This window comes from Solanum dulcamara, chromosome 9, assembly GCF_947179165.1.
Source record: "Solanum dulcamara chromosome 9, daSolDulc1.2, whole genome shotgun sequence".
In the NCBI taxonomy this organism is placed as follows: Eukaryota; Viridiplantae; Streptophyta; class Magnoliopsida; order Solanales; family Solanaceae; genus Solanum; species Solanum dulcamara.
The window spans coordinates 69619059-69691147 of NC_077245.1; the positions used below are offsets into that span (position 1 = coordinate 69619059).

At 33.6% G+C, this 72089-nt stretch overlaps 6 protein-coding genes and 1 pseudogene across 7 annotated transcripts in view; 1 reads left to right on the forward strand and 6 right to left on the reverse strand.

The window, feature by feature from the left end:
* Positions 1-2048, forward strand: part of LOC129903862 (protein ALP1-like) — an 8532-nt gene extending 6484 nt beyond the window's left edge. The window contains exon 3 of the mRNA XM_055979378.1: positions 766-2048. Coding sequence (XP_055835353.1) covers positions 766-1805 — 1040 coding nt within the window. The 3' untranslated portion in view covers positions 1806-2048. The remainder of the gene's footprint in view (positions 1-765) is intronic.
* Positions 2049-2792: 744 nt separating this feature from the next.
* LOC129903864 (methyl-CpG-binding domain-containing protein 7) lies at positions 2793-9248 on the reverse strand. 2 transcript variants are annotated; one of them, XM_055979380.1, is made up of 7 exons: positions 8982-9248; positions 5983-6102; positions 5808-5846; positions 4815-4952; positions 3543-3704; positions 3228-3456; positions 2793-3082 (listed from the first exon to the last, which is right to left on the reverse strand). In XM_055979380.1, the coding sequence occupies exons 1-6, from the start codon at positions 9180-9182 to the stop codon at positions 3232-3234; spliced, it is 885 nt and encodes a 294-aa protein (XP_055835355.1). In that variant the 5' UTR covers positions 9183-9248; the 3' UTR covers positions 2793-3082; positions 3228-3231. The 2 variants fall into 2 exon arrangements, with proteins under 2 accessions (XP_055835355.1, XP_055835354.1); XM_055979379.1 differs by having other exon boundaries at positions 5977-6102.
* Positions 9249-19061: 9813 nt separating this feature from the next.
* LOC129904476 (zinc finger protein ZAT11-like) lies at positions 19062-19738 on the reverse strand. Its single transcript, XM_055980044.1, has one exon. It carries the CDS (start codon positions 19668-19670, stop codon positions 19158-19160), a length of 513 nt encoding a protein of 170 aa, XP_055836019.1. The 5' UTR covers positions 19671-19738; the 3' UTR covers positions 19062-19157.
* Positions 19739-23597: 3859 nt separating this feature from the next.
* LOC129903756 (zinc finger protein ZAT11-like) lies at positions 23598-26451 on the reverse strand (annotated as a pseudogene).
* A 7013-nt stretch (positions 26452-33464) lies between these two features.
* Positions 33465-34257, reverse strand: LOC129904477 (zinc finger protein ZAT11-like). The gene has a single exon (XM_055980045.1). The coding sequence runs from the start codon at positions 34080-34082 to the stop codon at positions 33570-33572; it is 513 nt and encodes a 170-aa protein (XP_055836020.1). The 5' UTR covers positions 34083-34257; the 3' UTR covers positions 33465-33569.
* Positions 34258-67711: 33454 nt separating this feature from the next.
* On the reverse strand, positions 67712-68434 carry LOC129903843 (zinc finger protein ZAT11-like). The gene has a single exon (XM_055979358.1). It carries the CDS (start codon positions 68348-68350, stop codon positions 67862-67864), a length of 489 nt encoding a protein of 162 aa, XP_055835333.1. The 5' UTR covers positions 68351-68434; the 3' UTR covers positions 67712-67861.
* A 1586-nt stretch (positions 68435-70020) lies between these two features.
* Positions 70021-70744, reverse strand: LOC129903845 (zinc finger protein ZAT11-like). The gene has a single exon (XM_055979359.1). The coding sequence runs from the start codon at positions 70650-70652 to the stop codon at positions 70164-70166; it is 489 nt and encodes a 162-aa protein (XP_055835334.1). The 5' UTR covers positions 70653-70744; the 3' UTR covers positions 70021-70163.
* Positions 70745-72089: the final 1345 nt, after the last annotated feature.

Here is a 72089-nt window from a genome sequence, read left to right on the forward strand (position 1 = left end):
TTAGTAGTTGTTTGGTAGAGTGCATAAAAATAGTACTGAATAGAGCGTATTGGTAATGCTGTAATTATTTCTTATATATTGATTGGTTTGGTGTATTAAGGACAGTTCTGTCTTTAGCCATACTTATCCATGTATTAATAGCCCTTGCATTACTAATACCATGTTTTTTTCTATATATTAGTTATACACCCTATAATACTGAATAGAGTGTGTATTATTTATACATAGACTGAAAATCCTACCAAACAAAAGATTAATAATGTCATGACTAATACATGTATTAGATTTTCTAATACATCCTACCAAATGACCCCTTATAACCACCAGCCTATTCAGCCAAAATGAGGACTCCACATGAAGTCATACGATTTACTGTGCAATGTTGTGTAATTTAAACATGTTGCTGTTAGATGTACTCAACTGTGTGATGTTCACTTTTTAAACTCTTTTTTCAGGTATATATTTGCATGACAATTGTAATATCAAAAAATACAATTAGTTTACTTATTTTAACTTGCTTTCTTAGTCAACCTAAATTCTTGAACTTGACAATTCGTAATCTCTAGTATCTTTTCTTGGATGCTTACTTGTACAGCCCTACCCCTTACCCTGAATTAGTAGCAAGGTCCATTGGCTGCTCGTTCCACTGATTCATGAATTGCTTTAGGTACATACTCCGTGGAGTTAAATTGACATTTTGGATGGTCTTGCAGCATGAAATTTAATTATTTTGCGGTAGTGGATAAATTATATTCTTTTCTGCAGGAAATGTTTCTCCGTCGAAGGGTTTGGATAAGTTTCAATCTATTTTCAAGATGTCTAGAAGAACTTTTGACTACATAAGTTCCCTTGCAGAGGAGCACTTGCAGGCAAAATCAGCCCACTATGTGTTTTCAAGTGGCAAGCCCATGTCTTTGCATGAGCAAGTAGCGTTAGCTCTGAGGAGGCTGAGCTCAGGTAATTCTCTAATTTCAGTGGGTGACTCGTTTGGTGCACACCACTCGACGGTGTCTCAAGTAACTTGGCGCTTTATAGAGGCTATTGAGGAAAAGGGGCTTCACCACATACGGTGGCCTTCAACAGAGGAGGATATGACACAGATAAAATCCAAGTTTGAAAGAATTCAAGGACTTCCAAACTGTTGTGGTGCAATTGATGCCACACACATCACAATGATGTTATCTTCCTCCGAGCAGACAGCTGACGTATGGCTCGATCAAAATAAGAACCACAGCATGGTCCTGCAAGCAGTTGTTGACCCTGATATGAGGTTCCGTGATGTTGTCACAGGATTGCCAGGAAAGTTGAACGAGAATTTAGTGCTTCAGAGCTCAACCTTATTTAAACTCTGCGAGAATGGGGAGAGGTTGAATGGGAACAGGATAAAGCTATCTGAAGAAACAGAACTACGGGAATATATCGTTGGTGATTCTGGTTTTCCCTTGCTACCTTGGCTTTTAACTCCTTATCAAGGTAAGGAACTTTCAGAATCTAAAGCTGAGTTCAATAAGAGGCATTTAGCAACTCGTATTGTGGCACAGAGGGCCTTAGCTAGGCTGAAAGAAGTCTGGAAAATGATTCATGGAATGATGTGGAGACCTGACAAGCACAAGCTACCAAGGTTTATCCTTGTATGCTGCATTCTTCACAACATTGTTATTGACATGGAAGATGAGGTCTTGGATGAGTTGCCTCTATCATCTCATCACCACGACCCGGGATATGGGCAAGAGGTTTGTGAATCCGTCGACAACACTGCTTTGGTTTTGAGGGACAATCTGTCTCTCCACTTAACTGGGAGGTGACATTCTTAAATGATGTGAATGCTTCTTGGTGAGTGAATAGCATAAGCTATCAATTTGATAGCAGATAAAGAGTATTTTCAAAGATTTGTAGGCATTTGATTTCTATGTTTTATATTATTAGTTTGATTAGAGTGGATATTATATAACTTGTAGGAAATAAGACGTTATGGGAGTTAGTTTCCTTTTTTAAGCATAGTGTCTTTTGTTATCCTAGGAATTTAACATGTTGTTTAACTTGTGCTATGAATGGTTGCCCAAATTCTTGGTACCTTTCACAATTAGCAACTTTGAGTTGTGCCAAACTTGGCTGAACTCAAATCAAAGGGTCTTCATTAAAGCAGACATGTATCAAAGGAATCAAATCCAGAAAGCACTCCTTTCAGAAGGTCAATTTGTAGGACCGGGGAGAATACTCACAGTTGTGCAGGCGTTTTGCGCGCCAGAATATCAATGGTTCAACTTCATTCAAATACACTTTAAAAGTATTTAGGGAAACTAATTAGTAATTAATTTCCGCCTTTCGCTTTCCCTTTTTGGGGTGGAAGGAAAAAGAAAACGCGGAGCCATAGAATCACTGAGGCTTTGCTTCTTTTTTTTTTACTTCTTAATGATGTAAATGGGAGGCGGGTCAAGGGGCAACGGAGACGTGCTCTGCCTTTCATGGATGCCCGGCTAAGGTCCAAGGGGCTACCGCAGGAAGTAAGCTTCACCTGTAACCTTAAGTTCAAATCTTAGAACCGTCTCTCCAATGAGGTAAAGCTGTCTACATTTTGCCTTCCTGGAGCCTGCCTATCTGGGAGCCTCTTGGTGCTGTAGTCCGCTTTCTTTAACGATATAAATTTAGTGTATTCAAAGTTTTGGCAAGGATATATTGTTGAGATTCAAGCGGCCACGAGCTTTCAAATGGAACACATGTACACCAGATCTGAGCCAAAGCTATTGTGTTAATCCGTCTTTTCTCAACACATAGGATCTGAGCCAAAGCTATTGTCAACTGAACCTGCAAACTTTAATTGTATATTCATACTTGAACATGTACTATGGAAAAAAGTTGTTGAATTATTATAAGACACATTTAGAGCATGAACAAACACAAAATTAACAGGACAACAGATTCTGTACGGTGGTTAGACAGCAATGTGAAAAGGAGTTGCATGATGTCTGTATGTACAAGATTTAGCACGCAATTCTCTCAATAGGTCAGAAGCAGTCCGAGCTTTCTTGCAATGTAAACAACTGTTACCAAATGCATTCTTTTTGGACTCTCTGTTTAACGCCTGCAAGGAAGATAAGAAAACAAAAGCAGAGAGCTGTGTTCAGGTGACCTACCACACGTTTGTTAGGAACGTTACCTCCAGAGAAAATATACGTAGTATATGAAAGGGAGTATAGAAGAGTTGAAACATTGGTGCTTTAGCTTGCCTTTCTAGTCTGAGTTTTCTGCATTCAGGTTCTCGTCATTCATGAACAACATGAACCTTTTAGTCCATTGCTGTTTTACTGAATCAGGAATTGGTGTTCCAGCAATGAAAGGATTCCAAGCATCCCCTCTAGGACTAGAAAGAACCCAATTTAATTTTTCTGGTGGAGAAAGAAACGAGGATTTCTCTGAATTCTCTCGAACGATGTTCCTCCTACAAGGAAGAGATTTCTACAAAGGCCAAAAAGGAGACATATTGTTGACATCAAAAGAAGATAACTGTCATGCTTATATTGGCCTTCACAATATTAGCTCACCTTTGCATGATGGTACAACTTAAACATCTTGGATAGTGGTTTATTCTCTTTTAATTCTTCTAGAGTAGAAGACAAAGGAACATTTTCTCTCATTTCCGCCAAGTATCTCTGTGCTGCTATTCTGGATCTAAACTTTTGTCCAGTTTCTGGTTCATAGTAATACTGCACATGAGGACAATAATAAACCACTTTACAATTCATAAGACGAGCACTTACCAAAAAAAAGGAGGAAAAGGAGAAACGGAGTAGTCTTTGTTGTAATATCCCAAAACGGACAAAAACAGCATGTTAATAGATGAAACTTTATAAACTCAGAAAAAGATATAGACAGAACTTGATGATAAATAACTGCATTAATATGCTTATACGTGAACCCTATGACGATGTTTGAGACGTCAAATTGGTGCATCCTAAACAAGGTAAAACAGAATTATAGAAAGTTGAAAACAATCAAAAGATGTAACAATGCACTGTGTGGTCCTTTCACATGTTATGGAGAAGCTCTTAGAACATCCATCAAGGTGATGGAATTGTGATGTTGTGCCCACATGAGATAGTTTAGTCGGTCCTATAAACTAATAATTCGGTTAGACATCCAACATGGTTGTAAAGTCTAATCTAGTTCTCCACGGTGGCGTATGCAGAATATTTCGTAACCGGTGTGAACAAATAAATAATTTACTATATTGAATGCGGTCTCATTTTTATTATTTCATACCCAATATTTGCATTTTGCTTATTATCAATACATACATATTTAGTAAGACATATCGACGAAGTGGTGACACGTGACACCGCTTGGGGCACGGTGCACCCCACCATGGTTCTCCAAAGTCAATTATACTAGATCATCAAGGTATTCAGTAATGCACCTAATGCCCGTCACAGAGAGAAATTCCATGATAGTTTCCCAACTAATAATTTTGTTAAAAAAGCAAAAGCATGCTCAAATAGCTCTCTGCAAAATGGTGTAAAATGAAGCACATATCAATGATCCCATTCATCAGACATGGTGTACGATGTTTAGGAAAAGCTTATGAAAAGGGTTCAAAGTTTTACCATATGATGCTATTCCCACCTTCCCTCACCCCCCGCTATCCATCCTTGGGGGAATTCTCTCTTACCTAAGAAAACTATACTTCACAAACTTTCAGAGATATTACTTTCGATCGTATTAAACATAAATGATTGGCCTATCTGAGCAAACATAAAAGCAGCTGATATCAAGGTACATAAAACGAATTCACTATATTGAAGGACAGGAGAGTGTACCTTATCCACCATGCTTCCGTCTCTACGTGGTACCTCTTCTATCACCCAGCCATCAGGAAGATCATAGGGTAAGGTGTCTGCACTTGTTGATGGCACAATTGCCCATTCATTCAACTGCTCTTCATCCATACACATGATCTGAAATTTTGTCGATGTCAATTGTCAGGTTTCCTATTTGATTCGGAACACATCTTTCACCTTGCCCGAAGGCATCATCATTTACTTATTAAATTTTTGAAAATCCCAGCCTTATTTGCATAGCACATCAATGTAAGATGAGCTTGTTTGTTGTATAACTTTCTGTCATGGAATACGACACCCTCGATTCATTTTAGCTAATATTTACGAGTAAGCAGCAGAATTATGGCTTTGCATTCCCTTTTAATGAATTCTCAAATGAAGCTTTTTTAAAATCATAAGAAAACAATAACAGTGAAAAAGCGGTATTCTGCTCATAGATTTCAAAGTTCCCAAGTCCTTGATAAGTTGCTCGGACTCTCCAAAATTGTTGCCGCACCCGCGTCGGATCCTCCAATAATGCACTACTTTTGGAGGATCCAACATGCACCCGTAGACATTTTTGAAGAGCTGAGCAACATTAAAAGCTGGAATTGCTGTTGCAATTACTAGGAGAAGATTCAGAATCTTACTAACCAACATTATACTGAAAATCTGGACTATATTTTTCAGAATTACTTTTTAGCATGTTAATGACTAATAGTTTCCCACACAAACTACCATAACTCGTTTTCTTCTGAAAAACTAGTCCATTGCTTTTTGACAAATTTCAATTTTCAATTACAAGAACACGGGGGAGAAGAAGATCAACAATATGATCCTCTTCCTTCCAGCTGCCCCCATTCCGAACTCAAGAAAAAAAATGTAAATAAAGTTTAATGAAAATATATCACTATAATAATGATTCAACACATACCATCCACAAGAAGTAGTTAAGTAAAAGATCTGACGGCCAAAGTGCAGCCAAATCCGTACCTTTCCATCGTAGATGATCATCTTCCGAGATAGAGAACTCTGTGAAGGATGAATACTCCGTGGATGACCAGAACAGAAAAAACATCAAATAAAAAAAAGAGGAGATTCATACTCAGGCATCATCAAACTAGCGAAAGTACTAAATCTTTGTGAAATATTCAATTCTTACACTTGCCTTAGGATAGTTTCTCGCTCCTGATGCCCTGGTTCTAGGAGAAAACATTTCACCATTCAAGCGCCGCTCGACATCTCTCAATGATCTGTACTTTAGCCCAGTCCCAGGCTCATAGTAGTACTGCATGAAAACACAATGCATGTTATAGAGTGTGTCTGTAAAACACAATTGACATTTTTATAATTTACCTGACACTTGGATAAGGAAAATTTAGCTCTTATCATGTTGGAATGAAAGAATGTGGCCAGGCCTACAGAGGTCACTTAAAAGGTAATGAATTTCCAGAAATATCTAATCCACAGAAAAGATCTTATTTTTGAGGTCTTGTTATCTATACATTGCGTAAAGAGATGCTCAGCGTTAGCTTTCACTAATCAAGTTTGACGGAAAAACTACAGTTTAGCAATCTGGAATTGAATGTCATATATGTAAATTATAGAAGCAAGGACTCATCATTGATCCCCTGCTGTATCTATGTTTGCACCAGAAACGATCTAAAATAGTCATAGACTTGTAAAATTGAAGGTCAAAATCCATGCCTCAAAGTAAAGACACATCAACACTTCCATCACGCACGACGTAACCTTAGAATCATAAAGATCTCATATTTAACCAATCTTTTTAATTCAAATCAGCTTCATTCTTAGTCCTGGTTAATGTTTCTCTTACAAACAACAACAACAACAACAACAACATACCCAGTGGATTAATGTTTCTCTTATATGTCAGCTATACTGTGGACCTACCATGTAAGGTTCCCCAGGAACAAATTACACAACTGTCCACTAATATTCGAGTTCCATGACAAAATGAATCAAACCAGGTTTTTCTGCCCACCGCTCTCCCTGCGGGTCGAGTGTCCTTTTCAGTCGCCCTCTACAACTAAGTCAGTTGAGCTCTTTCGGCTCCTAGACCAGCTGTGATCTTTCCACCTATTGGTTTGCTTACTTAAATATATGCATCCTTAGAGTAGGTAAATACTTTATGGCTATATGCATTAAAATAGAGATACAAAAATGCAAAGCATTCTGAAACTAACAATATCTCCAGAAACAAAGCATGTATGTATAACGGTATAGCAACAATCAACCTTCAAAACACCTTAGTTCAGGATAACTAGCAATATATACAAATAATTGAAAGTTAACATCCACTCACAAACAAAATGCTGTCTCATTTGCAGCTGACCTACCTCCATACCTCCATTCATGAAAATTTAGTTCCACAAAGGAATGAATATAAACAAATGGCTAAGCATCGCGGATACAATCTGATTAAATCAGCAGCTACACAGTACCATTTCACCCCTTTTTTTTCCGTCACAATAGATGCAGACTTAACCGTTTGGCAATAGATTTTCACTCAATGATTTGAAATAATATTGGAGAATATTTCAAGTAAGTGTATGTTTATCAAACTGGCCCATTATTTCAACTTCAAACTCCAAGTCAAAACTGACTCCTAAAAGAAGTTGTTGTCCTTTCATCAGCCGTTGCACACTAGCCTTTTCCCAACAAAGTAAAGGGGCTGCTAGTTGTAGTGCACAGTGTACTAGTGAATAGGAAAAGCGAATTGAGATTGCTAATAACGGATGGAGGTTGAGGGTGGAACATGTTCGGTTCCTCACCCTTGTCTCCTACACCATAGACTGAAAATGATGGGAATCCTATCAATAAAGAAGAGGCATAAGCATTGCCTCTCGATCAAACTTGAAATAAAGAATTTGAAAAACAGGTTTTAGGAGTCTTTCAAGGTCTTTCAAATTTTCACTCATAATACTTATTAGACTGCTTTTTATATCCAAACACAACTTCAGCTTTATTTCAACGTTAAATACTACTACTTTTTTTCTTCAATCTCAACCAACTCATCTCAAAACGCCTAATTAACTATATACTTCTTGAAATTTTCAACCATGTGAGTACGTATATATCGTTCAAACTTAAAGCAGTGGGCGTGCTTGCATCCGTTGTTAACGAGCTATATCCGCTCCTTCAATATTGGAGAGAAAAAACATTGGACATGTTATCCTTCCAGCTTCAATTAGACCCACAATGTATTAAGCAATTTACGATATGTTTCTTTTATGACTTACCCTTTTCACCAAGTTACTCTTAACTCAAAACTCGTGACATTCATCCCATTTTTCTCTTGTTGAAAGTTCCTAAGCAGACACAATGAAGTAAAACTATAATTGGATTTAACTTGTCTACACTCACAAGTAAAGAGGAACTTTATCCTATTGTACTAATGTCCCTTGACTTATAGCATGTTTGGATGGACTTATTTTAAGCCGCTTATAAGTTAGAAAAAAAATAAGTAGGTGCAACCCAACTTATTTTTTTTGACTTATAAGCTACTTTAACTTATAAGTTATTTAAAATAAGTCCATCCAAACAAACCCAATTATTTATTGGGGCTTATTTTAAGCACAAAATGACTTTAAGTTGGTTAGCCAAACACTCAAAAAAACTGAAAACAGCTTATAAAGTCAATCCAAACGGGCTCTTATTTTCTATTTTTCTAAGCTCATTTATTAGGATTGATTTCTCAGATATCACTAAGTAATACTCCATCCATGCCAATTTAAGCCTCTTTCTTTCCTTTTTAGTCATTCCTTTTTAGTCCGTCTCAATAAAAGTATCTCTTTCTATATTTAATACGTTTTCCAATTACAACATTCTACGTGACAAGTTTGAAAATCATAAGATTTGAAGTACTACCGACATCTTTAATTTAAGACTATAGAATTCAAAAAATTCCCTTTATTTCTTAAGTTCCGTGCCCAATCAAACTAAGATACCTCAACTAGGACTGAGGAATATCTCACAAAAATTGAATCGAGTGATCAGGTGAGAAATCAACTCTTATGATGAACACATTTACACTGTAAAAATTAATTTCAAAATTAAACAAAGAGCTTTTATGCAGCAAATTAACTTCAAAATTAAATAATTTGCAAAATGTTAAAAAACAAAAAAAGAGGAGGAAAAGTGGACCCTGTCAACTCGATCGCCTTTAGAGCGAGGCACTTCTTCAATACCCCAACCAGGGGGTAACTTAAACCTTGATGACAAAGGGCTGTACGGAGTAATGGTGGCGGTGGAGGGCGGCGCAACCATCAGTTGACCGGGAATTGGGTACTCTGCGCCGCTTCGGTGGCGACGTGGCGGTGGCATTGAGGAATTGTGCTTCTCCATGCTTGTTCACAAAATGACACCACCTAGTATAAATTGGTGGGAATGTAACAGCAACAGTTGTTTATTGTTTTGACACATTACTAGGCACATTGTTTTATTTGTTTGTATTTTCGATATATTTTTCAATTTTTCATGTGGGAATAGTCAAATTTTTTGAAATAAAGAAATATTTTCTTTAAGAAAATAATAAATTACATAAAAATGAGGAAAATAAGTTTTACGAGTGTAATTCAAAAAAGTCTGATATACTTCTTAATTTTGTCATTTAGAGCTGATATATTCTATCATTATAAAAATGGTTCATATATACCTCATTGTTACACAAATGACTCACATATACCCTTTTCTTCCAACGTAAGTAAAAACAATTATTTTAAATTTATTTTTTAAACTTTTTTATTAAAAAAATACATATAGTTTGATTCTTCTCACACATAATTTATTTTTTTTGACTTTTTTTATTCAACGGCTAATTTGAATTTATTATTTTATTGGTCAAAGTTATTTTTCTCACTACTAGTATTGTAAAATTTAATATACACGCCCCATTCTTTTTTTATAGATGCAAAAACTAAATTACAATATAGCAGCAAAAATAATAGTTTTAAAAATTACAATATAGCTGCAAAAAAATAATTTTAATTTTTTTCTATTTGTTCCATTCACATTTTTTTATTTATCTTATATTTACACCAAAGAATAAAAAATAAAAATAAAATAAAAATTAGAAACTCAAATAATGATAATTAAAGAAGTCAAAAATAAGTCATGCGTGAAAAAGATTATATATACCCCTAAACTTTGCTAAAAAAATAATGACAGTGTATATATTTTATTATTTTTTTACTTTCTCAAAAAAAAGATATATCCATACATGAATTTTTTAACAAATTAAAAATTAAAAAAAAATATTTTTTTAATTCCTTAAGATGAAAAGGATATATGTGAGTTATTTTTGTAACGGTGGGGGTTATATGTGAGCAATTTTTATAACTGTGGGGTATATGTGATCCATTTGTGTAACGGTAGAGATATATATGAATTACTTTCTGTTAGTAAACTGTATTGAAAAATATTAAAACAGTAACAACAACTAAAAGTAATAAAACACAGAATCTGGAAATTTAATGCAAGAACAAAATCGAGCCCACTGACTGCACAATATGTCCTTAAGGAAATTATTCCACTCAAAGTACCCGAGGTTTTGGAATCTTTCCTCCCAGGATAGAACGATTTACTCACCAAAGTAGAGGTACTGCAAATCTTTGATAACTTCGAACCACTTGATGGATGTATTTCACACGAGTTTTAGGAAGTGCAGAAAGAAGAAGAAGATGGTATATATTCAGAATTTCGTATGGAACATTCTGAGGATTAAGAGACATATATATAGACTGTTTGCACCTTTTAAGAAAAGGCACCTGTTGGGAAAAAAATTGTCTGTTGAGAAAAGGTTTGCAACTTTTCGGACAAGGTTGCAACCTTTCAAAAATCTGTTGGAAAAAACGGAGGGAAATATTTAACTTAATCCGGGAAAGAAACGGGTCGCGGGTCAGGATTTTTTCACTTAATTAATTAAATAAATAAATAATATTAATTAATTAAAATATAAAGAAAATTTGGTCCAAAAAGATTATCAATCAATCATATCAATTGACCAAATCCAAATCCAAATCCGAATCCGAATCCGAATCCGAAGCCGAAGCCGAATCCGAAGCCGAAGCCGAAGCCGAAGCCGAGCGAGCGACCACGACGACGGCGCGAGGGGAGACCCTCTTCTTAACCCTTTAGCAACATGAAGGAGTGCTTCTACTTTTAAGTAGGAGACTTTTCATTTCCACCACCTATGTGGGATCAAAGCTTAATAAAGCAAGAGAGAACATATCATTTTCTTCTCCACTTCTTTTCCCCTCAATTTCCCATTCAAATTATCAATTAAACCCAACAATCCCCCACATGAATGGGGAATGTCTATAAGATAAAGGAATGCACGGATAAGTGTGTGATATACAAATGAAGATTAATTACATCTAGTAGATAAGTAGGTTTCCCTTTGAACTTTCCATAGTGAACTTATATAGGATATACTCGATCAATCGGTAGATGCGATATCTTTGAACCATCGAACTTTGTTGTATAACTAGACAATATAAGTCACACAATTAATCATCAACCATCTATGGTTCTCACAGTTGTGTTCGTTTCAGCCATGAACACCGCCTGGTTTCGTGAATGCATAGAGAATGGGCCTTTACCGTTATTCCCCTTGAAGCGGCTTATACTTCACATTTATATAGGTGATTTCTAAACGTGTAGTCCTATAAACACACTATTTAGTCATTTTCCGCCAGATTTAGATAATCATTAAAAAACCTTTAATGCTTTATTAACTCATTAAAAAGCCTTAAGGTTTTATCCTTTATTTATGAACATTGTCATCATCACGAGAATGGGTTGAGTTATTTGACAATGTTGAACCGCCAATCATAACTTTGTTTGATCTCTTTGAACCTAGTTCATGGGATCTCCAGTCTACTAGGTAGAGTTACCGCCATGATGACTTGTCCTAGGCCTTAACCCCATTCCCCTCGATGATCTTTCAACAGCCTCTCTAGATAGGCCTTTTGTTAGTGGATCCGATACGTTATCTCTTGACTTTACATAGTCAATAGTGATAACACCACTAGAGAGTAGTTGTCTAACAGTATTGTGTCGCCGTCAAATGTGACGCGATTTTCCGTTATACATAACGTTTCCTGCCCTCCCTATTGCCGCTTGGCTATCACAATGTATACATATGGGTGCCAAAGGTTTGGGCCAAAATGGAATATCTTCCAAAAAATTTCTGAGCCATTCAGCTTCTTCACCAACCTTGTCTAAAGCTATAAATTCAGACTCCATTGTAGAGCGGGCGATGCATGTCTGTTTTGATGATTTCCAAGACACTGCTCCTCCACCAACTGTGAAAACATATCCACTTGTGGATTTAACTTCAGATGATCCTGTGATCCAGTTTGCATCACTATATCCCTCAATTACTGCGGGATATTTATTATAATGCAAAGCATAGTTTTGGGTGTGTTTCAAATACCCCAAGACTCATTTCATTGCCATCCAATGAGTTTGATTGGGATTATTCGTGAATCGACTCAACTTGCTAATAGCATATGCTATATCTGGTCGTGTACAATTCATAATATACATCAAACTTCCCAAAACTCGTGCATAGTCCAATTGTGAGTCACTTTTACCTTCATTCTTTTGAAGTGCAAAACTTACATCAATTGGAGTTTTTGCAACATTGAAATTTAAATACTTGAACTTATCAAGTATGTTTTCAATATAATGTGACTGTGATAATGCTAGACCTTGTGGAGTTTTATGGATTCTAATTCCTAAGATCAAGTCAGCAACCCCTAAGTCTTTCATGTCAAATTTGCTAGAAAGCATATGATTTGTAGCATTTACATCGACAATGTCTTTACTCATTATCAGCATGTCATCAATATATAAACAAACAATGACTTCATGATTTGGAGTATTTTTAATATAAACACATTTGTCACACTCATTAATCTTAAATCCATTTGCTAACATTATTTGGTCAAATTTCGCATGCCATTGTTTAGGTGCTTGTTTAAGTCCATAAAGTGACTTAACAAGTTTGCACACTTTCCTTTCTTTACCTGGAACTACGAAACCCTCAGGTTGTTCCATGTAAATTTCTTCCTCCAATTCTCCATTTAAGAAAGCCGTCTTAACATCCATTTGATGGATTTCAAGACCATAAACAGCAGCAAGTGCCACTAACACCCGAATAGATGTTATCCTTGTTACCGGCGAGTATGTGTCAAAGTAATCAAGGCCTTCTTTTTGCCTATAACCTTTGACCACAAGTCTTGCCTTATATTTATCAATAGTGCCATCAACTTTTATTTTCCTTTTAAATATCCATTTTGATCCTAAAGGTTTATTTCTAGGAGGAAGATCAACCAATTCCCATGTATGGTTGTTCAAAATTGATTGAATCTCACTATTAATTGCCTCTTTCCAAAATGCTGAATCAGAAGAAGACATTGCAGCTTTAAATGCTTGAGGCTCATTTTCAAGCAAGAAAGTCACAAAATCTGGTCCAAAGGGAGTAGATATCCTTTGACGTTTGCTACGCCTTGGATCCTCTTCAGTTGGCTTACTTTCTTTTGGTTCTTCTCGTGGTCGTTTAGATCTTTCACTTGAGGACTCACATTTAATTTTATACGGATAAATATTTTCAAAGAATTCAGCATTATCTGATTCAATTACCGTATTAATATTAATTTCAGGATTGTCCGATTTATGAACCAAAAATCGACAAGCTTTGCTGTTTGTAGCATAGCCAATAAAAATACAATCCACGGTCTTTGGTCCAATTTTTACCCTTTTAGGCAAAGGAACTTGGACCTTTGCTAAACACCCCCACACTTTGAAATATTTCAAGTTGGGTTTTCTTCCTTTTCATAGTTCATACGGAATAGTTTGTGTTTTGCTGTGGGGCACTCTGTTGAGTATTCGATTAGTTGTAAGGATAGCTCCCCCCCACAAGTTCTGCGGTAAACCGGAACTTATTAATAAAACATTCATCATTTCTTTTAATGTTCGGTTTTTCCTTTCCGCAATTCCATTTGATTGTGGTGTGTAGGGGGCAGTAGTTTGATGAATAATTCCATATTCTAAACATATCTTTTCAAAAGAAGATTCGTATTCTCCACCCCTATCACTTCTAATCATTTTTATCTTTTTATTCAATTGATTTTCCACTTCGTTCTTGTATTGCTTAAATGCATCAATTGCTTCATCCTTACTATTAAGCAAATATACATAACAATATCGAGTGCAATCGTCAATAAAAGTTATAAAATACTTCTTTCCACCACGAGTTGGTGTAGACTTCATATCACAAATGTCTGTGTGAATCAATTCTAAGGGACTAGAATTCCTTTCAATAGATTTATAAGGATGCTTAGCATACTTAGATTCAACACATACTTGACATTTTGATTTATTGCAATCAAAGTTAGGCAATATATTTAAGTTAATCAGTTTTCGCAAGGTTTTATGATTGACATGTCCTAAACGTGAATGCCATAAATTATTTGACTCAAGTAAGTAAGAAGAAGCTTGAACTTTATTATCATCAACAACCATTCCATTTAGTTTGAAAAGACCCTCAGTGAGGTAGCCTTTTCCTAGATACATTTCATTCTTACTGACAACTACTTTGTCTGAAACTAGAACACACTTGAATCCATTCTTGATAAGAAGGCCGGCAGACACCAAATTCTTTCGCATTTCTGGAACATGATACACTTTGTTCAGCGTCACCACCTTGCCAGATGTCATTTTCAGAAATACTCTCCCATATCCTTCAATCTTAGCAGTTGCAGAATTTCCCATATAGATCGTCACATCAGGTGCTGTAGGGGAATAAGTAGAGAAGGCTTCTCGGACTGCACACACATGCGAAGTAGCTCCCGAATCAAGCCACCATTCTTTGGGATTATCTACTAGGTTGCATTTTGATAGCATTGCACACAGATCATCAATACCTTCTTTATTTTCCACCATATTGGCTTGTCCCTTTCTCTTGTCCTTTTTCGGAAGACGACAATCTGGAGCTTTGTGTCCAACTTTCCCACAATTATAACAATTGCCCTTGAACTTTTTCTTGTTCTGCTCCTGATTCTTTCCAAAAGGTTGCTTCCTTTTCTTATTTTTTGGAGCAGCATCTTCAACAATGTTCGCTCCCATAATTGTTGAATTTCCACGCAATTTCTTTTCTGCTGTTTTGTTATCTTCCTCAATCTTGAGACGAATCACAAGATCTTCCAACTTCATTTCCTTACGCTTGTGCTTTAGATAATTTTTGAAATCTCTCCACGAAGGAGGCAACTTTTCTATCATCGCAGCCACTTGAAATGCTTCATTAACTACCATACCTTCAGCAATAAGGTCATGAAAAATAAGTTGTAGTTCTTGAACTTGGGTTCCAACAGTTCTGCTATCTATCATTTTATAGTCTAGGAACTTAGCAACCACAAATTTTTTCAAGCATGCGTCTTCAGTCTTGTACTTCTTCTCCAGTGCATCCCACAATTCTTTAGAAGTTTTCACAGCACTGTAGACATTGTACAAATCATCATCCAAAGCACTTAGGATGTAGCCCTTGCATAGAAAATCTGCCTATGTCCATGCCTCAGTAATCATAAATTTTTCATTGGCCGGCATATCAGCAGCGGGCACAGGAGGGTCTTCGTTAGTGAACTTCTGCATACCAAGAGTGGTAAGCCAAAAGAACACCCTTTGCTGCCATCCTTTGAAGTTGGCTCCAGAAAATTTTCCTGGTTTTTCTGCCGGTGGCACAGAAGTGCGGCTTGTTGCAGCAACAGACGGAGAAGTAATAGGAGTATCACTTGTCATTTCTTTTCACTGTCAAAATAGACAAACTGCCTTAATATTTCAGAATATCAGACCTTTTACAAAAAAACAACGACGAAGTTTTTATACTCTTCAAATCGTTGTACAAGTATGAACTTTAATATTCCAATGAAGTTTTTATACTCTTCAAGTCAGAATATTTATTTCATACGGAGTAGAAAACCACACAGGTTTTAGTCTCCAAAGACAGAATACAGTTTGATCAGAAAACAATAATAATAGTAATTTCCTTAAGATTGTTAGTAAACTGTATTGAAAAATATTAAAACAGTAACAACAACTAAAAGTAATAAAACACAAAATCTGGAAATTTAATGCAAGAATAAAATCGAGCCCACTGACTGCACAGTGTGTCCTTAAGGAAATTATTCCCCTCAAAGTACCCGAGGTTTTGGAATCTTTCCTCCCAGGATAGAACGATTTACTCACCAAAGTAGAGGTACTGCAAATCTTTGATAACTTCGAACCACTTGATGGATGTATTTCACACGAGTTTTAGGAAGTGCAGAAAGAAGAAGAAGATGGTATATATTCAGAATTTCGTATGGAACATTCTGAGGATTAAGAGACATATATATAGACTATTTGCACCTTTTAAGAAAAGACACCTGTTGGGAAAAGATTTGTCTGTTGAGAAAAGGTTTGCAACTTTTCGGACAAGGTTGCAACCTTTCAAAAATCTATTGGAAAAAACGGAGGGAAATATTTAAATTAATCCGGGAAAGAAACGGGTCGCGGGTCGCGGGTCAGGATTTTTTCACTTAATTAATTAAATAAATAAATAATATTAATTAATTAAAATGTAAAGAAAATTTGGTCCAAAAAGATTATCAATCAATCATATCAATTGACCAAATCCAAATCCAAATCCAAATCCAAATTCAAATCCGAAGCCGAAGCCGAAGCCGTAGCCGAAGCCGAGCCGAGCGAGCGACGACGACGACGACGCGAGGGGAGACCCTCTTCTTAACCCTTTAGCAACATGAAGGAGTGCTTCTACTTTTAAGTAGGAGACTTTTCATTTCCACCACCTATGTGGGACCAAAACTTATTTAATAAAGCAAGAGAGAACATATCATTTTCTTCTCCACTTCTTTTCCCCTCAATTTCCCATTCAAACTTTCAATTAAACCCAACACTTTCATAACGGAGGCTGTATCAACTCTAATTGACAAAGTTGAGGGGTATATCCGAACTTTTTCCCTTTATTGTATTTCCCACCTACTAATACACGTCATCTTCACTTAATTCATCTTCATAGCCTCCATTCCCACGTCCCCAAATTCTAACGCCTTTTGATTTCTTTAACTTTATTATTTTTTCCGTTTCATTTTATATGACACTGTTTAATTTGACATAATTTTTAAGGAAAAAAGAAAAACTTTTGAAACTTGTAATCTAAAATAATTCTTAAATATTTGTGTAGTTATAAATGATTTTATTAAGGATAAAAAAGTTAAGATAGGACCTCTAGTAATTTATTTCCTAACTAGTGTCTAAGTCAATTACTAGTTCGAGTCAAATCCTAATAGATTAGAGAATTTCATATCCTAAATAATGATAATTAAGTTAAGAGCATTATATATATATATATATATATATATATATATATATATTGTAACACACACATATCTATTATTGACAAAAGCAAATTTTGAGTATATATAATATGGGGATAGGGAAATTATTGCAGAGTATGATAGTTCGAAATGGGGAAGAAAAATGACGGGTATACCCTTGGCCGTCCAAGGATAACTCCCTCTTATTTAGAACAGAAAATGGTCAAAATTACCCTTCAACTATTTGAAATAGAGCACATATATCCTTAAACTATATTCTGGCTCAAAAATACCCTTTTCTTCGTACTATTAGCTCAAAAATACCATTCACGTCATACTATTGGCTCACTTCTACCCCTCCGTTTGTCGAAATAAAATGTGGCACCATTCCCCACCCATCCCATCAATTAAAAGACCCAAATCTACCCATTAAAAGACCCAAACCCATCTTTGACTTTCGTAGTTATGATTTCCTTGACTCCCGTAGTTATGGCTGTTACAATTAATTTACAGCATTTTTTAAGCAAACTATTAATTGGCTATTTAATTTGCTAAACTATAGTTTTCATCCAGTAGACATAGCTAATAAAGGGTGATAGGTTTAATTTTCCAAAATGACAATTAAGCAAATGTGCTACCTGATCAAGCATGTGCTTTTCTAGGAAGAAGATGGGTGCGATCGAGCCAGGAGTGAGTTGCAGAGCAACATAATTGTACGTTCAATGTGATCAATAGATTCTTGGGAAATAGCTGAAGTGTTCTTCCTAAAGCCAGGCCAACAAGCAGGAATATCTGACTGCCGCAAAATTATTACCGGAGTTGCTTAAAAACTGCTGCAAATTAATTGTGGCAGCCATAACTATGAGAGTCAAGGAAATCATAACTATGGGAGTCAAGGATGGGTTTGGATCTTTTAATGGGTGGGTTTGGGTCTTATAATTGATGGGGTGTGGTGGGGTGCTTATGTGGGATCCTATGTGGCGTAAATTAATACACATGAGATGCCACATTTTATTATGTCAAACAGAGGGGTAGAAGTGAGTCAATAGTATAACGTGAAGGGTATTTTTTAGCCAATAGTATGACGTGAATAGTATTTTTAAGCCAGAATATAATTTAAGGTTATATGTGCTCTATTTCGAATAGTCGAAGGATAATTTTGACTGAAGAGTGATTAACGGACAAAGTGCCAATGCGAGAAGTGTCGAGTGATATGCTATTTAGAGAAACTTCATAATCAAATAACCTTTCTCTATTTCCATACTTATTATACAACTTTGAAGAGTTCTCCAAACCTTTTTTCTTCAAAATGATAATTTCTTCTTTACGCCATAGAATTCGAACTCGATCCCTAACCCTTACCCTAATAACTATGAGACAAGTAGTAATCGGAAGCAGTACATGAGTTTCGAAGATGTTGGAGGTTCTTTTTCTTGAAAATTTCGACCGCTTCCTTCAAATATAAGGGGCAGCTAGATGCACTTATAAGTTTCCGCTATGTGCAACATCTTATAGTACGCAACCTTCAAATTAATATGTTAAAAGAGAAGTATAATAGTTCACTTTTTTTTTGACATGTTCTAATAGTGCAAAACATTGTGTTAGAGAAATCTCTTTTAGTTTGATTAATTTTATGCTCTTTTTCATAGTATAGCTTATTGTAACCATCTATCTCTTATACAATTGGATAAATAGTCAAAAATAAACTTAGATTTGCATAGAACATTCAAATTGGTTGATTTCAAAAATCGTCAACGTTGGAACTTTTTTTTTTCCATTGCCAAGAAACTTACGGTTATATATTGCAATATAAAGTTTTATATAAACTGGATGAATTAATTAAGAAAAATACACAAGAAAAATGAATGAATAACCCTAAAAGAATTAACAAATCAACTACAGCTTCTTCTATTCTTACAAGAATATCAAATGATCAATGAATTTAAATAAAAATTCTCAAAACAGGAGATGCAATTGGTGCCGTCGGCCATAACTTGAAATCAACATTATCATGATCACGAGGGGTTAAGTTTAAATCCAAACAAAAAATCCTCTTGCTGCTATTTGACTTCTTCAACACTGGTATTACCATGGACGTTTTATTAATTTCATCGCGGTGACGTCTCATGTGTCCACCTAATGCTTGACCCAAAGAAAACTCCACACCACAAATAGAGCATTTATGCATCTTGTTCTTTTTGTTGGTCTGAACAAGAAACTCTCCGAGTAATTTTGGCCGTTTATTATGACTTGCACGGTGTCCACCTAGGGCTTGAAAAGACGGGAAGCGTTTATTGCAAGTCTTACATTCAAAATCATTAATATGATGATGATCTGATGATGGTGAAGTGGTGTTGTTGTGGTTGAAATGAGACAAAAGCATTAAGGCGCAGTTAGCCATGGCTTCTGCTTCCACTTGCCTATCATCTTCTCTGCTTCTTTTTACGGAAATCATATTATTGATATAATCAAGAATGAAGATACAAAAGATGTTTTTGAGCTTTGAAATGAAGAATATGATACATTTGGGTTGCGCTTTGCTTCAAATATATATAAAGGAAGGAAACAAGACAAGGTTGGCGTGTTTTTGAAAAACACGTGCATCACATTATTCTTTATTAATTAGGACAGTATTTAATTAGTAAGAATTAATGTTGTTTGACTTTAGCTTAAGTGAGTCAAAGAAATACTAAAGATAGTGGAAAAGGAATCAATTGTTTTGAAGTGAGGACGCGTTAGTCAATCGTGTGAATAGGGAATAATTCAGGTCATTTCGTGCGAGCGGAAAAGTTATGTTGGTTTCTTTGAGCTTTCTAGATCACATCCAAGTAGGGCCGGATGTTTGGACTGTTCGATTTCGATATAAAAATTTTGATTTGAATAAAAATAAGTGTAAAAGTACATTTAAATTATATATTTTTTGAGTTTCATACTAACTATTAAAAATGTGTGTTTCATACATAAATTATCACCTATTAGTTTGAGAAACACACGGTATATGTAATATATTCTCTCTACTCTCTCTATTTTTAAAAAAAATCTTGCCACAGGACATTTCACATGGATATATTCCACCTTGAAGAAAATTAGATAAACTATTAATATTAGTTAAAAATTAAAGATGAAAGTATTTCTATCCAAAAAAGGAAATTACTTTTAAAAAAAGAAAATTATATTTTTAAAATAAAATTTAAAATATTTTGCTCATTCACTCCTCCCCCTCCCCCCCTCCCCGTCCTTTTATATTAGCAATGGCTTTGGCCATAACATATAGTTCATGTCTCAAGCTTACCTTTTTTAAATTTCTATTATAAAATATTTTTAAAAAATTCATACTCCATCCCCTCTGTCCACTCCTTTCTAAAAATGTTATTATTTTTATTTTTTTTAAAAAATAAAATTATATCCACCCGTTCTAACCCTCCGCTTTTAATTTATATTTATTTTTTAAAAAAAATCTCGTTTTGTGTTAAATATGTACATACATTTTTTAGAGAAATATTTTTTCATATTTGCGTACCGAATATAACAGAAATAAAAATTTTATTTTAAGAAAAGTCTTGGAGAAAGTAAAAAATATTTTTCTAAAATCATATGTATATATCTAACACAAAACGAGAAAAAAATTGAAAGCGGAAGGTTAGGTAGGGCGGGGTAGATTTTTTTTTTTTTTTAAATAAAAATATTTAAATTATTATTTGAAAGGGGGGGGGGGAGAGGAAGTAAGAATTTTTTTTCAAACTTTTATAAAAGAAATTTAATAAATAAAAATAAAACTAAAATTGGCTTGGGGGGGGGGGTGAGTATGGTGAGAGAAAGTGGTGGAGTGAGGTAACAAAAATATTTTATATTTTATAATATTTTTGGGTGGGATATAGTAATACTTTAATCTTAATTTTAACTAATTCTAATAATTTATTTAATTTTTGTTAAGATGAAATATTTTATTCATGTGGAGTTTAATGTGATAAAAAAAATTAAATAAAAGAGAGATGTGCGTTTCTCAAACTAATAAGTGATAGTATAAGTATGAAACTCACACTCTCCATAGTTAGGTATGAAATTCAAAAAATGAGATAACTCAGATATGTTTTTGACACTTATCTCATTTGAATATTTGAATTTTGGATAAAAGAAATTAAAACTAAACCTAATTTAAATGAATTTAGATTAATTGGTTTGGATATTTTAAACTTTAAATTTTGACTTTTAAGTTTTTAAGGCAAACCATAACAATTAACATCTCAATTCACCTAATAGTTTTACTTCTTAAAATGTATAACTCCCAACCGTTAAGAAGGATTGATGTCACATCTTTGACACTCATCAATCAGCTAAAAGGCGACGGTTGCGAAGCAAGGGGTGAGGTAGCACTTGCAGCCTGACTTGAACTCATAATAGAATATAAATAAGCAATCGTCGAGATTGAGTAAGGATTCAAATGGATCAATAAATCACTCAAAAGCGGCTCAAACATGTTAGTGGCCTAAATTCAAAAAATGAATTGGAGGCCTAAATTTTCTGAGAAAAATTAATAATTTTTCAAAGTCTATTCTTTTAGATTTTTAAGATGCAATTATTTTGAGATGCCAAGCTATGTGTTTCTTTTTATATGATTTTTCCACTTTTTTAATAACAAATACTTTCCTTTATTTTAATTTATTTATCTAATTTTAGTTTGATATTAAATTTTAAATCTAAAAAAATAAATAATTCTATTATTGCCCAAAAAAATAAGGCTCCTTAAATTTAGAGGCCTAATATATATGCATTATTTTTGTGTAATAAAGGGCTGCGGAAAACACATACTAGCCTGTTGAACCGGATAAATTGTGACTTTTCAACTAAGTACTGTTTTTGGTGATGAAAGCAGTGACTTGGAACACACAAGTTGGGACCAAAAAACCAATTAGCATGCTGGTTGAGTGCTAATTCTTTAATTACCACTAATTAACTAACGGCAAGAGTGTAATATTTTTTTAGGTTGGTGACGGTGACGAACACAATAATATTTGTTATAGTGTATTTATACTTTTTCAGTATATGATGTACGATTTATATCATAATAAAAGGAAATGACAGTTTGATGCACAAAATAAAAGCAATATATGCCATAGAGTTAATTAAAAGAGAAGTATTGAGAGTAACTTTATGTTACCAATATTCATTGTTTATTGTAAATTACACTATATGGACCAAAAAATTTCAATATTTTTTTTAAAAAAATATTATTGAATAAGATGATAGCGAATATGATATATATTAATAAATAATTTTCTAGGGAGAATGACTTGGGAATTTATATGGAAATATGGAATTGAATACACATTCTTTCAGATCGATTATGTGTAGAGAGAGACTATTATCGAGGAAATTAAGTCTGGTGTCCCTCAAAGTATTCGATTTTGAATTTTTGTCCATGCTTAACAAAAAAATTTAAAAATGATCTTAATTTGAAAAAAATCAGAAACGATTTTTGCCACCAAGCGTAAATTTTAATTGTAATGTGGAATATAAGTTAGTTTTGTATATGGGATATGAGTTTGAGACATTTCAATAAGTTAGGAAAATTGAAGTTAATGTTCCCTCGCCTCTCTTCCGGTCTCCCCTCTCTCATATCTTTCTCACCTCTCTACCGGTCTCCCTTCTCTCCTACTCTCTATTGCCTCTTTCCTCTCTCACTCATCTCTTTCCCATTTGCCTCCTCTGAGTCCTCTCTCCTTTTCTCTATCGTCTTTTCCATCTCTCACTCATCTCTTTCCTGTTTAAGTCCCACCCCCTTCCCTCCCCTACTTTCTTTGTATTTTATGTATTTTCATCTCTTTATATTTTTTTTTCCTTTCTCTCTCTTTGTCGTATTTTTGTATTTTGCTTGTATATATATTTTAGGGGAATTTTTCGGCTATCACTGTATTTTAATATTTTTTTGTTGATTGTACAATATGTATTTTTATTATTTGATCTTGTATACACTCTTGTTTTTCACCCTTGTATTAATGTGTTCTGCTACCAAAAAGAAAAAGTGAATGCTTAACTTATCGTAACTGTATCCCCAACTGCACGACCCCCTTTCAGATTTATTTATTAATTTTTTTTAAAAATAAGCCTTGTGTGACTAGTAGAATTTTTTAAAAATTACTAGTCGTTGATAACCACACTATTTAGCAAAACCTATCAAAACGAAAATCCAAAAGGGCAATGCCAAATTAGCAAAATTCATAGGTAATTATGTCATGTCAAACCTTGAAAATTATAATAACTGAACTTACAATTTATTGCAATAAAATTATAAACTCGATAACATAAGAAAAATATACAGTAAATGAATGAACTCCTCTACAGCTTCTCCTAATCCTACTAGAATATCAAATGAGCAACGAACTTAAATAAAAATTCTCAAAACAGGAGATGCAATTGGTGCCATCGGCCATAACTTGAAATCAACATTATTATCACGAGGGGTTAAATTTAAATCCAAACAAAAAATCCTCTTGCTGCTATCTGACTTCTTTAACATTGGTATTATCGTCGATGTTATATTAATTTCATCACGTGACCACCTAATCCTTGACCCAAAGAAAACTGCACACCACAAATAGAGCATTTATGCATCTTTTTCTTTTTATTGGTTTGAACAAGAAACTCTCCGAGTAATTTTGGTCATTTATTACTTTATTATGACTTGCACGGTAATCACCTACGGCTTGAAAAAAAGGAAAGCGCTTATTGCAAGTCTTGCATTCAAAATCATTAATGTGATGATGATCTGATAATGAAGAAGTATGTTGTTGTTGAAATGAGACAAAATTAAAGCATTAAGGCACAGTTAGCCATGGCTTCTGCCACCACTTGCCTATCCTCGATCTGCTTCTTTTCAAGGCACTCATATTTAATTGATGCAATTAATAAGGATTAAATGAAGATACAAGATGTTTTTGAAACTTTTAAAAGAAATATGTTAAACTTAGAAGTAAAGACTATGATACACTTGATGATTTGTTCCACTTGCGCTTCGCATATATATATATATATATATATATATATGTATATATGTTTGAGAAATGCTGGGGCTGTAACGATCCGAACCTTCGTTAGTTAGGCGGGACAAAAATTTTGTGAACTAAATTGATTCGGACCAATACCATCCCACCATGGCGGCAAGGATCCCGCCACATTAATAATATCAAAACATCAGTTATCTAAGAAATCATAGCATTTGTTGAAGGAACTTGCCAAGTACATGAGGGGCAAGATCAAGATGATATGCCGACATTAGAAAGCATATTTGACGCTTTTAACTATGAATAAATGTGAATTTATAAACAATTGTGTTATTTAATGATTTTATATCTTTTGTACATCAAATCAACCCAAAGCAAAAATAGAGTTAAGTGTATGCTGAGAGGAAAATCTGACAGTATGCGTGACGGGTCGTCACTTGACGGACGAACCGCCAGCCTTGTCGTCAGCTTGAAACAAAAGCTTATGTCTTTAAAGGCCACGCAACAGTCAACTTGACGGCCCTTCAGACCGTCAGAGCTAGCATCATTGGAGACCAAAGTGCACTGTCTACTAGGTCATTGTAATAGTGTTTTACTATTTTTAAACAATATAATTGGTGTAATCATAACTAAAAGTCATAAACAATTAAATTTGTAGTTACTTTCTATTTTTAATTTGTCTGATTCATTTCAATTTGAATCAATCATGTTTTAGTATTGACTTTATAAGATTGTCTTCACTTTTTTGAGATTTCTTCTTAGACATTTAAAGCTCAAACTAATTAGATTATCAAATAATTAAATCTAAAAAGACATTGTCTTACCATTTAATGTATTCTAAAGGTAACAATCACAATACTATTGATGATTTAAACCTATTTCTTTAATTAAAAATATTACACAAGTAAAAATGATACTCCGGCATATTCAATCAAGTAAAGTCTTAATTTTATTTTTAAATACTTCTAGAATAATTTTGATAGTTTTTGTAACAATTAACTCAATTAAAAAACTTTTCAAAACTATAATCAATACGGAAAATTTAAACATTTACAGTGTTATATAACGTACAACAGTTTTTATATATGTATATTCATATCTTACAAAATATTACAAGAATTATTAAATTATAATGCACTTACCATGTATAAAAAATATTATAAACTAAGTTCGAAGAGTATGGAAAAAATTGTTTCGCAAGAATGTAAAATAATATTCTGTACTATGAAACCTAAAACACTTACATCCTAGAGTGCATGCTTAGACTTGTAATTAACATCCCAAATACTTGCACTTTGTGACATGCCTCATTTGAAATATATGAAGTTAAGGCATCAAAATCAAGATAGTAGTACCTACCACCAAGTCATCTCTAAAATAGATTGGCTTCTTTTACTTAGTTACTGAACGTTTCTAAATACAAGTGGAAATTTTTTCTTCACATGAACAAAAATGGAAGGAAGAGGATGAAGACTTATTCATGACACTAACTCAATAATCAAAAAAGAAAAAAGTGTTTTGGAAAGAGGGATAGCAGAAAGAAGAAGAAAAATGATGGAGATAGTTAAAGATATCCATTTCTTTATGTTTGGATTGAATAGAAACTGATGAAGAACGAAGTTTGAACTCATTTGTTTTCTCATTCAACTAAAAAAGTGGGTCCAATAGAAATTACATTCTTTTACGTTATTTTCCTTGTAAATCATAATCATGAAATGACAATTCTGATGCTTTGCGTTCCTATATGTTCTCCCTCTCAAATATATATATGTGGTGTAGATCTATACTCATGGAATTCAAAAAAAATCCTAAGTAGAATAAATCTCTTGGAGATGGAGTTCAAATGTTTAAAGAAAGACATGGCCACGAAAGTTCTCTCATATGATGGCAAATGCGCTTAAGCGATACAACCATATAGACAAGCTGAAAATTAAATGGCAATTCCATTGGCAATCCAGTGGAAATCAAGAAGGACATTATCGATTTATATAGGAACTTATAAAAGAAAAATGAAAATTAGAGGACACCCTTCAAAAGAAATTACACTTATAGAAGGAAAACGAATGTGTTAACACCATTGCTAGAGGAGGACATGGAAAACATTATAAAAATGAGCAAGAATCATTAAGTAACAGTAGAGGGTAAGAAAGCTTGACACACACAAACCTGATCTTCAAGGATTATTTCTCCAAAACCTGCTCCAATATATCCTTTCAAAGTCCTCTTGACATTCATGGTGTTACCATATCCATTATCTCCATCCCCAATTACTGATATGGACACTGCTTATGTGATCTCTCGACCTTGAGCCACCATCTCTCTGTAAGAAATTAGTCCTGCATCTGGCAGTCCTAATTGTGTGACAGATATTTCAAAATCTACAGATGTTTTTCAGATATTAGCTAAGGAAAGAACATATGAGAAGTATTCGGCAAACTCACTATAACTTCATTCTTAGTTAATTCAGAAGAACAAAAATCTAATACATTGAAAGTTCTAATACAACACTTTACTTAAGTGCCTAGAGTCTCTAGAGACTCGGCACACCTCAACGCCTCCATAAGTTCCACCAACATCGGAAGGGTTTGGACTTAACTAACAACATTAAATGGAGCCATAAACCAGGTAATATGCAGGCTAAAGAGCTTAGAAATTCTTTTTGTTCCAGAATTACTTTATAGCAGAGAGTCTTGCCTTTGGCTTATTTCATGGTTGTTATCATGATGGATAACTCACAAATTATGACTTAATAGTGAATGATTGTACATATTAATGTAACTATATAATGTTATAAATGAGTGTAATTATAGAGGTTTGTTGTAGTAATCATAGAGAATAAACATAGTGATATAATAGCAGATTTAGAGGGATTTAAATGGCATATTTAGAGGGATAGAATAGCTGATTTTTAGGGATAGAAATGACAGATCTTTAGGGAAATGTATTGTGTATACTCTCTATATAAAGGAAAGACTCTCACTTTGAGAGGATTCAGCAGAAAATTGACATGATATTAGAGCCTTCTCTTGGGTGTCTTGTTTCATAGAGTCCATCTGTAGTTTCTTTCAATTTTTTTTTTTGAAAATCTTGGTGTGAAAGGACCGAAAGTCCGAATGTTACTTGTTACTACATCGTGGTGGTTAGATGTATTCCGTATCCTAGGTATGGAAAGGTGCGGGAGTAAGAAGTAGAGTGGTCGATATGGGGATGAAGTGACTAGGTTATGCCTTGTAAGGAAAGTTTAATTCAGGGTGGTTAGTGTAGCCTTGCTATGGTATACTATGTGGTCAAAGGCCAGACTGTTGTAGTGGAAACTTGTATGAGTGTAGTAACTGGGTTAGACGAATTTGGGGTAATATATAGTCAGAAACTTCTCTAGGTGTAATAGAAGGGCTAGGCCTTGATTTGTATTAGAGTTGGCAGCGGACCAAATAGAAGGTTGATATCATGATACATACTAGTGGGGATCTAGGCAAGTAGGGTGGTCAGAGTTTGTGTATAAGGGTTTGCTTAGGGTATCTGTTTTAGCATGCTCTTCTTCTGGTTGATTTCTTTATATTATGTGATGGGTATCGAGTTGACCGATGACGCCTACCATTACGTGTTGCTTGTAATGATACTACTCTTGCTATGCCACTTGACATAGTTTGACTGTAGGGTCAGTGATGTTCCATAGGTAAAGACGAAGATGATTCTCTAACAGGTTCTACTCTTCCTTTCTTATGGTGGAAGTTGTGTCTTAATTTCCTTATAAGTTGTATTCTTAGAAGCTCTTATATCTATTTAGACTAATATTTTTGGTGGAACTAGAATGCTTCTTATAATTAACCTTAGAGTTTTAAATTAATATATGGTGATTCTAAACTTCCGCAAGTTATAACCGTTTTGAGGATCGAGGGTTCTCCTACTTAGGTCAAAGTAGATGTCCGCACGACCCGATGGATTGAGTCGTGACAACGTGATAGTTTTATTTATTAATTAGGATAGTATTTAAAAATGTTATTTTGACTATGTTTGTTGGTTAAGTGAGTCAAGGAAATACAGTTAGTTAGCTACTTTCCTCGTTTCAATATATCTAATTTACTTTTCTTTTTCGTAAATCTCCTTTTGACAATTTTTAATTTCAATTTTGTCTATGATAATATTTCAAGTTTTTTGATGCGAGCGGGGAAGAAGAAGAAAAGTCAAACGATTATTGTTTTTTCCTCTCTAGTGTTGGCTTTCATTGAGGTTTCTAGAACACTTCCAAGACCTTTCATTAGGTTGACAATTAACCTTTTCTAGTCTCGATTTAAAAGGGACAGGACATCGTTTTCCTTCTCCGTCTCCTTTCCTTGTGGGGCAGGGGTTTTGGGGGGCGGAGGAGGCAGATTTGGGGAGGAGATATAGTGTGATTCGAATTTGTATTCAATAAAACATAAGAAATTGATTTCATTGAATTAATAGTGTGTTTTTAAGAAATTATTTTCTTCAAGTATATGAGGTTATTAGATATATCCTTTCAGAATAGAATGATTTAATTCAACAGAATAATAGTACCTCAAATTCCCCTAAAGGTCAAACTCACTCAATGATTGCAAATCACACTTGAGTTTTTAAGAAAGAAGAGTAGAAAATTTAGAAAGTTCGTCGTTGAAAAATGAGAGAAAACTCTTCTATTAGCCAACAAATTGTTAGATGTTTGCCTTGACTTTCCTAACATAATTGGGTTTTTCTTTTCCTAAAAGGAAAACACATGATTTTCATATTTAGCTAGTCCCTTTTTTTGTAGGAAAACAAATTATGACTTTAGAAATAGAGGTTCATTCCTTCTAACTTGGTAGCATTCAAAATGTAGTCTTATGAGCTTTGAGAGTTTTGTGTGTGTATAAGGGGAGGGGGAGAGTTTGTGAGACACAAGTGTTACATTAACACTTATACTGTGAACCTCTTTGAATTGTGTAGATGGAGATGATATGTAGTAGTAATTCAATTGAATTGTGTGAGGTTATTTCTCTCGATATTTTGTACTCTCATATTTATAGTAGATTGTTAATCTCTTCTTGTGGATGTAGGTCGATTGATCGAACCATGTTAAATGTTTGTATCTTTTGATATATTTCTCCTTTGTCTTCTTACTCATGGTCTTTCGAGGTTTGCTTTTCTAGCTTCCGCATGACACCTGATTATTTTGATCCTAACAATAATTATCATCATCACCATTAATAGTCACAAATATATATAATCCATTACCAGCAATACCATTACCATCGAAATTGGCGTGAAGGGTATGTTTTAATATGTCTTTGGAATGAAGTGTGTTGTGAAATGGGGGATTGGAGCACAAACTCTAAGCTCACTGTTTTCACATATCCCGCCAGAGAGGCCCCGCCAGAGAGAAACTGCTAGAGAGGGACGGGTCCCGCCAGAGTGGGGCAGTCGCGACTTAAGTCGTGAAAAACTCTAGAAATGGTCTTTTTCTACAAAATCAATTTCTAAAACTTCAAGGGGCGACCTAGGGAGAATTCTATCAATTTTCCACGAATTTTCACGCTTAAGGTAAGAATTTTACTCCCTAAATTCACAATTTGATTCCTAGAACCTAGAAGGTATGGTTGGTAATAATTGGGGGAGAGTTTGAACTGAAAACTAATGTGGAAAATAGCCCTATAATGAGGTTAGGATCATGGATTTGTCCTAGGGTGAGAATTGTATTATATTTCATGATAGTTAGGCCATTGCGTTGATCCTTTGTACGTATTTATTATTTTCTAGACCAAGAACGAGAAGAACGAACCCGAAAAGGGAAGGCTCTTACATTGTAAGGGTGTTGAAACTTGAAATTGAGGTAGGTAATGGTCTAGTTTACCGTATATGTCTCATATACTTGTTAAATTGCTTTATTATATGCATGTGTGTATATGAATAGGAAAACATGCTAGATTTTGTGTGAAATGATCACTTGTTGGCCTATTTTGTGATGAACCTGTTTTTGGTGATATAAATACTGTAAATACTAAATGTATTTGTGATTGTGGTATGCTTGGATCTGGTGTCACGTTCTGACATATATTGGATCAGATATATCATTCTGACACAAAATTAATTATTTGTAGGTCCCTTGAAAGAACCCTTGTGTGAAATTATAGCATGTGGAGGATATTGAGTTGTGATATTGCTGAACATAGTTGAACTTGAGATTAGTTGACTTATTTTATATATGTATATGCCTATTGTGTTGAATTTGCTTGTCTATGATCCGCTTACTGGCTAACCACGTGATCTTACCAGTACATCATTGTTTTGTGTACTGATACTTACAGGGCATATTCAACCGGCTGTAAAGAGACCTCGTTTAGAAGAGTAAAAGCTTATTCTGAGTCCAAGAGTGAGCTATTCTTTCATGCTGCCGTGGACTTCCTCATTAGTCTCATTCCTTCTTTCGGGACTTAGACGTTTAGACTTTGTTTAGTATTTTGACTTCTTTTTGGAAGTGTTCCCTTTTCTTACATTCACAGTTGTTAGAGTTGTGGTACAGACGACTTTTAGTTCCTAGGATGTATTTATTTTTGCATATTTTAGGTTGAAAACTAGGCGTTTTCTGAGTTTATGGGAACTCAACATTTATTCTTGATTTAAACCTGCTTCCGCATCTTTAAGATTGTATATACTTTGTGATTATTGTTGTTGGAATGTTTAGGATGGTTCTCCCACCGTAGAGTTAGAGTGGGTGTTTGTCATGGCGGGTCGGGATTGTGACAAATAAAGTGCTGGCCAGTAAAGAACTCTCATGTTCAGAAGATGCATATTGTGGAGATGAGGATGCTGAGATGGATATGTGGACATACTAGGTGTGATAAGATTAAGAATGAGGTTATTCGGGAGAAGGTAGGAGTGGCATCTGTGGCAGACAAGATAAGAGAAGCAAGACTGCGATGGTTTGGGCATGTACATAGGAGGAGTGTCGATGCCCCAGTTAGAAGGTGCGAGCGGTTGGAGTTGGAGGGTATGGGGAGGGACAGGGGTAGATCAAAAAAGCATTGGAGAGAGGTGATTAGACAAGATATGGCGCGACTCCATATCACCGAGGACATGACCTTAGATAGAATTAAGTGGAGGTTGCAGATTAGGGTAGAAAGGTAGTTGGGATAGAATAGTATCTTGCCGTGTGTCGGTTTAGGGGGGTCATAGGTCTAGGCGTGCCTTTATAGTTGTGTTGTTATTGCCTTTGATTATCACATTACTTTGCTATCGTTATTGTTCTTATTTTGTAAAATTTGCATCGCTTTTTTTGTCATTATGCTATATATATATATATATATTGTTTGTTTTTCTCTCTTACTTGGGACTGTGACTTTTGAGGCAGGGTCTTTCGGAAACAACCTCTCTATCTCCATGAGATAGTGGTAAGGTATGCGTACATCCTATCCTCCACAGACCCCATTTGTCGATTTCACTAGGTATGTTGTTGTTGTACAAATAACTAAAATATGCACATTCAGATGTTGAAAAATAATCAGTCTTAATCATTCAGTATTCAGATGTTGAAAAATAACCAATTCTAATCATTCAGTATTCAAATGTTGAAAAATAATCAGTTTTAATCATTTAGTATTCAAATGTTGAAAAACAAACTATTTTAATCATCAATATTCAAATTTTAAAAAAATTTCTTAATCATTTAAATGTGCATTCAAATCAGATGTCTTAATTTTATCAAAATAAATGAGGGCTTTTCCGTCGATGCTTAAAGATCACCTAAAGATGGTGATGATGCAATGACTTGCTATATTCTGTTTAATTCCAAGCCTTCCCTGACATCAACAAGTGAAAATCAGCTGAACTCGATCTGTTTAAATTACCATGGACTTGCCAATGCGTAGGGTCGTTACTTTTCTTCTTTTATTTTGGAATTTTTTTTAATATCTCCTTACAAATTGACATTAATTATACAGAAAAGGGTCAAATATACCTCTGTATTATTGAAAATAGTTTAAATATATCCTCGTTATACTTTCGGGCTAAATATACCCTTCATGTTATACTTTCGGTTCAAATATACCCATCTCACAATACTTTGGTACAAATTTGTCCTTAATTTTAATAGAAGAACACTTGAAAAACTCAAAATTAAATAACTCATTCTCAATTTTAAATATAACCCTAAATCTTCATTTGTTTTTTTTCTCAAAAGTTATTTATTTTTAAAAAATAAAAAGGTGAGATGTGTCACTTCAGTTAAAAAAAATTAAGTTCAATGGGAGTTTACATTTTTCGATTATCATGACAGTTTGATTACTAGTTAGGCTGATTATATTATAATTTACATATGCTGTTTAATCAATATTTTGAATAACATTTGATAATTTTTGACATGATAGCAGTGTATTCCTTGGATAAAGATTAATATAGCTACATTAATAAGAGTTGTGAGTACATTTTTTAAAACTTTGCAGCATTTTCTGTCTTATCATTTTGTAAGAAAAAAATGACTCAAATTAGTACTTAGAAATTTCATGTATTAATACTTAAAATTATGCAACACATTCTGTATTGTCATTTTTAAGGGAAAAAACCTCAAATTAGTACTTAAAATTTTTATTTATTCCTAAAAAAATCAGATATTTAAAATTGGGAATGAGTTATTTAATTTTGGGCTTTTCAAATATTCTTCCATTAAAATAAAGGGTAAATTTGTACCAAAGTATAATGAGAGGGGTATATTTGAACCGAAAGTATAACATGAGGGGTATTTTAGCCCGAAAGTATAACAAATGGTATATTTAGCCCGAAAATATAACAAAGGGTATATTTAAACTATTTCTAATAGTATAGATGTATATTTGACCCTTTTCTGTTAATTATAATAACGATTTTCTTTGTAATTTTTAAATATTTTCGTTTCATATTACTTGTTCCATGTTCACTTGACACATACTTGAAAAAATGTTTATTTTGTTAAATTAATTTTATTAATTATGCTTTTGAAACTTAAATTTGCTATTAAGCCTACTTTATGTAGTTATTTAATGATAAGAGTAAAACTAAAGAAAAATATTATAAATCTCTTTTGATTTGCTGAAATGAACGGTAAAACTAATAATAATAATAATAATATATTTTTAGCATAAAGATCAAGTAATATGAAACAGAATGAATATTTAAGACCAACAACTTATAGCCATACATATATCATGGATTCTTTAAAATTACAAATTCCTACAAATTTCCAACTAAATTTTGTGCTTAGTTAGATTATATCATGTAAATTAAAACGAGGAAAAAAGTATATAGCTTATGAAGTAAAAAAATCAACAAACTAATTAAGGATTATATACAACAAAAATAAATGCAAAATATCTGAAATGACCTAATTAAATAAAAATTCTCAAAACAGGAGATGCAATTGGTGTTGTTGACCATAACTTGAAATCATCAACATTATCATGTTCACGAGGGGTTAAGTTTAAGTCCGAACAAAAAATCCTCTTTTTGCTATTTGACTTCTTCAATACTGATATCATCGTCGACTTTTTATTAATTTCATCGCGATGACGCCTCATATGTCCGCCTAATGCTTGACCCAAAGAAAATTCCATATCACAAATAGAGCATTTATGCATCTTATTCTTTTTGTTGGTTTGAACAACAAACTCTCCGAGTAATCTTGGTTGTTTCTTATGACTTGCACAATGTCCGCCTAGTGCTTGAAAAGATGGAAAGTGTTTATTACAAGTTTTACATTCAAAATCATTAATATGATGATGATCTGTTGATGTATAAGTATTGTTCTTGTTGAAACGAGACAAAAGCATCAAGGCGCAATTAGCCAAGGCCTCTGCTTCAATTTGCATATCATCTTCTCTGCTTCTTTTCATGGATGTCATAATTAAAGAATGAAGATAGTTTTTGTATTATCAAATTTAGAACTTTGAAAGAAAGGTTTTGAAGTTATAAGTTGAAGAATATTATACACTTTGGTTGGTGTTGCTTCACATATGTATATATAAGGTTTCAGCTTATAAGCTTGTGTCTTGACTCTTTTGTGTTTACCTGAATTTTTCTTGTTGGTTAAGTGGGTCAAAGCAAATGTGTATTCTGAGAAGATGGTCATATAATGTAGGCTTCTTTCTAGAACATTTCCATATCTATGGTTGACGAAATAAGGGGCTGTAAAAAATACACGTGCATATGTAGCATCCTAAAAAGGACAATGTGCTTTTTTAAGACTAAGTTTATGTTATTCTGTGTGATATTTTTTTAAAATTTGTATTAAAAAGATAATTTTATCTTATTATAATTAAAAATAATTTAATTTTTACTTATAATGAAATGATTGTTTTAGATTAAAGTTTCAAATTATTTTTTAAAAAAATATTATCGTATTAAATTAAATAGTGTTATATAAAATATGACGAAGTAGCTTCTTGGTTGGTGAGGGTGATGAGAGCAGTGACTTGGTAGACAAGTTGGAAGCGAAAAAACAAAGCAACATGGTTTAGTGCTACTAGTATTACTTGCTCAAATCGTTTTGGAGGAGTCAAGATTCATGAAGGAAAATGACAGACTATATACAGCTAACATAAATTGTGAATGGAGTCAAATTTTGCTTGGTAGTTGGATATATGATGCAACAAATTTTTTATTTTTATTTAGTTAAATGTCACAATTACATTTAATATTTTTTTTAATTGAGTTTTATGTCTAAATTATTGAGAATATGAAAAAATATACTTAAACTATCACTTAGTAGTTTGAGAAACACAATTCAACGTTGATTGAACCAAATGTGTGTATACGCTTCTGGCTTTGAATTTTTGTCCACATAATTAGTTTTTTGCTGACACGTCTTTTTATTATTTTTATATTTTTTAATTGATTTTTAAAATTCTAAACTTTCCCCTTATTCATCATTTTTCAACCATGTTTCTTCATTTCTTCGCTTCTATTGCATATTTTCAACCTTCTCCTCCTCCTTCTTTTTCTATATTTATCAACACCATTCTCCATTTTATCCTTCATTTTTTTCCTTTTATATGCTAATTTGATTTGTCCTTTATTTTTATTCTTAACTTTTTGCCATGGTGGAGTTGTTTTCCACGTAGAAATTCATGTGACAATTTTTTTAAAGGCGGAATACATAAGCGGCCCCTTTAAGTTGCACGTTATTTCTTACAAGCACCTCAACATAGCCTTGTTCCTATTGAGCTCCCAAATTCATAAAAAAATGTGTCAATTAAACACACCCGGCTAACCTGGCACTCAATGTGAGCCTGTATTTGTAGCGTGATAACACTCACCTCCTACGTGGAAATTAAATGAATTAAAACACAACACATATTTTCCCCCTATTTTTAATTTACACATCATCTGAGTTAATGAAAATCCCATTTTTATTTTTAATTTCTCATCAGAAAGCTCTTCGACTCTTCTTCCATTTTCAAACTTACGAAGAAACCCTAGAGAGATCAGGTGAATTGGTTAGGTAAAGGAGCAATTGAGAAAGAAATTTCAATGTCGTAGTGTCTTTAGCTGATTTGAGGAATAAATTTCTACAAGTTCAGTCAAAAATAACGATTTGCTCAAATACAATGTTAAGTTGTGTCTATGAAGTCTTCATTTCAGCATTGAACCCACATTGACAGAGTACAAATAAAAATGAAGAAGATGAATTCGACATTGATGAGGAGCTTTAATGACAAAAAATTGAAGAGAAACAAAAGAAGAGAAGATAATTGTTTTAGCTTCAATGGCAGAACATTGAAGAAGAAGAATAAGAAATTAAAAAAGGGGGTTAAAATTAGGTCTAAATATATAAAAGGGGGGAGAGATATTACTGTTACTTTTTCTACATCAACAAAAATTTGAGTTTCAACGCACTATTTATATGTGAAGCTCATGTTGAGTTCTAGGTCAGCCGAGTGTGTTTAATTGACACACTTTTTTTTATCAATTCAAGAGTTCAATAAGAACAAGACTATGTTGAGGTGCCTATAAGGAATAACCAGGTAACTTAAAGGGACTACTTATGTATTCCATTTTTTTAAAAACGAATGTGTAATACACACTAATCACAACTCGAGGTGTGTTTCTCAATCTCTTCACATCTTTGCTGCTCTAATGCCTCATGTTATTGTGATTAAGGAGATTGAGATGCACTTCTCAAATTTTATCTGAGGGTAAAAGGATGAAAAAAACAAATACGACCGGTCCTCATGGGAGAATATGTGTTATCCAAAAAAGAAAGGGAACCTTTGCTTCAAGAGCCAACATGATATTTGTCTTGCTTTTTCCAGTAAAAGATGGTGGAGACTCAGAACAAAGAAATTTCTTTGATTAGATTTTTTGAAAGCTAAATATTGCCAAAGAAGTAATCTTATGTTCAAGATCGTCAGTCTTAAAGATTCCAGTAGTTGGAGGGAGCTTCTATTCACGAGGGAAAAGGTTAAAAATATATTTGATGGAAATTCAATTCAGGCGATTGCTCTTTATGGTGGGATGATTGAAAATATCTCTATATTCTTTAATAAACTGTAACGATACGAACCACTGTTATTTAGAAGGGACAAAAATTTTGGGAACTAAGTTGACCTGGGCTTGTACCATTCCGCCATAGAGGGAATAACCATGACATAGCGGCATCACCATGACAGAATGGGACTTGCCATAGCGGGATCAACTGGACAAAATTAAAAGATGTGAATTCTTATTTTCTCCTTCATCCCTTAAGTGCCAAAATAGACGAGGTTCACCCTAGAAACCCTCAAAAAGCTGCTCTGGGCTTGGAGATAAGGGAGGAAGGGAATTTTAGCGCAAGAAAGGCTACAACCTACAGATTTCAGGCTTGTCTCCATTGTTTCTTCTTTCGAAAATCAGGGATCCTGATATAATCCTTATACAACTGCTTGGTGCTTAAATAGACTTAATTTTCTTAATTGAGTAGTTGTAAACCTGTTCCCAACGCATATTATATCATAGATTGACGAAAGATTTCATCTTTAGGCCTTCGAACACAGAGTTTGAATGACTAAATGATTATTATTGTTGTTTATGGTAGGAAGGTATGATGTGGGTCATGATTTCTATAACTACTGGTAGTGTTCCAGTCTTTGAATGTCAATCTTGATCATAATCCATGTTGAGAGGGTTGTTGACTCTTAAGAGATTTATTGTAGGAAAATAGATGGGTCATAATGAGATCTTTAAATTTGTGGGTTATGGGCTATTGGTGTACATAGAGGAATAGGCTTACATATATAATTGTGTGTGTTCATATTGATTATTCCCTATGAATTATTTGAGTAATATATATCATGAAATAAATAGTGGATGTAAATGACTCTGTGTTGATAAATCTCATGCCATGAACCTATTTGACTACCTTACTATCTAGATGTTTGAATGATTCAATTGATAGAGTTACAATGTTCTATTCATGCCTAATGATGACAATGTTGAAGGTAATGTCCCTACTCTTGACTTGAACTGATTTGCTTATTCTTGAGTTGGAATAGTTGATTATCTAGATTGCTTGATTTGGTTGATTTGATTGAGTCTCGATTTTTATTCATACCTCGAGTCCATCTCTGCTTGATCTTCATTCGAGGATGAATGATCCCAAGGGGGAAATAATGTAACATCCCAATTTTTTTTGCCAAAATTCGAACCATTCTTCATATGCGTATAGACTCGAACTGAATGACTTTTAATCGTATAAATGAGTTAGGATCAATTCCTAAGTATTTGATGTCTATCGGTTAAGTTTTTGTATGAGTTCGTATAACGGTCAAATTCAAATGACCATATCTCCTAGAATATAATGAATTAGGTGGCCTAATATCTATTAAATTAAAGTTCTTTGAGTCTTCTTTCCAACATCACCAAGATTGTATCTTTTGAAGTTCAGAGTAAAAAATTATGTCCAGTTAACCAGAGAGATGCGCGCCACGTCCGCGACGTAGACTTGGCCAATTTTTGTTTCAACTTGAAATTTCTGCAAAAATTGAACTATGGGAGAACAAGTCCGCGATGCGGACCTATTCTAACTTAGTTCAAATTCTGCCAGTTTTTATATTTTTGGGAGGGACTTTTTGGTCTTTTCCCCATCTTTCCCAAAGCTTAACTCTAGCCGTTTTGGGACAAAAAATCAGTTCCCTCATAATATCCAAAGAGTTTTCCTCTCCTTCACCTTAGGATATTTGAGAGAAGAGACTAGGAAGGAGAAGAAGAGTTAGGATTCAAGATCTTCAAGCCATGTCCTTGGTTTTTGGTGAGATAATCTTCATTCCAGGTATGTAAGGCTACTCACAGCATTAGATTGATTTCATCCACGTGTCCTACATTTACATTAATTCGAGTTGAGTTGAGTTTTGAGGTTCCATGAGTTATCTATAATTTCTATTGAGTTTTTTTTGTATATAAATTAATATGTATTAATGATGTGCTTGAGTTGAGTTTTGTTGAGAGTATTGATTCATGTATTCATTCACATGAATCCAAGATGAGATTTTATTTTTGTCATAATTTGTCTTGAGGTTGAGATTGATGGTTTTCATATAAATATTGCTTTCAAAGTGAGATGATGCATATTTTAATGAGTTTGATGAAATTAAACGTAGAGTTAAATGAGAATTTTGGAGCAAGATATTTGATGATGATGTAAATGATGTTTAGTTTTAAAAAGGTAAAATGATTGATGAAGAGGTAATGTTGACGATGATGTCTTGAGATGGAGTGGATTGGAGTCTAATGTGATTATATGATATAAATTATATAATTTGATTTGATTGGAGTCTTATGAGGATTTTGAGTATAAATGATTGTTTGATAAGGAGTTTTAAAAAAATAATTTGCGAATGTTTTTGCATAAATTATTTATGCACTATTTTGAGTTTAAAGAATGATTATTTTCATCTTTGATTTAGAAAGTGTTTAAGCATGATTTGAGTTTGAGAAATCTCTTAATTATTATTTTGATCATGAGTATTTTGAATATAAATGAGTTGAGCATTTTTACATTAAAACATCTATTTTGAGTTGAGTTTGAAAATTATGTTTTAAATGCATCTAATATTTACTGCATTTATTGAGTTGAGATTGTATCAAATTTAAAAAGAAGAGTTTGATGATAATGATTGTTGACTTGGAGTCCTGATAAGTCATGAATGAGTCTTGAAAGGATTGCCTAATTGAATGAAGTGATGATTGAAATTGATTGAGTTTTGAAAGAAGGTCCAATGAGACCAGATTGATTGAGTTTTGAAAAGAGTCCAATGAGACTAAATGAGTTGATTTGAACTAAGTCCAAAAGAGACTAAATGAGTATTTTGAGTATTTTACTCATGAGTCTTGGGAGGAGTATTGAGCACCGAATTGGGTAAGAGTATAGTCCATACTCAAATCTCATGAACTACGTACCCAATATAGGAAGGGATTGGACCGTTAAAGTCGGATGTTTTCCTAATTCATTATCCTAAAATAATAGGACTTGATTGATTGATGGATCCATGATTGGTTGATTCATTCTTACCCTAGAAAAGTATTGAATGGACGTGACAACAACGTCGATTTGTTGTACATCACTGGCTCATAGGTGATGTTTGTCGGTTAGATAAACTCCCCAATTGAGTGGATTGTGCTTGATATGATTGGTTTGATTAAGATTGTAGATGATTGAATCGATTTGTAAAACATTTCTAAATTCTGATTTGCATATCTATTGAGTTGATTCCTTTGACTTTATTGTTAAGTGGATTGTATATGATTGGATTGGATCGAATTGTAAATGATTTGATTGAATTGGATTGTATATGATTGGATTGGATGGTATGTGATTGGATTGTATACGATTGAATTGGATTGGATCGAATTGTATATGATTGGATTGGATTGGGTCAAATTGTATATGACTGGATTGGATTGAATTATATATGACAGGATTAGATCGGATTGTATATGATTGGATTGAATTGAATTGTAAATGATTTGGTTGAATTGGATTGTATATGATTAGATTGGATTGTATATGATTGGTCTGTGTCTAAACTGTGTTCTTACTTTAGACTTATGATACCTTGATTGAGTTTCTCTTATCTTTCTGACTTGAGATATTTGATCCGATATTATTCTATCTTGACGCATGTTTCATTCTTCCACATTACATAGTCGTATATTCCACGTTCTGATGTCCATTTGGACCTGCATAGTTTTAATGATGTAGAGACAGGTTTACGAGATCATCAATAGGCGCACCGTTGAGAATCTGTTCACACTCATCTTATTAGTGAGTCCTTCCCAACATTCGGAGGATAACACTTATGTTATTCTTGCATTGAGTTTAGTCTTTTCATTTTGATTTGAGGTAGCCATGAACCTGTCATTGACACCAATTAGATAGTAGTGATAGATGCTTCATAAACTAGATAGTGATGAGTCGATTGAGTATTTTACTTTATTGAATTATTCTTGTCAGACTATTTAACAACATAGATTGGAGTTCGATTTATTGGCTCATGACCTTTCTTCCTTGAGCCCACTTAATTACCTCTTTATTTTAAGTCTTCCGCTGATTGAATGAATGAACGGATGTGTGATCAGGTCAAGTGGTTCGCTTGGTAGTTAATAATGGTTTCTGAGTGCCAGTCACGTCTAGGGTACCCTCTCGGGATGTGACATGTTCTTATTAACTACATTGATAGTATTGCGTATATGTATGTGAATATGGAAAGATGGAATAAAACCAATGAATGACAGTTGTGAGCAATTGCATGCAATGAACTTGTTAGTTGATTGTGCAAGCGCGTAAACTATTCATTGTTGATTATGATTGTGATTGTTGGATCAAGTACCATGCAGTACATATTGAATTGGGTACCACGTTGGTATATATTGGATCGAATATCACCTAGGTACATATTGGATCGGGGTCACACCGACACATATTGAATTAGGAGCCACACTGGTACATATTGGATTGGGTGTCACACCGATATATATTAAATCAGGTACTAAGCTGATACATATTTGGATCGGGTATCATGCTGACATACTAACTATTGAATTGGGTGTCACATCGATACACTAACAGTTTAAGTGTGGATTCTATAAGAGGACCAAATATGTGTTATTGTTCCTTGAGGGAATCAATTGATTGTTGTAACTGTAATTAATCATGCCTATTATGTAAATTAATTCAACTTAAGGACTAGAAGTCTGAGTGGTGCTATAATATGATATGATTGTGTATCCTGATTATATAAGTGATAGAGGAACCGAGATAATTATAATTGAGCATGTCCATCCCGTGTAATAATTGACATGAAAGGACTGAAGGTCTAAATGTTATTGTCACGACCCTAACCTGTCATGATTGACACCCACTCTAACTCTCCGGTGGGTAAACTATTCTAACAGCTCAATAATAAAAATTGAAATATGTACACAATCTTAGATATGCGAAAGCAAGATATAAACTAGAATAATGACTAAGTCCCTATAAATTCAGCAAAAAAAGATCAAATATTAAAAAGTGCGGAAACACCCTAAGAAACTGAAAGTCATCCGTACCAAAACTCTAACAATGTCTAAAAGGAAAGGGAGACACTCCCACAAGAAAATATAATAATAAAACAGTGACTAAAGTCTTAGTCCTGAAAAAAGGGACTAGAACATGGAAGAGTCCATGGCAGCTGGAAACAAACAGCTCACCCTTGAACTCGAACAAGCTTAATCTTCTAACCGAGGTCTCTCCGCAGTCGGCTGAATATGCTCTGTACTCAATAAAAAGGCAGCACAAAAGTAGTATTAGTACACAAAAATAATGGTGTATTGGTAGGATCACGTGGTTAGCCAGTAAGCGGATCATAGATAAGTAAATTACACAATAAGCATATACATATACAAAATAAATCAACAACATCTTAATATCACAACTCAATATCTTTCATATGCTATAATTTCACACAAGGGTCCTCTCAAGGGACCTACAAACAATCAATTATGTCGGAACATGACACTCGATTCAAGTATGTGTCGAAACGTGACACCTGATCCAAATACATGTCGAAACGTGACATTTGATCCAAATTATGTGTTGGAACGTGACACCCGATCCCAACATATCACAATTATAAGAACATTCAATGTTTATAATATTTGTACCACCAAAAATAGGTTCATCATAATAACAGGCGAGTAGGTGATCATTTGACACATAATCTAGCATGTTTCCTTATTTATATATATACACATGCATATTATGAAGTAATTTAACAAGTACATGAAACACATATGGGAAACCAGACCATCACCTAGCTCAAATTCAAGCTTTGACAACCTTACTTACAATGCAAGAGCCTTTCCTTTTCGGGTTCGTTCTTCTCGTTCTTGGTCTAGAAAATATTAAATACATATCAAAGATCAATACAATGGACTAACTATTAGGAAATATAACACAATTTCACTCCATAAGACAAACCCATGATCCTAACCTTACCCTAGGGCTATTTCCCACCATAGATTTTCAGTTCAAACCCTCCCCCAATGATTATCACCATACTTCTCGTTTTCAAAAATTAAAGTATGAATCTATGGAGTAAAAACCTTACCTTAAGCGTGAGAATCCATGGAAAGTCAATGGAAATTGCCCGAGGTCACCTTTTGGGGTTTTAGAAATTGATTGTTGCAGAAAATATCATTTCTGGTCTTTTTTCATGACTTAAGTCGCGACTGTCCTGCTCTGGCGGGAATAATACCACTTTGGCGGAATATGCAGAAACACTGTGCTCAGAGTTTTTGCTCCAAGCCCCCATTTTTCAACACACCCCTTCCAAAGATGCATCAAAATTATACCCTTCACGGCAAATTCGATTTCAAAAGTTTTACTCACCTAAATGCGATTTCGCAAAACTATAAATGCTTTGTATCGTCTTGGATATCAACCTGTCTAATAAAATTATAAATTTAACCTCCCATCATTCTCGTGATCACCATAGACTTCACCTAATTCAGAATTCATCCAAGTCTGGCCTAGGCTCAAATTTTTTGAAGTTACTACCCAAAGTTTTCTGGCCCAAAATCCTTTTTTATTGGCCTATACCTAACGATGGGAACAAGTTGTTACAGTTACCAATTTCATACTTTAGTGGTGTCATCTATGTTATTATGTTGTGGTTGCTCGATTCGTCCGTAGCGTAGGTATGAGGTCATGGGTAAGCAAATGGAGAGCAGTTGCTATGTTGTTAAGTAAAATTAGTGACTTAGTCTTAGATATTATTAGTGTCTTGTTGGTGCATATGTATAGAAAATTGAGAAAGAATTCAGAGATTCTATCTCCGGACAGGCCGCCCTAAGAAAAGAAATCGTGCTATAGCGGTTAGGTACTGTCATGGCAAGTTAGTACAGTTAGGAAAGGAGCCTTAGACCACCTTAATGTTGCCCTCTTACAAGTTCTTGGGTGAGGTGTTGGTGTGAAATCTTAAGAAAAGTATACCGGTTAAATAGAGTTAGTGATGGCCCATTGTTCGGAAATTCCTCTATGTGATAGAAGGGCTAGACCAGTGTTTTGAGAAGCGAGAAGCGAAAAAAAGCGACGGGGGCTTTCTTCACAAAAGCGAGAAGCATAAAGCAAAGCGCATGCTTTTTTCAAAAAAAGTGCTATTTAGTATAAAAATATAAAATATAAAATATGCATAGATAAATAATCAAGAACTCAAAAGACTTAAATTAAAAAGTAACTAGATAGTCAATAATCTTCATAAGTAACAATATATAAAGCAAATGCATAACCAAATCATAAAGGGAGCAAAATCCTATTCTTCAACAAGATCCTCAAACTCTTGAAGTGCCATCAACAAGGGTTCTACTTCTACTTGGTCCTCATCTTCTTCCTCATCGGAGGACTCATCAACAAGAGTTCTACTTCTATTTGAACATGAACTTGAACCTGTAGCTACTCATTTTTCCTTGCCCCTTAAAGTACTCCCCCTAAAACCATAAATATTCTCCCCACACCACTAGCCATAGCAACATCACCATAAGTGAGACCTTCTCCTTCATATACTTCTTCATCTTCATGATTTTGGGGTGCTCCAGTTAACCATTCATTTGCATCATCAATATTATCCAACAAAATTGGATCAATGGTATTGCGAGCATTGTAGCGATGCACTAATGTTCTATTATATTTGATGCACTGTTCAGGAACATGAGCATACACAATACATCCAAATATCTTGAGATGTCCAACTCCAGGCTTTTGACCACTCCATATTTTATTTGGTGTCATATATCGTACACTTCTTGTTGGACAACGATTCAACAATTAAACTACACATCGAACAGCTTCAGCCCAGATATTTCTTAATAAATTCTTACCTTTCACCATACTTCTTGCCATATTAAGAATGATACAATTTTTTCTTTCGCGACTCTATTTTGTTGAGGTGTATATTTGACTGTCAACTGATGAATAATCCCATGCTTTTTAACGAAATCTTCAAATAGATTTGCAGTGTATTCACCTTCTCTATCTGATCTGAGTATCTTCAGATAATACCCACTTTGTTTTTCTACCATTGCTTTAAACTATTTGAATTTTTCAAGAGTTTATGATTTTTCTTTATGAATATATACCTAACTTTTTTTACTGTAATCATCAATAAAAGTTAGATAATACCTATTTCCACCAAGTGATGATATGTCAAACGGATCAGCTAAATCTGAGTGCACAATCTCGAGTGTTCTTTTAGTTCTTCTAGATTTTCCAATTTTAAAACTTTGTTGGTGTTGTTTTTCTTAACGCAGGCTTCACATAGATGATTATCTCAAGAGATGTTGAAAAAAAAAATAAGGTCATCGACATAGTCCACCACAAAGTCCTGTTGAAACAACTCCTTCATCATTTGCATCACCAAGTGGCAACAACTCAAATAAAGCTCCAACAAAAAGACGTAGTAGTCTCCGTGAAGTCTATGATGATACTGAACCCATAGAGACAACTCTCGACTATTTTTTATTTTGTTTAATGGTTGAATGTGATCTGCTAACATATGAAGAGACAACTGAAGATGTTAAATGGAAGAAGGCAATGGACGAAGAAATTGCAGCCATCAGAAGAAATGACACATGAATGCTAACAAGTCTGCCAGAAGGACATAGTCCTATTGGATTTAAATGAGTGTACAAGACAAAAACCAACAAAGAAGGAAAAGCAGACAAGTACAAAGCAAGACTCATTGCAAAAGGCTACAAACAAAAATATAGAGTAGATTATGATGAAGTATTTGCTCCGATGGCAAGAATTGATACTGTAAGTCTTCTCACAGCAATTGCAGCACAAAATCAATGAAAGGTTTATCAAATGGATGTGAAGTCAGCATTTCTAAATGGCTACCTAGAAGAAGAAGTTTATATCGAGTAGCCTCTTGGATATATAAAGTAAGGACATGAAGACAAAGTCCACCATCTGAAGAAATCTTTGTATGGATTAAAGCAAGCTCTGCGAGCATGGAATACCAGGATTGATGAATATTTTCAGAAGAATTGATTCATGAAAAGTCCATACGAGCATGCATTATACACGAAAAAAATAAGGCCGGTGACATCATGATCGTGTGTCTATGTATGGATGATGTGATTTTCACCAGAAACAATATAGATATGTTCAATGACTTTAAGAAAGCTATGACTAAAGAATTTGAAATAACAGACATTGGTGAAATGTCATACTTTCTTGGAGTCTAACTGAAATAAGTGAGAGATGGCATATTTATGTGTCAAAAGAAATATGCGGAATGTTTTTTGAAAAATTTTAGAATGCAATATTGTAAGCCTATAGCCACGCCAACAGAACCAGACATGAAGTTAAGTGTTGACTCAACAAGCGAGCCAGTTAATCCAACTTTCTTTAAAAGCATAATTGGAAGTTTAAGGTATTTGACTATCTCGCGGCCAAATATTATGTATGCAGTTAGACTGGTTAGAAGATTTATGGAAAAGCCAAAACAAGATCATCAGATTGCCGCAAAAAGAATTTTGAGATACATCAAAGGTACAGTGGATCATGGACTCTTTTATACACACTTTGAAAGATCGAAATTAGTTGGTTACTCAGACAGTGATTATGGGGGAGACTTGGATGATAAAAAAAGTACGTCCGAATATTTATTCCATCTTGGCTCAGCAGCATTTTTATGATCATAAAAAAAACAACAAACTGTTGCTCTTTCAATATGTGAAGCAGAATATATAGTCGCGACATCATGTGCCTATCAAGCAATTTGGTTGAAGAATATTTTGGAAGAATTATTTTTTGCTCAAGAAGATCCGATCACAATTTATGTTGACAACAAGTCTACCATATCACTCGCAAAGAATTCGGTGTCGCAAAGTCGAAGCAAGTGAAGAACAAAACAGTGGAGTTAGTCTATTGTCGCACAGAAGACCAATTGGCAGATATATTTATGAAGCCATTGAAAGCAGACATATTTCACATACTCAAAGAAAAGCTTGCAATGAAAAGTGTAGTTTGAGGGGGAGAGTTAAAATTCAAACCGACTTCAACAAAGTCAAAATTGGCAAGATTAGAAAGATGGAGGAATTCAACTTGAAGAAGTAAACTAAAGATGGAGGAATTAAACTTGGAGAAGTAAACTAAAGATGGAAGAATTCAATTTGCTCAAGTAAACTAAATAATTTAAAAGAAGCATGTAGAAGATTGGAGATAACTTCAAGTTGTCATATTTGAATTAAGAGTAGCAAAGTTTGAAAAGGAAGTTAGAAGGCTTGTCGAGAAATCTCCTCTACCGCCATAAATCCATCTATAAATATATATGACCCTTTTGTCATTCCTATGTATGTGAGTTTTAAAAAAAAAGAAGCAAAGCTTCTAAGAGAGTTAGAGAGGAAGAAATAGAGAGCAAAGCTCTTATGATAAACTGAAGTGTCGAAGCACTTATTGTGAGAAAGTTGTAAGAGCTTTATTTTGTGTGTATACTATTTTGCACCTTGTGTAATAAAAATATTACTTATGTCCACTACACCTCGAACAGTCTTGTCCGTTTATTATGACTTGCATGGTAGCTACCTAGGGCTTGAATAGACGGAAAGCGTTTATCGCAAGTTTTGCATTCAAAATCATTAATGTGAAGATAATCTGATGATGTACAAGTGTTGTTGTTAAAACGAGACAAAAGCATTAAGCCGCAGTTAGCCATGGCCTCTACTTCAATTTGCATATTGTCTTCTCTGCTTTTTTTCATGGTTGTCATATTATTGATGGAATAATTAAAAAATGAAGATTGTTTTTGTATTTTCAAATTTAGAAATTTGAAAGAAAAGTTTGAACTTAGAAGTTGAAGAATAATATGATGCACTTTGTTTGGTGTTGCTTCACATCACATATATATAAGCTTATGTTTTGACTTTTTTTATGTGTGTGTGAATTTTACTTGTAGGTTAAGTCAGTCAAAGAAAATGTGTATTTTCTAAAAGATGGTCATTGATGGGGGCGGAAAGAGACAAGAAAAGTAAAATAAATGTTGGCTTCTTTGAAGTTTCTAGAACACTTCCAACCGTCTTCGTTATGTAATGGTCGACCAAATAAAGGACTGCAAAACACACACGTGCATACGTGGCATTGTGAAAAGGACAATATAGCCTTTTTAGACTTATTTTATGTTCACTAGTTTCTTCGTTGGTGATGGTGATGGTGATAGTAATGGTATTACTGCTGCCGAAGATATACAAAAGGAAGAATGAACAATTGAACATCTCTTTATAAAAAAGTTACTAGCTTTGTCTTAATTTATTAACATTTTTTCATTTTTCAAGAGTCAAAACAATTATTTAAGTTTGATTGAAAGTTTATATATAGAATCTTCATATATTTTAAAATAACATTTATATATTTGTAAACTATATAAAAAATAATGTAACTCACAATAATTGATAATTTAAAATATTTAAAAGATGTATAAAAATTTTATGGTCAAAGATAGAGTTGTTTGGATCTTAAAATTCGAAAATTTCCACATAAATTGTGATGAAGGGGGTATATTTTATGTGGCATTATTTGATTTAGCATTATATTTTAGAAAAAATAAAAATATTTTTAAAATTTATGATTTAAAATAATTTTATTATATATTTGTGTAACTGTAAATCAATTTATTAAAAATAAAAGATAAAATTTTAAATTATATTATTTTTAATTATAATATAATAACATTTTCTTTGAAACGTAATAAAAAAAATATCACATAAAATAAAATTTTAAAAAAAGGAGTACTTTATATTGTTACTAGATTCTTTCTAGAAAAACTTGCAAGTGTCTTCTTGTGTATGGTTGACGAAATAAAGTGTTGCAAAAACGCATGTGCATATGTAGCATTGTAAAAGGACAAAATGTGCTTTTTAGACTCATTTTATGACAGTTGAGAAAATTGAATTCAAACAAATAAATTTTCAATTTAAAAAAGTTGACAATTCTAATTGGTCAAAGTCAAATTTTTTATTAATTAAGAATTAAGTTAAGTAGAGGTAGAATGTATTTTAAAAACTTTTTGAAACTTTAATAAAATACAAAAAGAACTCACTCCTTCCTCATTTCAAATTTATTTTCTCTTTCTTCCTCTTAGATATTCTCCTTCCGTGTCTCTTCTTCTTTGGAAAAAAATTATGAAAATTTCTCAACTTCTTCTTCGTCTCTTCTCCTTCTTCATTTTTCTTCTTCTTCGTTCTCTCATCTTGTTTTTCTCATTGTTAGGATTTCAAAACTCTTCAAAGGGAAAGTTCTTTTTCTTTCTCTCATAGTTAGGGTTTTAATTTTTCTTGTGAAAATAATGATTTAGATAAAAGGAGACAAAAAAGTATATAGATTTCACAAATTTTGTTATTGCATACCCTAGTAACTATATTTTGGGTTATTTTTATTGTGGTGTGTTTTTAAACATATTGTTGTTCTTTAATTTTTGTCGTTGTACTCTTTGTGAAAAAATATGTTGTTCTTTAAGTTGTTTTACTCTTTGAGAGAAAACATATGTTTGTGTAATTGATGGTGGATTGATGTTGGTGGTTGATTCCTCAAGTCTTGCTATGAATAAATGAAAAAGTTGCTAAAGTACTTACAACAACTGCTTAATTTTCTCTAAGAGCTTAGTGAATCGGTTGCTGATATTTCTATAGCAGCTCTTCTATAGAAGCTTTAGCAATTGTTTCACTCAACTCTAGTAAATTAAAGATGAAGAAAAACATGAATTTCTTGAGTTGTTCATTTAGTGACGTGTTCTTAATATGTTGTTCTTGGTTGTTGTTGTACTCTTTGTGAGAAAAAATATATTCTCTTGTAATTGGTATTAATGTTTGGTTGATATTCTAGTATTGAGTTTGAAAAATATGCATATATTGTAACAACTTGTTGTGAATAGATGAAACAATTGTTGAAGTTGTTATAGAAGATCTGCCTAATTGCTAAATTTATTGCAATAACTGCTGAAATAACTGCTTAAGTCTATGACACAACTGTTAAAGTATTTTACAGCAATTTCAGAATTTGCTGCAACAGTTGCTTAATCAACTTCAGCAATTAATTCATTTTCCTCTTTATTTAAAATAATAAATTAAATTAATAGATTATTTCTATTTTATCTCAGGTGTGTAAATTAAATGGCTCGAACTAAAAGAAAAAATTATAGAGATGATGTTCCTACTAGAAGCTCAAAAAGAAAGCAAAAAAGTATACAAAAAGAGGTTGAAGAACAATAAAATAACGTCATTAATGAAACACAATTGACTAATCTTGTTGAGCATGTCATTGCTAATGGTAAGATAGTGTGAAGCCCTAGATAACTAGATCAAAATTTGGAGCAACCTAGAGAAGAAGAAGAATCTGAAAAAAAATAATTCTTTCAAAAATGTACATGATTCTGATGCTGCTGATAATTTTTTTAAAAAACTAAAGATAATGGCGAGGGTACAGAGGCTTCAAAAGATGAGGATGAGCATAAGGATAGAGATAATGAAGTTAGATAAAAAAAAACATCATGATAAACCTGTATCGGAGTCTCCATCAGCCAGTCTTTCTGTCTTCAGTCCTTCAGTTGCTAGGCCTTCAACTTCTAGTCCTTTAGTTGACAGTCATTCATCCGCCAATTCTTTTGTTGTCGTCCTTAAATTGCTAGTCCTTCAGCTGTCAATTTTTCAGTTGTCGGTCCTTCAGTTGCTAGTCCTTCTGTTGTCAATCTTTCTATCGAATTTATCAAGTCTATTAGTTATTTATCTTATGCTTTGAGACACCTATGGATATCCATCCAGATATGATAGGTGATTTTGTGGTTAGATCATAATTGGAAAAATCTTTTAATGATTTTAGAGAAATATTGCAGAATCAAAATTTTAAAAAATTCTTTAGGTCTACGATGCTTGAAAAATATGTAGACCTAGATGAAAGTGTGAATTCTCAATTTCAAATAAAGTTGGTATTTCAACTTCTTCAACGCTGGATTAAAAGTGAGAGAACATATGAGTTTCAGATAAATTATTGTGGAATGCCTGTTTGCTTTGGCATGAAAGAGTTCGCCATTGTAACCGGTTGAACTTCCATCTACCTCATCATTATGTCACCAAGTCAACCAAGGAAGATAGAAAATATTAAAAAATTGTTGATGCGATGAAAAAGAAACATTACAAAAGGAAGGAGTTGCTAGAGTTTTTAAGTCTAAGAAAATTTTTAAAAAGAGTGAAAAAATCACTGTCTTTAATTTTTTTTGTACACTGTATCCTCTATAGTAAAGATCCGAATACACATGCTCGTGCTTCTTGATTTAAACTCTTAGCTGACCGAAAAGCATTTTGTTCCTATCTACGGGTTTGAGAAAGTTATACTCTCACATTAGAGTATCTAGTGAAGGCTGCGAGTTCAACTACTGAAATCAATAATATTTGTGGCTTTTCGTGGGCTTTTATGATAAATATTATTTACAATTTTTTTAAGTATTACTATGTTTATATTTTATTAATTATTTTTTTGATCATTGATGACATTATTTTATTTAGGCTTGGACATTTGAAGTCATTTCTTATCTTCGGAAGCAATTTAAAGAGTTTGATGAAGAAGTGTCATCTACCAGGATCCTTAGATGTCTATAGCGAGCAATAACAGTAAAATTGTGACTCATAAATTATTTGATCCTCTGCAAATTGATTTCTAAAGCATAATATAGCTGCAGTTTTTTGTAGTAGTTGCTGCATATTTTTTAGTAGTTGCTGCATAATTTATAGTAATTGTTGAAGAATATGCAGCAACTGTTGCACACAACTGCATCTATAATATGTTTTCAGAAGTCAATTGTTAATTGTAATTTATTGATATAAATTTATTCAATTATTTTTTTACATTACTACATTTGTTCAAAAAATAAATTCTACATGTATATTGTGTACCGCTGGATACCTCCTACTGAAAGTGAGAAGCAGATGGACTTTTTTACTGGATTTGTACCTTTGAAAGTAGAGAAAAAAGATCCAAAATTTGAAAAATTAGTGAAAGATTTGATCGGAGTGACGGCCATTAGAAGAGATGAATTCAATGCTTCAAAAATTATTGATGATATTCTGACAGATGTTGCGGATTTTGATGGTACTAATGTTGGTGCCAGTTGAATTAGTTAGAATCATTTAAATATTAGTTTTTATATTGAATATTAGAATCTATTTTATATTATAATTAGTGTTTATTATTTTTCAATTGTTAAATTATGTTGTGGCAATTGCTGAATTATAGCAATTGCTGAAAATCTTCTGGCAATTGTTGTAATATACATTAGCAAGTTAGATACTTGATGGGATTGTTCTAGCAATTTTTATGAAATATAACAAGTTAGTTATTTATTTAATTTTGTTTATCAATTGTTGTAAAATATTTCAGCAATTTAGGTACTTGCTGAAATATTTTAACAATTATTATAAAATACATTAGCAAGTGTGATGGGCCTGACTTTTGAAAAGAGTCTCAACTCTCCTAACATTCATTTCTAACGATATGTGGGATTGTGTTAGTCTAATTTAAGGCTAAAACTTAAATTTAGTAGAAATTTTGATTGAATATGTCGTAGTAAGTTAGCTAGTTCCTTTAAGACTAAAAGTTAAATTTACTAGATTTTCATTGAATATGGCGTAGCAAGTTAGCTAGTTATTGTTAGTGTTACAACAATTGAATTATAGCAATTGCTAAAAAAAATTTAAAAATTATTGTAGTATACATCAGCAAGTTAGGTATTTGCTGAGAGTATTCTAGCAATTGCTGTAAAATAGAAATAGAAAATTAGCTAATTGTTGAAAGAATAGCAATTGATGTAAAATGCATCAGCAAGTTAGCTACTTGTTGGAACTCATCTAGCAACTGCTGTGAATTATCTAGCGGTTGCTGAATGTTTCTATAGCAAGTTAGTAATTGCTATAATGAATTGAGTATTAGTTTGATGGATAGATCATATCTAATGATAGATGAGGTGGTATTAGTCCAATTTAAGACTAAAAAGTCTAATTTAAGACTAAAATTGATTCAATAGCAATCTTATACGTTGAGATAGTAATTAGACAAGTAATATATGATCAGTTGGGAAATAGCACATATACACTACAACAAATGTGATCTTTAACCACGAAAATTTTAGCTACAATAGAAAATTCGTCACTAATTATTTACTTTTCGTGACAAAAAATATATTTTATATTTAAATGCATGACTCACATACTATTGGTGACGAAACCGATCATTCGTAGCAAAGTTTTGTCTACTAAATTTTCCCACAAAAAAAGTGGATTGGCGTCATTTATTAAGTAGTATTAGCCACAAAATTAAAATTATTGCTGACACGTCTATTTCATCACTAATAGTATAGACAATTTGTGACAAATCAGTATTTGTCTTAAGTTAGTTTTACAAATTTGATACAAAAAATATTTTCACTAAAGTATCTTATTAAAATAGTGACGAAATAGAATTGTAGTTAAATTGTGCGAACTTTAGCCATAAAGTTTGATATTTATTTGTGGCATAGTTTTTTGTCACTAAAGGTTTAAACAATTAGTGACAATCATTGTATCGTTTCTATTTTACTTCCAAAATTATTAGCTACATTAGAAATTTTTTCACTAATTATTCACTTTGCACGACAAAAATTATATTCCGTACTTAAATGTGTGAGTTACATACTTTGGTGACGAAATAGAATATTCGTAGCAAAGTTTTGTTTACTAAAATTTTCCACCAAAAAATATGGGTTAGAGCTAATTATTGAGTAGTATTATCTACAAAATTAAAATTATTGGTGACACATCAATTTCATCACTAATAGTGTAGAAAATTTATGAAAAATAACTATTTGTCTTAAATTATTTTTAAAATTTTAATACGAAAAAAATTATCACTAAAATACGTTACAAAAATAGCAATAAATTAGAATTGTAGTTGAATTGCAATTAGCCATAAAATTTGATATTTATTTGTGACCTTAGATTTCTGTCTAAAAGTTAACAATTATTGACAATTGTCGTATTATCTAAATTTCACTTATGAAATTATTAGCTATGATAGAAAATTTGTCACCATCTGTTCATTTTTTGTGAAAAAATTACATGTCATACTCAAATGCATGAGTCACATAATATTGATGATGAAACGGAATATTCGTAGCAAAAGCGTTTTCCACACCATTTCTTGAGTAACATTAGCCATAAAGTTAATGTTCTTGGTGACATATTAGTTTGACACAAATGTTGTTGCAAATTTGTGACGAATCATTATTTGTCTTTTGATTAATATAATTTTAGAAACAAAAATCTACCTCTACGGTAGTATTATGGTCTGCGTACATTTTATCCTCTTCAGAATTTACTTTGTGGGATTGTACTGATTTGTTGTTGTTGCTGTTGTTGTAGAAACAAAAAAATATCGTTTAGATAGCCGTTAATCAAAATTCTTACATAAAAATCAGGTATAAAATTGACGGACACCCTCAATTTTATCTTTTGATTAAAATTGATCCGAAATAGATAGATTAGACTAAGTCAAAAAATGGTGGTTGGTTAAAAGAAAAAAAAACTACATAATTACACATACTTCACTATTATATTTACTATTATTACCTATACTTTCAAAATATTACTTATCCTACCGCTAATTAAGAGTTTTTACTATATGTTGAGGAAGATACACTTATATATATGTATTTTTGCTACTAGATATACTAAAATAGGGAGAGAGGCGAGCGAGATAGGAAGAGAGGCAAACGAGATTCGTATGTATCTTAGATACATGCAAATCACACTAGATATACACTAGATACATGTATCTGTATGTATCCGGCGTGATTCATATATATCTGAGATATCAGATGCATGCGATATACATACGAGAGTGCAGTGGCGGAGCTAGAATTTTAATTTAGAGGGTTCAAAATTTGAAGTAGACACATGAACTTGCCGAAGTGGGTTCGATATCTACTATATATACCTAAAAATTATTTTTACTATGTATAAAAAGTATAATTTTCCGCCGAATGGGTTCGGATGAACCCCCTGAGCAATAGGTGGCTCCGCCCCTACGAGAGTGGCGAGCAAGATGGGAGAGAGGCGAGGGAGATTTGTTATGTATTCTAGATACATGCGAATTCACTTGGATACAATATATCACGTACAAATTACATCTAATTTTGACCCTATGAATTCAGAGATACATGTATGTGGACGTATTTGAATATATTTGATGCACAAAATATGGTAAGATATGTAATATTGCAAACTAGAGTGCATCTAAGAAATTAGCTTTTAAACTAATGGAGACTTTAGGAAACTCGTTAACAATCGAAACCGACTCAAGGGATGGAGACTCAACACTATCATCTTTCACTCGCACAATGTGATAAATACACCCTTTCGCAATTAACTTTCTAGCCCTAAGGTAGGCAGGACTACCCTTCCACTCTATGACAGGCTCATTCATGAATTTGAATTTAACAATCCGAGTCCTACAATCAATAGAGGCATAACAAATATATAGCCAGTCCATACCAAGAATAATATCAAAATCAACTATGTCCAACTCAACTAAGTCAGCCACGGTATCCCTGTGATAGATTGACATAGTACAATCCCTATAGACTCTCTCAATCAAGACAAAATCACCAACAGGAGTAGATACACTGAAGGGTTTTAGAAGACACTCAAGAATTTTATCAAATCTATTAGCCACATAAAGATACAAAAAAGATAGTATGGCATCCGGATCCATCAAAACATAACAGTCAAGTGTAAAGACTCGAAACATACCCGTCACAACATCTAGGGAGTTCTCGTGATCTTGGCGACTATCCATGGCATACAGACGATTTGTACCTCCACTCGTACCTGAAGTAGTGCCCCTCTGATTACCTCTAGCCGGTGGTGCAGTGGTAAAATACTGGGCTCTGTTACCCCACGTCAGACACTCCATCTGAAAATAGCCCACTTGGCCACATTTATAACAACCATCATTTCCCTTTCTATACTCTCCCAAATGGATCTTACCGCACTTGCCGCGGGGTAGCTTTTCCCTCTAACCTTGGCCCACATTAGACTGAGATTGAGAATCCTGGGATCTGAAATTCTAGTAACTCTGTCCCTGCTGATCATACCTGTTATGCGACGAAGGTATACTTGCCGCAGATGGGGCATAGTTGGAAGACCTCTTCTGAAAGAAGGACTTGTTGCCCTTGCTCTGCCTCTACTCACTCTCATGTCCAGCTAAGTTTGCCTTCTTCTCATCCTCTACCTGCTGAGCATACATCATTAATTTAAAAATATCCATGTCAGAGATCAACAATGTTGCTTTGCACTCCTTCTTCACATGTCTTCCCAATTCGGAGACAAGTTTCCTCATCTTTGATCTCATATCTGGGATCATTTCTGGAGCATATCTAGACACCTGGATGAACTTTAGACTATACGTTTTAACTGTCATACCCTCTTATTTCAAATTCACAAATTCTTCTACTTTCGCTTCCCTCAGTTCTCTAGAAAAGAAGTGATCATGAAATTATTGCAACATGCACAATAATTGTTGTACTTGATGCAATAGTTTAATAAAATAATTGTAGCAACTAATGCAGCAACATAAACACAAAACATCAATTGTTGCATCTGCTGCAACTATTTTATTAAGTTATTACAGCAGGCACAACAATTGTTGTACTTGTTGCAATAATTTCATGAAATAATTACAGCAACTAATTCAGTAACATAAACACACAACGACAGTTGTTGCATCTGCTATAACTATTTCATTAAGTTACTGCAGCAGGCACAACAATTATTGTACTTGCTACAATAATTTCATGAAATAATTGTAGCAACTATTGTAATTATTGCAGCAGCTGCAATAACTAAATGAACTTAATAAAATTATAACTTAAATACTAAAAGAAATGTAAAAAACTTACCTTGTCTTTCCACTAGACATCCATATTTGTCATTATTGCAAAGTCATCATAATCCAACTCATGGATTATAAATTTTATCTTGGTTGCATGTTTCTTCTTAATCCACCGCTGGAGTTTTTTCTTCTTTTGGTCATCAATATTTTTGTAAATATCTACCGATTGAAGTTCTTTTTGTTGATCAGCCACTGTCTCTGGATTGTTGATTGCCTTTTTTCTGGCACTTGATAGTGCCTTACAAATTTGTTTTCTCATTCTTTTTACACCAACAGGAGTGTAAGGGTTTGATATTTTTAAAGATATAATGATACCTCTTTTGGATATCAATGTATTGATGACTGCTTCTAGAGTCTCCACCTAGAAAATTAAAAATTTCACTCGTTCGGAGCATTTTTCACACCCGCAAGAACATGAAGGCACATTAGAGGTACCAACACCAACAATTGAATATTTTTCCAAGGTGTAGAGAGTTTCTAGAGGATGTCGAACAGTCTCCCTAACCGGAGAAAATGGCGTTCCAATATCATGACCACCAATAGCACCAACACTACCACAAGCACCATCGACACTATCACCAACAGTACCACCATCGCTAACAGTACCAGCACCATCAATTCCATCACAAACAGTACCACCACCACCACCACCAGAAACACCAGCACCATCATTACCACAAACAACACCACCAATATAAATATATTTTTTGTTGAATCTTGTTGCATCTTCATTCGCAACACTGGCAACAACTTCATCAATAACTCTGGAAGGATCAAAATCCTTTTCAACCATAGGCATATCCCTTTTAATAGCTAATACTCCAAACAAATACTCTCGAAGCATTTCAAGATTAGGATCTATCTTGTCTTCTTTCAATGGAACAAATTCAAAAATAAATTCCATCTCCATCTCAGTGGTTGAAGGAGTTATCCATGGATACATAATCTATGCATAAAAAATAAATTTTAAGAAAGAAGTATGAATAATATCCAACAAGTATGATAACTACATTAATTATTCATTTTATCATCGATAATTATTGTAGGTGTTTCAACAACTGCTGTAATATATACAACAATTATTGTGATACATATAATAATTGTTGTCATAGATACAACAATTGTTGAAGCTAGAAGCAATAACTGCTTAGATTAGACAAAAACTTTTGAGGCTAGGCATGATAATTGCTGAATATAACAACAACTACTTAGACTATATAGCAATTGATCAATTTTTCTGAATAATATTCAACAATTATAAAAGTTGTTGCAACAAAAGTTCAAATTTTTGAGGCAAAAGTAGTCTGTCAAAGTAAATTCTAAGGGTACATAAACATAAAATGAGGCTTACCGAGTCAGATGGGGGAGCAAACAAAGCATCAATTTTAACAGAATTTTTTTTCTTTGCATTAAGCCATCTAAGAATTTTCGGACAAGTTTCTTCATCAGATAACATTTTAAATTGAGTCTGAAGATGGGGAATAACTTCGAATGCGCAAGCCTATATAAAATAATATCACCAGAGATCAAAATAATGAATAATGAAATAAATATTAATAAAGATAAAAATTACTAAACAAAGTTTACCGTGAAAGTCCAAGGAAAGCCATAAAGATTGATGGCTTTCCCTGTTGGGTTCAAATCCCTCAATAGAAACTCAATGGTAAGTATGAAGCTCTTATGGCCCCATGAATGAGCATGAAATGCTTTGCGGTCGGCACAGAGCTCAATCCACTCAACAAGAATTCTTGTGCTTGGATCGCGTGCACAAAGAACATTTTGCACAAACCAGAGTAAGCACAGTGACTTCTTTCAACTTTTCGTAACCTCTTCGGAATTTAGACAGACAATCAAATCTTTCTCTGTGAAGTTTTTTCCAGTTAACTTAAGTAGTTTCTTACGCTTCTCGACAAACTTAGAACTCTTGGATACCTTCTCCAACCTAGCAGCAACGCTAAGAGTATAATGACAGTTTAAGCCTATCATTGTTGTAAATTCTTTCATACCGAAATAAGCTGGCATGCCACAATAATTTATCCAATTAGCTTTTGGTTCACCACTAATCATCTTTCGCCAAATAAGTTGATAGGCCAAGCTCATTTGAAAATGTAGAACTACTCCCTCATCTATATTCAAAATTTCCCAAATATACTAGATTGAAAATATTTTTTTAAATTTTTTTCCACAAGCATCTGTCTAAAATCTTTGAAAGGTTTTTTCATACACGATCTAACAATGATATCACCTTTTAAATCACAGGGCTGATTGTGCAGCACTGTCTGTAAGCCATAGTGTGAAAATTTAATTATTATAACAATGGATTTTATTGAAGGACTGTTAGGAGGGGAATCAACAGTAGAGGCAGAAGGGGCATTGATATCATGATGAAATTTTGTTCTTCTTTCAGCCAATACAACATCGTCTGATTTGCTTACTTGTTTTGAAGAAGAATCAACCTTATCACATATATTTTATTCTTCTTCTTATGAAGAACAATCATCTTTATCCATTGTTGATTGTTGTTGAGACTCAGAACCTTCATCTGATAGCCTCGGGCTTCAGGCTGCCTCACCATCTACCATTGTGGCAACAACCAACAAATTTAATTTATTATAGATGCTTGTGCTTCTGCTGCTTTTCTTTGGGATTGTGTGCTTATTCTTCAAGATTTTCGGGGTGTATTTGTTATGTCGGAAAAAGACGGTTTAAAATTAATTTCAACTTTATAGAGAAAAAATTAATTTTAGAAAAGAAGAATCGCCACTTAATTTTTAAAAAAAATTAAGAAAACTTAATTTAAAAGACCTAACAGATTTAAGTCTTAAAAATTCAGAGAAAAAGGTACGAGGTTCTTATTTCCACTTTGAGAAGGTGTTAAACATTCAAAGTGGCCACTAACGCGCGGTTATCCGATGATTTGAAAAATTATTTGACTAACTTTTGAAAATATTAATTTAAAAGGAAACAAAGACTTTAAAATTATTTTTTAGAAAAAATGATCAAACTTAAACATTGAAAATAATATACATGTATATAAAAAAAGTAAAAGTTTATCAAATGACTAAGTAAAAGTAGAAAATTATTTAAAGAGTAAATTAACATGAATTGATTTATCTTTAGGGGAATCTAATCAAGTTAAAACAAATTAAAAGCAAACACAAATAACATAAGTAAATAAATTATTACAACCCGAATCAATATAAATAAATAATAAATAACACATGAAAATATGCCCGACACTTAGTTTCTGTACGCTTGGACTAAGTTGTTGGGTCATCTGCATTTTGGGCCTTAAGCCCAATTCTACTGTATATCGCAGCTGTATATACACTATATATCGAATTGTATATACACTATATACAATATTATTTTTGTATATCAAACTGTATACACACCGTATATCACCTGTTTGTTTTCTATATTTGTTGTATATTAATGTATATCAGACTATATATACACTATATATCAGCGTATACAATATTGTTTTCTTACATATTGGAGTATATATATATATATATATATATATATATATATATATATATATATATATCAGTGTATAACAACAATTTTTTTCACCTTTATTCCATGTATACAGCCTAATATCAATATTCAAACCATGTATATTAGTTTTCTTTCCATATATCAACTTTTCAGCAATTCGAGCAAGATGATGGGAGACTCAAAACTCAATGATATGCAAGGATGAAGTCCAAAGATGAATTGATATCACATGCAAAAAAATAAAATTAAATAAGCATTTACTCATTTTAAGCTAAACCAAGGGATATATCATGATATTTTAAGTTGTCAAATTGATGGGCATCCTAGAATTGACCAACAACATGCATATATGTAGACAAAGGGAAGGAAAGAAGAAATATATTCAAGTAACTAAAGAGCACGAATTTAATCAATACGCTATACTAGCTCAAATTTTAAAGAAATAATCAAATCAATTAGGCCATGAACGTCTAATTAAATAACAACTTTAAACATATTTTTGTTATCTAAATCATGTTAAAAGAACAATCTGAAAACATGAAAAACTATATTATCAAAGAAAACTATTTGGAAAAATAATGAACAAAACTAAGAGCTTTCATGAAATAATCCTAACACATGATAGCTAATTAATCATAACACATTCTAACTATAAGAAATTTCTATCATTAATCTAATTAATCTTAATACATGTTAACTAAAAAAAGACTACAGATCAACTAAATATAAAACATAAAATAATTAAATAAAATAAAGCTAAGAAAAGATTTTACCTCTTTCCGAGCGGCAAGATTGAAGACGATAAGCGGAAGACAACTTTACCATCACCCAAGAGCTTGATGGAACTCCAATCCACAAAAAGAAAAATTAAAAATTTAGACTCGAACCTTCATGGGTTCGATGTTATAAGAACACTGTTCTTAGCCTAAATTTTGACTTCAATCTTCTATTTTTTTTGAAGAAAAAAATATAGATTGAAAGCTAAAAATTTTCACAACTTTTAGGCTGGGGACAAGAGTTCAAAATCCTATCCAAGTTAAGAAAATTTCTAACTTTGGGTGGCTAAAAAACCTCCCACTTCTTCCCTCTTCTTAATGAGAATATGAGCCTTTATATAAACTCCCAAACCCCCAAATTCTTCATGAATTTTTTATGTGGGAGAATGGTTTTTTTCTATTAGAAAAAACTAAAAATTTCGAAACTACAAACTATAATTAAACTAATCTAACTAACATTGTATTTAGTAAAAAATAAAATCTTTTGAGACGATTTTTGAGTAACCACATAAATAGAATCAAAGATACTGTTATATAGAAATATGTATATTATACTAAAATTTATAAAACGATAAAAATAGTTAAGAATAACATGGAAATATTTTTTTTTTATAAAAGCTAATTATTTCAAAAATGTTCAAAATTTAAAGAAACTTGATAGCTAATTTGCGTTGTGGAGGGTCAAAATTGGGTGTCAACAGTATTGCTTAAAGAAACTTTTCTTTTTGTTCAAGCCATTTTATCTACACATATGAGATAAAACACATAGATTAGCACAACTAATTCTTCAATAAAATAGAAAAACAAACTACAATACATAATTTCATATTTTTTTCAAATGAGTGATTTGTTACATCAATTTAAGGAGTTTATGCAGAAATAAATAAAGTAGATGCAACAACAACAACAACTTAAGGTAGCAATTTAAGAAATTAAAAGTACAGCTACTTAAGCAGTTGTTTTAGAAATACTTAAGTTGTTACGATAACTTAAATACAACTTAAAGAATAAAGAATTTAATGTAACAATTTTAGTAGTTTCTAAGGCAACACCTTAAGATATTCTCAGTAGCAACTTAAGAGTTGCTTCATCAACTACTTAAGCTGCTACAACAACTTGTTGCAGCAACTTAAAAAGTTGCACCTCAAGAAATTTACTACATCAACTTAAGTTGTTGCTCCATCAACAACTTAAATAGTAGCAACACCTTAAGACAACTCAAGGAATTTACTACATCAACTTAAGCAGTTGCTTCATTAACGACTTAAGTTGTTGCATCAACTTAAGGTATTCAATGAAGTAATTTAAGCAGTTGCTTCATCAATTATTTAAGTTGTTGCCACAACTTAAGGTTGCAAGTTAAGAAATTTGTTGCAACAATTTAAGTGGTTGATTCATCAACTACTTAAATTTTTGTGACATATTAAGCAACTAATATTTTTTCTTCAATAGCGGAGAGGACGGTCACAACAAGTACCTCGTCTGTTGAAAAAAATTAAACAAATTTTGAAATTGCTGCACCAACTATACACCTTGTTACTCTTATTTTTTCTACTATGTCATTCATACATCATTTATTTCTTCAGATTTTTATCAATGTCACACCATCACAATATGAATACAATGTATTAGGGAAAAAAATCAACAACAATAATTGGAGAAATAATAAACATGGAATACACACACAACATGGGTATTCTTATTTTTTTTTAAAAAAAATAAATGAAAACTCAAACTCAAAATCCTAACTATTTGGAGAATTTTTTACCACTATCACGATAACAATGTCGAGGACAAGAGAAGAAGACGACAAAGATGAAGAGCAAAGGACGAGACAGAAATGAAGAGAAAACAGAAAACTTGAAGAACTTTGGAGAAAAGAGGACGGAGATCTTTGGAGTGGAGAGAACGGTTTCATTTATTTTTGAAAGAGGCGAGACTGATTTGAAATGGATCAGTTGGGGCCTTATTAGAAAAGTGTAGTAAAGTTTGTATTTTTTAAAAGTTTAACAAGTTTTAAAATTACACTTCACCCCGTTTAACTTAATCCCTTAATTAGTAAATGATTTGACTTGACCTTGATCAACATGTTACATTATTTTAATTGGAGTCTTTTTTGTTACCTGTGACTCAATTTTCTCATGTTAGTTCTCCCCTCCTCCCTCCTCTGATTTTTAAAAGAAATTATAAATAAGAATAATATTTTTATATAAGACTCCTCAACATTTATCAAGGCTCCTTAAAAAATTTCTGATAGCAAGCAGTAAAATCTGTTTAGCAGATTTTTAGCAATATTCCTAGCTCCGGGCTCTGTTACACATTTTCAGTAATCAAAATTGCTCTCTAGAGCAACAAGAAGTGACAAGAACCTTCCAGAACTTTCAGATCCGGATCCAGAACTACTTTTTCTTCTTCTTTCTTTTTCTTTTTCTTTCCTTTTGCTTGTTTTCCAACGAATACCTCCAGATCTGTTCAGATTTGGCCTAGATCTATTGATTTCCGACGTCGTCTCGCGGTTTTCCATTTTTCCGGCGTGAACAGTGTTTTCCGGCGTGAACAATGTTTCCGGCGTGAACAGTGTTTCCGGCGTGAACAGTGTTTCCGGCGTGAATCAGGTTCTTTTCAACTGGAGTTGGTACCTCTGGTTTACCTATATTTTTGTTTATACACTTATCGTTGCATTTTGCTAACTTTAAAGTTTTGAATAACTTATTAATTCCTACGTATTTTTGTGGCTTTAGATAGTGATGGTAGACTAAGGTCATGTTCTCATTCAGGGACGGGGTCGGGGATGAGGGTAAGGAGGGGTAAGTGGGTTAAAGGAGCGTCTAGACTGAGAGTTGGTTCTTGGAACATTGGAACGTTAACGGGCAGATCCATAGAGCTAGTTAAGATTTTAAAGAAGAGAAAGACTAATATAGCTTGTGTCCAAGAGACCAAATGGGTAGGTTCTAAAGCTAGGAAGGTAGACAGGTATAAGCTTTGGTTTTCAAGTAGATCAAAATATAGGAATGGGGTAGGCATTTTAGTAGACAATGATCTAAGGGATCAGGTGGTGGAGGTTAGGAGAGTCAACGATAGGATGATGTCGATTAAGGTGATCGTTGAAGGAAGCACATTCAACATTATTAGTGCTTATGCGCCACAAGCGGGCTTAAGAGAGGAGGATAAGAGGCGCTTTTGGGAGGATTTGGACGAGTTAATGGGAGGTATACCACCTACTGAGAAGCTTTTCGTGGGAGGAGATTTCAATGGGCACATCGGGTCTATTTCAGGAGGGTATAATGATGTGCATGGATGCTTTGGCTATGGGGTCAGAAATGGAGGAGGCATTTCACTTTTGGAATTCGCAAGAGCTTTTGGGTTGGTCATAGCCAATTCGAGTTTCCCAAAGAAGGAAGACCACTTGGTAACATTCCATAGTTCGGTGGCTAAGACTCAGATAGACTTTTTACTCCTGAGGAAGGTCGATAGAGGTTTGTGCAAAGACTGTAAGGTCATTCCGATAGACAACCTTACAACCCGACATAAGCTTTTGGTGATGGATTTAGGGATCAAGATGATGAGGAATAAGAGGGTCGAGGATGATCGATCTAGGATCAGATGGAGGAGTTTGACCACTGTAAATGCCCTGGAGATGGGAGAGAAGTTGAAGGTCATGGGGGCTTGGGATAGTAATGGGAATGCGACCAGTATGTGGGATAGGACGGCTAGTTGTATTAGGACTGTGGCAAGAGAAGTGTTGGGAATCTCGACTAGTAGTCGTAGTCGGCATCAAGGAGACTGGTGGTGGAATGAAGAAGTGCAAGAAAAGGTAGAAGCAAAGAAGATGGCATACGCAAAGTTGATAGAAAGCACAGATGAGGTGGAGAAGTGGATGAATATGGAACTTTATAAGATAGCGAGAAAGGAGGCGAAGTCGGCGGTTTCGATGGCAAAAACAACAGCTTTTGAACGCCTTTATGCTGAACTAGAAGAGAAAGGTGGGGATAGAAAATTGTTCAGGTTAGCCAGGGCACGGGAGAGAAGGGCACGCGATGCATTAAGGACGAGCATGGAAAAGTATTGGTAGACGAGACCCTCATTAAACAAAGATGACAGTCCTATTTCCATAAACTCTTGAATGAGGAAGGGGACAGAGACTTTGTGTTGGGAGATTTAGAACATACAGGGAGGCGTTGCGATTTTGGGTATTGCAGGAGTATTAGGGTCGAGGAGGTAAAGAGTGTCGTTTGTAGGATGCGCTGGGGAAGAGCAACCGGACCTGACGAAATTCCTGGGGAATTTTGGAAGAGCACGAGCTCGGTAGGTTTGGAGTGGTTGACTAGGTTATTTAATGTCATTTTTAAAACGGCAACGATGCCCGAAAAATGGAGGTCGAGCGTAATGATCCCTCTATACAAAAACAAAGGGAATATCCAGAGTTGCAACAACTATAGAGGTATTAAGCTACTAAGCCATACTATGAAACTGTGAGAAAGAGTGGTAGAGATGAGGGTGAGGAGAGACGTGTCTATTTCAGAGAACCAGTTTGGATTTATGCCGGGACGCTCAACTACAGAAGTCATCCATCTTATGAGGAGACTGGTGGAGCAGCATAGGGAGAGGAAGAGGGACTTGCATATGGTATTCATCGACCTAGAAAAGGCTTATGATAAAGTCCCAAGAGAAATACTATGGACATGTTTGGAGGCTAAAGATGTACCTGTGGCATACATTAGGGTGATCAAGGACATGTACGAGGGAGCTAAAACCAGGGTAAGGACAGTAGGAGGGGACTCAGAGCACTTTCCAGTGGTGATGGGGTTGCATTAAGGATCAGCTCTTAGTCCTTTTTTATTTGCCTTAGTGATAGATGGATTGACGCGACAAATTCAAGATGCGGTGCCATGGTGTATGCTTTTCGTGGATGACATAGTCCTGATCGATGAGACTCGCCGCGGATTTAACGCTAAGCTGGAGGATTGGAGACATACCTTGGAGTCTAAAGGGTTTAAGTTGAGTAGGACAAAGACAGAGTACTTAGAGTGCAAGTTCAGTGAGACACCTCAGGAGGTTGGCGTTGAAGTTAGGCTTGGTGCTCAGGCCATCCAAAAGAGAAGTAGTTGCAAGTATCTTGAGTCTATCATGCAAGGCAGTGGGGAGATTGACGATGATGTCACACATCGTATTGGGGTAGGGTGGATGAAATGGAGGCTCGCTTCCAGAGTGCTATGTGACAAAAATGTGCCACCAAAACTTAAGGGAAAGTTCTACAAAGTGGTGGTTAGACCGGCTATGCTGTATGGGGCGGAGTGTTGGCCAGTTAAAACTTCTCACATTCAAAAGATGAAAGTTGCTGAGATGAGAATGTTGATATAGATGTGTGGGCACACCAGGAGCGACAGGATTAGAAATGAGGCTATTCGGGACAAGGTAGGAGTGGCCTCGGTGGAAGACAAGATGCGGGAAATGCGACTGAGATGGTATGGACATGTGAAGAGGAGAGACACAGATGCCCCAGTGCGGAGGTGTGAGAGGCTGGCCATGTATGGTTACAGAAGAGGTAGGGGTAGGCCGAAGAAGTATTGGGGAGAGGTGATTAGACAGGACATGACGCAGTTACAGCTTACGGAGGACATGACCTTAGATAGGAGGGTGTGGAGGACCCACATTAGGGTAGAATGCTAGTTCATAGTCTCGTTATTCTTCTCTATTCATAGGCGTAGTAGTGCATTACGATCTCTTGCGCTTTGACTTCTGATTTCTGTTATTTCTGTTATTATTTATTACTTTCTATGCTTTGATTACTCTATTTTACCTGTGACGCTATCATTATTTATTTAATCATTATTTGTTATTTGTATTTATTTATTTGTATTTATTTGTTATCTATTCGTTATTTGCTTGTTGTTTTTCTCATAAAGCTTTTAATTTCCTATTCTTATCTAACATTTTTTTTATGCATTTATGCTTTTACTGAGCTGAGGGTCTCCAGGAAACAGCCGTCCTACCTTGGTAGGAGTAAGGTCTGCGTACATTCTATCCTCCCCAGACCCCATGTTGTGGGATTTCACTGGGTGGTTGTTGTTGTTGTTGTTAATAATATTTTTATATATTTTTTTTTTGTTTTCTATCACTGATTGTTTGAACACAGATTAATTAATAATTAATTAATCAAGCCGTCTAATTTCATTAATAGGGATATAATTTCATTAATTTTTATCAAGACTTTCACATAATTAAGAGCAAGGGATAAAATTCATACATGGTTATATAATTATGACTTTTTAAAATCAAAATCACTCAACTATATATGTACACAAATCACTAAATTTTATCATTACTAACAAAAAAAATCACAAACGGCGGAAAATTCAACTTTCAGTTAGTAATTCTTTTTGATATTTTTTATTTTTTATTTAATAAAATACATGTTTAATCCTACAAGAGTTTCGGGAGGGTGGTGTTTTCTTTTCACATACCTGAACCACCTCAGCATCACTTCCTTCATTTTGTCTACCATGAAAGTCACTCCCATATTTTTCCGAATTTATATCATATCTCTCTTAATATATCCATACATATATTCATCTTAACATACTCATTTTCACTAATCTTATTTTCAATGTGCGAATTCTTGACCGATCGATGCTCTTACAACTAGCCCGTTCTCGGTGAAATTTCATATTTGTTGTTATATATATGATCTCTTTTTCCCAGTATTACTAGCTAATTGTTGTTAAATGTACTTTGGTAAGAAAATCTCTTCTAGAATATTGGATAGACAATATTTTCTGATTGAATCATAACTTTTCATGGTAAAATCGAACATATGATCTAAAAATATAACCAAAACTCTAAAAATATAAAAGAATTAACGAACTAATTAATGATTATACACAAGAAAATGAATGCAAAGTGTCTACTTAAAATGAATTAATTAAATAAATATTCGTAAGACAGGAGATGGAGCCTCTGCCATTGGCCATAACTTGAAATCAACATTATCATCATGAGGTGTTATGTTTAAGTCCAAACAAAAAATCCTCTTGCTGCTATTTGACTTCTTCAATATCGGTATCATCGTCGACGTTTTATTAATTTCATCGCGATGACGCCTCATGTGTCCGCCTAATGCTTGACCCAATGAAAACTCCATACCACAAATAGAGCATTTATGTATCTTATTCTTTTTGTTGGTTTGAGAAAGAAACTCTCCGAGTAATCTTGGCCATTTATTATTATGACTTGCACGATGTCCACCGAGGGCTTGGAAAGACGGGAAACGTTTATTACAAGTTTTACATTCAAAATCATTATTATTGTTGTTGTTATTGTTTAAACGAGACAAAAGCATTAAGGCGCAGTTAGCCATGGCTTCTGCTTCCACTTGTCCATTATCTTCTCTGCTTCTTTTCATGGCTGTCATGTTTATACGGAATCAAGAATGAAAATATAAGGATTTATTTTTGTTATAATAAACTTCTAAAGAAATGAGAGAATTTAGAAGTGGGAATTGTTACTTTTGTTGGTGTTATATGTTTCACATATATATATAGTTGTAGTTGTAGGTGGAGTTTAATATAGTACGTGTTATTCAAGATTTGTTGTTTCGTTTTCCTTGTTAGTTAAGTTAGTCAAATTTTTAACGCGTTATAGTAATAAAATAATGTGAGTGGAATATTTTTCAAGTAATTTCGTTGAGCTTTCTAAAACATAACACTTTCTTTCCGGTTCACAAAAAAGGCGCATGTGCAAACGTCTCCTACAAAAGACATAAGTGCTTACGGACTTCTACGCTATTGATTAGCTTCTATTGTCAAAAATCAATAGAAAAATTAAGTGGATACACTATATTAAGATAATATTTACTCCATTCGTTATATTCTTTTTAAAAAAAAGACCTCTTTTGCTTTTTAATCTATTTCAAAAAGAATGTCTTTTTTCCTTTTTAGTAAAACTTTAATTTCAACTTTTTACGTGACATGTTTAAGGCCACAAGATTAAAGGGTATTTTGGTACATTTGACTTAACTTTAGTTTAGGACCACAAGATGAAAAAGTCTTCTTTGTTTTCTTAAACTTCGTGTCAAGTCAAACTAGGTCATTCTTTTTGAAACAGGGAGAATATTATTTATAGTAATTATTTTTTTCATTGGAAACTTATAATGTATAATATAGTTTTAATACATATTATAAAGAACAATTCTTAAAACACATATAATACAAATTTTATTGATGGATAATACATTTATCATATATTTTAATACACTTATAACACATTGTGTCATATATATATTTCATGCACAATTCACTTGTAATACAAGTGCAGATTTATTATAGTATTGCTACGTATTGTTATAAATGGTAATAAAAAAAATATCGCTAAAACCAATTATTATTTATTAAAAAAATACTCACTCAAGTAATTTTTCAATAAAACAATAGAAAATGGGCTTATGTTCAAATATTTCTAAAAAAATTGCACGGAGTTTAAAATGTAGGGATTCTGAAGAGTTGATGAAGAAAATCGATTAATCGAGGCTGATTTGTGGGATCCGTTAGTTTTCTAACAAATTCTAATAGAAAGATGAAAGTTGTTAATTTTTAAATATTTGGAGGATGTTTTTTGCTATTTTAAAAATGTAATCTAAATTTGGGGTATAATTTAAGTAGGGGTGTACAACTCAAACCATCAAGTCAAACCGAATCGACGAACCAAGTCAAACTGACAGAAAGAACCGACTTGTGGTTTGGTTTGGCGTTGAAAGAAATAAATCGATCGTTGTTTGTTTGGTTTGGTATCAATAAAAAAAAATCAAACTGGATTCAAATCAAACCGAAACAATATATAATTTTAATTTTTTTATACGCAGAAACAATATTTATTATAATATACTTTGTAAGTATTTTTCAAATTAATTTATAACTTTTTATTGTTTACATATATTATTTCATATTTGGACTTGTAATATGACTAACAAAATTGACATGTATGTTCGATGTTATTAAACCAATAATTGATATTTTCAAGGTAACAACAAAATCAAACACATGATTTGTAAAAACCTAAATCCTAGGTGGTAATAATATTGATAGATTGATCAGCAAAAGAATCAATGAACTAATTAAGGATTATACATACACAACAAAAATGAATGGAAAGAATTCCACAAATAACTTCATGCAGCTAATTAATTCTCCTAATCCTAATTAAAGGTTAATAACGAATTAAAAGCTGATTTAAATAAAGATTCGAAAGACGGGAGATAGAGCCTCTGCCATCAGCCATAACTTCAGATCAACATTATCATCATCAGGTGTTATGTTTAAGTCCAAACAAAAAATCCTCTTGCTGCTATTTGACTTCTTCATTACTGGTATCATCGTCGACGTTTTATTAATTTCATCGCGATGACACCTCATGTGTCCCCCTAATGCTTGACCCAATGAAAACTCCATACCACAAATAGAGCATTTATGTATCTTATTCTTTTTGTTGGTTTGAACAAGAAACTTTTCGAGTAATCTTGACCGTTTATTATTATGACTTGCACGATGTCCACCGAGGGCTTGGAAAGACGGGAAACATTTATTACAAGTCTTACATTCAAAATCATTATTATTGTTGTTGTTATTGTTTAGACGAGACAAAAGTATTAAGGCGCAATTAGCCATGGCTTCTGCTTCCACTTGTCCATTATCTTCTCTGCTTCTTTTCATGGCTGTCATGTTTCTATGGAATCAAGAATGAAAATATAAGTATTTTTTTTGTTATAATAAACTTCTAAAGAAATGAGAGAATTTAGAAGTGGGAAATAATATTTTTGTTGGTGTTGTTTCACAAACGCATATATATATATATATATATATATAGGCAAATGTTGTATGTGGAATTTAATATAGTACGTGTTATTCAAGATTTGTTTTCCTTGTTGATTAAGTTATAGACTTGTAGTCACAAATTTAAATGATGGGTCGTTTTCAAAGTAGAGTTTGTTGACTCGCCGCGTTTGAGTAATAAGATAATGTGAGTAGGAATAGTATTTTTCAGGTAATTTCGTTGAGCTTTCTAAAACACATGAATGCTTACGGACTCCTACTCCATTTATTGGACTAGAACATTTCCTTTTTATTTTTTGATAATAAACTGTGAAATACTACCATAACACCAACAATGGATACAAACTAAGAGCATCTAATCTCCCTACCACCTCCTAGGAAGAGTGTAGGAAAGCCAGACCTCAGAGGAAAACAACATAACAGTAGCCTATTCTAGTTACAAATTCTATGTATCAAGCATGGACATTTGCTTACTTTTCTTGCACTACTAATCATAAGTTCATAACTCACTCTTTCTCTCAGTTCTCTTTGAATTTGTGTCACTATACCTCCATTATTTACAGTTGTTTGCCTGAATATTTTCCAATTTCTAGCCTGCCACGTGTAATAAACTAAAGCTCCACGTATCGCAGCCACCCCCTCTTTTTTGAATTTCCTCCAGTTTCTACTTTTGATCCATTGCAGGCTTTGTTTAAATGTCTTTTGTGGGATAGTAACACCCACCCATGTTGCTAATGCAGTTCTCGCTTCGGTAATCCATTTGCACTCAGTAAATAGATGTTGAGCAGTCTCATCCATACCTTCATCACATAGACAACACACTGTGTTCTCCACCTGTATATGCATTCTCTGGAGCCTCTCTTTAGTTAGCAATTTGTTTTGATAAGCCAACCAGCTAATAATTCTTTGTCTTGGTAGGATTATGCAGCTCCAAATCAGGTTAGCTTCCCTCATTACAGGCATGTTCCCCAATAGAGCAATATAGCTGCTGGATACTAACTACAGTCCATTATTAGTCAATCTATACACACCTCTATCATATCATGGTGACATCATACCTTTCAGAGCATTCATTCTTCTCCAGTACCACATACTGTCTTGTGGTGGATCATGACTCCAAATATCTTCTGTTCCTTTCATATATACCTCATTTACCCATTTCACCCACATCACATCCTTCTTACTAGCCACCTGCCACAATAATTTCCCCACTGATGCTAAGTTCCATAGTTTACATCCTTTTATATTCAGTCCTCAACAATTCTTGGGGCCACAAACTTTTTCTCAAGCCACAAGTAAAACCTTCTTGTGCCCCTCTGAGCTTCC

Excerpts from the sequence above, each read along its gene's own strand:
- LOC129904477 (XM_055980045.1), bottom strand. The coding sequence starts at position 34,082 with ATGACATCCATGAAAAGAAGCAGAGAAGATGATATGCAAATTGAAGCA.
- LOC129904476 (XM_055980044.1), bottom strand. The coding sequence starts at position 19,670 with ATGATTTCCGTAAAAAGAAGCAGAGAAGATGATAGGCAAGTGGAAGCA.
- LOC129903864 (XM_055979379.1), bottom strand. The coding sequence starts at position 9,182 with ATGGAGAAGCACAATTCCTCAATGCCACCGCCACGTCGCCACCGAAGC. Across the intron at positions 3,705-4,814 it reads ACGGAAGCATGGTGGATAAG|TATTACTATGAACCAGAAAC; the intron begins GTACACTCTCCT and ends CCTCATGTGCAG. Across the intron at positions 3,457-3,542 it reads AGTTGTACCATCATGCAAAG|AAATCTCTTCCTTGTAGGAG; the intron begins GTGAGCTAATAT and ends TGGCCTTTGTAG.
- LOC129903845 (XM_055979359.1), bottom strand. The coding sequence starts at position 70,652 with ATGACAGCCATGAAAAGAAGCAGAGAAGATAATGGACAAGTGGAAGCA.
- LOC129903843 (XM_055979358.1), bottom strand. The coding sequence starts at position 68,350 with ATGACAGCCATGAAAAGAAGCAGAGAAGATAATGGACAAGTGGAAGCA.